The sequence below is a fragment of the Phasianus colchicus genome, chromosome 1 (assembly GCF_987193195.1).
Source record: "Phasianus colchicus chromosome 1, bPhaCol1.hap1.1, whole genome shotgun sequence".
In the NCBI taxonomy this organism is placed as follows: Eukaryota; Metazoa; Chordata; class Aves; order Galliformes; family Phasianidae; genus Phasianus; species Phasianus colchicus.
In genome coordinates this window covers 24,959,886-25,021,333 of record NC_143436.1, presented here as the reverse complement: position 1 = coordinate 25,021,333, position 61,448 = coordinate 24,959,886, and the positions used below count along the sequence as shown (strand labels likewise).

At 39.2% G+C, this 61,448-nt stretch overlaps 1 protein-coding gene across 4 annotated transcripts; it reads right to left on the bottom strand.

Moving 5' to 3' along the window:
- Positions 1-3,934: 3,934 nt before the first annotated feature.
- Positions 3,935-52,160, bottom strand: ANKRD26 (ankyrin repeat domain 26). Of its 4 annotated transcripts, XM_090137153.1 has the most exons (39): positions 51,799-52,160; positions 48,863-48,977; positions 48,443-48,616; positions 48,233-48,339; positions 47,686-47,823; positions 46,772-46,920; positions 44,037-44,087; positions 41,635-41,668; positions 41,483-41,555; positions 40,185-40,245; positions 38,838-39,823; positions 37,985-38,135; positions 36,454-36,515; positions 35,294-35,396; positions 33,783-33,811; positions 33,620-33,683; positions 33,486-33,530; positions 30,746-30,828; positions 28,200-29,150; positions 27,165-27,400; positions 26,219-26,350; positions 25,495-25,528; positions 25,141-25,279; positions 23,535-23,748; positions 21,309-21,492; positions 19,659-19,805; positions 18,114-19,070; positions 17,269-17,421; positions 15,834-16,009; positions 15,546-15,639; positions 14,289-14,366; positions 12,809-12,943; positions 11,750-11,862; positions 11,195-11,336; positions 10,206-10,487; positions 9,288-9,520; positions 8,631-8,877; positions 6,324-6,369; positions 3,935-5,252 (listed from the first exon to the last, which is right to left on the bottom strand). In XM_090137153.1, exons 1-39 carry the CDS (start codon positions 52,002-52,004, stop codon positions 5,104-5,106), a joined length of 7,473 nt encoding a protein of 2,490 aa, XP_089993279.1. In that variant the 5' UTR covers positions 52,005-52,160; the 3' UTR covers positions 3,935-5,103. The 4 variants fall into 4 exon arrangements, with proteins under 4 accessions (XP_089993279.1, XP_089993286.1, XP_089993296.1 ...); XM_090137160.1 differs by lacking the exon at positions 44,037-44,087; XM_090137170.1 differs by lacking the exon at positions 44,037-44,087 and having other exon boundaries at positions 41,483-41,552.
- Positions 52,161-61,448: the final 9,288 nt, after the last annotated feature.

Here is a 61,448-nt window from a genome sequence, read left to right as displayed (position 1 = left end):
TGGAAATGCTTGAGGTCTTTGAAAAGGCAGCTTTATGATTCTTTAAGTTAAAATTGTTAGGATCAGAATGGAAGCAGTCTTTGGTGTGAAATGAAATAATTAAAATGGTCGATGGAGTTAACTACTGTTATAATTTGTGTTGATTGTTATGTGGGTAGAGGGGACAGCCTCCTGTTTTATCCAGAGACTGGTTTAACAGCCCGCGTAGTTCACAAGATTGGTCAAGTCATTTGAGTTTTACACTCTAACAACTTCCAACATCACTGTTTTTATTAGTCCAGAGAGGGCAGAAAGCAGTAAGAAAGGCAGCCTTCACTCTGGGGTCTGCACTATTTTATTTGTGGATAAGACATGTATGATTCTTTACAACCACATCATGTAATGCCTGTAGTTTTGGATTTGGTTCTATTTGTCCTTTTTCTGACCATCAGTAGAAGAGCATAGCTGCCAACAGAACTGCCTTCAGCTGAAAGGGAATCTCCAGACCATCCCACTGCTAATGTTTGGCTCCAGTGCACAGATATGCCCACAGCAGTGTAGAGCATCAGTCATTCCTGGCTGGCACATTGTCCTCTCAGGCCTTTGAGTACCTGAACACTATTTATAAAAGTACCAAAGTTACTGTTGCATCGTGATAAGGTGGCCTGTAGTTCACACCCACAATAGCATCACCTGTGTTAGTCTATCCCTTAATTCTTACCCACAAGCTCTCCACTTGTTCATCATTCACCCCAGGTAGAACTTAATATATTCTAGTTGCCCTCTCACATAAAGAGCAACTCCACCACCTTGCCTTGCTACCCTGTTTTTCCCAAACAGCACATAGCCATCCATGATAGTATTCCAGTCATGTGAGCTGTCCCCCCAAGCCTCTGTGAACACAGTGAGATCATTGCTCTGTGACCACACAGACATCTCTAGTTCTTCCTCTTTATTTCCCATGCCATGTGCATTAGTATAAGGCACTTTAGGGAAGCAGAGGATGCCAGGCTATTAGCAATGTTATCTTCTCTGAGGAGTGTTCACAAGATCCTGTGGGAAAATCGAGAGGTTTTTCCCTGCAATTTCCTTAAATGACAGCATTCCCTAGTCCTTCTCTATCACAGGGAACTCTATCCCCTTCCTGCACTGAATCTTGTTTAAAGCTCTGGTAATCAATCCAGCCAGCTTGCTCCCCAGCACACTTTTTCCCCATCTACTCTCACATTCTGTCTGATGTCCACATACCCCGTCTCTCAAAGGCCTGCCCAAAATCATAGTACCCAAAACCTTGATCCTGACACCATCACCTCAGCCTGTAATTTACCTGACCCATTCTCCCCCTTCTTTTCCCAGCCCCCAGACAGAGAACACTATTTGTGCTCCTGATCCCTTCAATGTGTTTCCAAGAGATGCAAAGTCCCTTTTAGTGTTCTGTAATTTCCTTGTTGCAGCCTCCTGTGACTCTACTTGAATGACATTCGGGTAGTAGTCTTCTGTTTTATCAGATGCAGTAGAGTCTTCTTAACATCTCTGACATATGCCCCCAGAAAACAGCAAACCTCTCTGGAAAGGTTATTTGGGTAGCAAAAGGGGGGCCTCAGTGCCTCCCAGCAAGGAGTTCCCAATTACCAACTCTTTGCCCTTTTGTGGTGGCATTAGTTTTAATATGACTTTGGTTAGCCTTGCTCCACATGCTTGCTGTATGCAGTAGAAGCAGGGACAGGTAACTGGGAAGAGGATGGGGATGCTATCTGGACATATATGGGATCAGGAAGGCCAAGGCACAGATGGAACTGAACTTGGTGAGGGATGTGAAAAATAACCAGAAGGGAGTCTACAAGTGCACTTGTCAGAAGTGACAGACCAGGGAGTGTGTACTCCCTCTGATAAAAGAGGAGGGAGAACTGCCTTTAACAAACATGGAGAAGCATGAGACACTCTGAGTGCTTTGCTGTCAGTCAGGTTTCCCATGTTCCTGAACCTCCAGGTGGGGTTTGGGGGAGCAAAATCTCTCCTCCTTGTCAACAATTTAAGAGAAATGACACTACTGTAAGGCAAAAGCAAGCCCCAGGCTGCCTCATGAGACTGAACATATACAAGTCTATAGGGCTGGACAACATGGCATCCCAGGGTTCTGAAGGAACTGGCTGATGGGTCTGCCAAGCTACTCTCCATCATATTTGAAAAGTCCCTGGTGATTAGAAAAAGGGAATCACAGAAACATTACTCTCATTTTTAAGAATGGGAGAAAAGTGGAAAGAATGTAGTTTAGGGTCCTGGTGGACATGAACCAGCAATGTGTGCTTGCAGAACAGAAGGCCAGCTGTATTCCGGGCTGCAGAAGATGGGAGGCCGGTAGGGTGAGGAAGAGAATTGTTCTGCTCTATTCTGACCTCCTGTGGCCACATCTGGAGTAGCTTTCACGGTGCAGTAGCTGAATTGCTGAAAGCTGACCGAGGAAGGATACCAAGGGCTTTGGACGCTGATGAATCTCATAGCTTCCCCTTTCAACGAGGCCTGAGTGTCCTCCAAGTACAGTGGACTCTGCTGCAGGTATTCTTCCACTTGGCTCCTTTCTTGTACCAACTAGAGAGAGCACAAAGGGCCACCAGAGGTTATCTCATGAAGGGATAGCAAATCTTCTGCAGAAAGGGCCCCAAAGATCCCCCCAAGCATGGCCAGATTTACAACAAAGACTTTACTCTTGGTTTCCTATTAATGCATCACCACTGAAAACCAGAAAGTGTTTCAGCACGCCTGTTAGAATCACACCTCTCCATACTTGTTTCAAGCATACATGCCTTAATTTCTATGATGACAAAGCTTATGACATTAAAGCTACTGAGATCACAGAATCACAGAATGGCCAGGGTTAGAAGGGACCTCAAGGATCGTGAAATTCCAACCCCCCTGCCACATGCAGGGCCATCAACCTCCACATTTAATGCTAGACCAGGCTGCCCAGGGCCCCATCCAATCTGGCCTTGAACACTTCTAAGGACAGGGCATCCACAGCCTCTCTGGGCAGCTGTTCCAGTACCTCACCACTCTCTCTGTAAAGAATTTCCCCCTGACATCCAACCTAAATCTCCCCTCCCTCAACTTAAAACCATTTCCCCTTGTCCTGCAGCTATCTACCCTTTCAAAGAGTTGATTCTCCTCCCCTCTGTAGGCTCCCTTTAGGTATTGAAATGCTACGATGAGGTCACCCTGCAGCCTTCTTTTCTCCAGGCTGAACAAGCCCAGCTCCCTCAGCCTGTCCTCATAGGGGAGGTGCTCCAGTCCCCTGATCATCTTTGTGGCCCTCCTCTGGACCCTCTCCAACAGCTCCCTGTCTTTCTTGTACTGGGGGCTCCACATTTGGATGCAGTATTGCAGATGGGGACTCACAAGAGCAGAGTAGAGGGGGACAATCACCTCCCTGTCCCTGCTGGCCACCCCTCTTTTGATGGAGCCCAGGATACCATTTGCTTTCCAAGCTGCAAGGGCACACTGCTGGCTCATGTTAAGCTTTTCATCTATCAAGATCCCCAGGTCCTTCTCTGCAGGGCTGCTCTCAAGGACCGCTCCTTCCAGTCTGTATGGATGCCTGGGATTCCTCCAGCCCAAGTGCTTGCCCACCACCTTCTGATCAGACCACAGGAAGAATTACTCTAAAATGCAGGAGTCTAGAAAGTGAGTGGTAGCAATACCTCTATTTAGTCCCTGATGATGCACAATCTTTACACAATCATGCTTCAAGTACCCAACGAGGAAAAGGACACAAATGCATGCTGGCCATTTATCTGATCTCAGGGCAGACTGAGAAGCAGTGATGTGAGTGCACCAGAAGTGAGTGAAGGCACCAGAAATATTGATGAAGTGAGCAGAGGAGAGCTGTAGCAAGTCATAGAGGCAAAGAATGAGGTGGAAAGCAAAGTCAAGAAGGTCAATTGAGTAAAACAAAGACATATTAGATATGAAAGTTTATTAAATACCAAGTTGGAACATAATATCTGGAATTAAATACAGTGTATTAGTGTCACAAAATTGTATTCATATAAAAAGAGCAGAGAGTTGCAGCAACATTCATTACATCTCCTCACTGCTTGTTAAGTCAAGTTGCTGAATTAGTGGGTAAAAATTTTTTTTCCAGTTTCTGTTTGCCTCAGTATAACATTCTCATGTCTCTGGAACGTTGATTTCATTTGTTGTGTAGTATTTTAGCAAATTTTATAGACAAGGAATGACTACTGCAGATCTTCAGTAACACGTAACTGTTAGCGAAACTGCTTGTCTTATAGACACAAAGTCCCACAGCATTACTCTTCACCTGAGTTGCAGCTATTTTATCACCAGCTGTTAGCAGCAACAAAAATTTGTCCTATCACACAAATAGTGTTAAGTACCAATTGGACGGAAGGTTGAAATGTTTATTTTCCTTCTTCCCAGTATGAACTGCTTCAGGTTCATCATATGTTGATCTAGCAACTGCGAATATCTTAAGTTGAATCAAATTCTAATGCAAAACCCAAACATGGATACCAAAACAAAAATACCAAAAAGATCACATTAAAGCTTTCTTGGCACTACTACACACTCACAGTATTTTTAAACCCAAGGTGCGTAAAAGTGACAACAATGTAAAGTGCATTCCTCTCCAGCTTAAACACTGGTATAACTTTCACTTAATCAGCAGAAATATTCACAGCATCAGGACTGAAACAGCTGGCAGAAAGCCAATCAAATAACCTCCTATGCATTAAAATAACACTGGAAACACATAAACAGTGAAAGGATTAAACAGAACAAGGGGAATGCTTTTGTTAAAACATGGAACACAAGTGGAGCAAAATAACGCATCAAAAACATTCTGACAGTTCTGTCAAGTTCAAGAATCAACATTACTCAATCTGATAGTAAGAAAAAATAGATATGGTTCTTATTCTGAGTGCAAAATAAACTAACTATACCTCAGTGACCGACAGGTAAGTGCAGAGTGCTTGACACCTATTTAATACGTTTTGAATTTATTGCAGTTTGAATATAAAGATGTTTCCACATCCACGCTGCAGGATGGGAAATCAAAGACACCCTATGTAAACAAAATGATTTCCAGTACTTTTCCCTTTGCATTTTTGTTTAGATCAGATAATTTTTGGTTAAAACATCACGGTACTCCTGTATTGCTCTGCAAAGGGGATCCTGGTCAACATTGAGATTTTTTGAAGATCCATCAGTAGATACCATTGGAGAAGCTCCAGCAGATCCAGTTTCAAGTTCAGCAGTGGCTGGAAAGAAAAGAAACGAGATTCATGATGTTACTTTTACAGCAGATTGAGTCAAATAAGCCACTGTAAAAACATTACTGGTAACTGAACAAGCTACACTCTGGAGAAAGATTTAAAAACTTCCAAGGAAAATAAAAATAAAAAAGGACAGGCAGAAAGAAAAAAACATTTTTTCAAATTCAGTTATCAGTCAACACTAGAGAAAGAAATTCCAGAGGTCTTAGAATCACAGAATGGTTTGGGCTGGAAGGGACCTTTTAAGATCATCTAGTTCCAATCCCCTACTAGGGGCAGGGACTCCTTCCTTTAGACCAGGTTGCCCAAAGCCCCATCTAGCCTGGCCCTGAATGCCTGCAAAGGGGGAGGGGGGGCATGCATAACCTCTCCAGGCAACCTGTTCCAGTGTCTCTATGCACAACAGCAGGGACTCTGGCAGAATGATAATTATGAAACAGGTGGAATTCCTCTCTGAAGACGTGGTCTTGTACTACAAAACATGCTTTACACTGTATATTGAAAGTGATCAATTCATGCTGTTTTCCTGAATATTACTGAATGATTTTTACCTAAAGAAAGGCTATCTTTTCTACTGATTCTTCTTTATCCAAAGATGACTATGACAACATGTGAGATACAAACAAAAGCAATGAAAAAGAGATAGCAAAAATCAAGAACACCAGAAGATATATATGGTATACTTGAAATGCTGAATGCAATGAATGAATGCAGAAAGAGGTGTGATGACTGAAGTCTATAAAAATCTTATTTCAGGGCTCTTTTTCATTTGATGTTTGTGCCTAAGGACGAAAGGTGACTTCAGCTTAAGCCAAGTGTATCTGTGTGGGGGAGATGGTTTGTTCTCCGTGCTTTTTCTCAAAAGTAACTGCAGAACATTCTGACCAGTATTTTGGTAAGCAGGAAGTTTGCCATTAAAACTCTAAATTAGAGAGTTAAAAAAACAACAACACTGTGCTTCAAACAGGATCTTGACAACTTTTGAAAATAATTATATAAAAGTTACAAACAGTCATAATCTTCCTTAAAAACACTGATATCAGAGCAGCACATTACCTTGTTCAAGTTCTTTAGTGATTTTTTCATCCAGTTCCTTCCGTATCTAGAATTATACGTAACACATAATTGAGATTTCAAGTTCCATTTTTGCAAATAAAACTTCTAAAACAACTTTAAAACCCACACATAATGTGTGTTTGAAACCTAAAATGCCATCCCAAATGGGGACATCTTGGTTTGGAGTTTGATTTTTCATAATGACAATCTCCTGGTCAGTGAGGCTGTAGCGTTCTCATTGCTGGGCAACGTTAACTTTAGCACAAAGCAATCTATAATTCACCAGTTGGATCATAAAAAATACAGGAAGAAAGCAGAGTGGTTTTATAAAAATGTACACATGGTTAATGTCTATCTTCAAATACATATAAAAATATAAAAACACATTATTCCTTTGTTAACTTTCTTGTTAACTTGCTTACAAAGCAAGTGTTGCACTTTTTATTATGTAACAGAAACCAGCTTGGATCACTACAAAGGAGCATTTACCCCTTGCTCTCCCAGGAGCTGTTTATTTACTGTCATTTATTCTGAATGCAAAGTCTTCATAAGGAGACATCAGACCTTTTAAAGGGCCACAGCCCAACTGTATGCTACTGTTTACATTTGATGATATTTGTGACTCCTGCAACACACAGAAGTAATTGTCAAAACAGACAGCATACAGCTTCCAGACATATGTGATTAGCAAATACAGTTAAGTGCTTGGAGCATGTGGCTTATGTAGAGAGGCTGAGAGCACCAGGACTGTTCAGCCTGGAAAAGAGAAGATTCGGGGTTTCACCTACAGGTGTAACTATCTGACTGTGGGATGGAGTATAAAGAAGACAAGCTAGACTCTTCTCAGTGGTGCCAAGTAAAAGAACTAGAGTAATGGACAAAAGTCAAAAGAAAGGAAATTCTTAAAACTGCTACAAAACAGGAAGACAGAAAATAAAATCAGAAAAGGAACAGAAACTGAGAGATGGAATGGGAAGAAAGTGTTCCTTTTCTTATGCTACCAGTAGGAAAACTGGTTTCATAAATCCATGCACTTGCACTGGTTGCAGCTAGCAGAGTTCACCATTATTTTCTGTGCCTACTTGTCAGAGCAGCATTTCTTCCTCTTGTTTATAATCGGCACAGTTTGTTTCTTCTAACAGTTGCGTGGACAAAATAATTGATACCAGCAATTTGAATGATGGCAGTGTGAAGTATTTTCAGCTCCTTGTCCTTGTAGCTATTTCAGAGCTTTTGCACAAATCAAAGTCAAAATCTACACGAGCCTCCTCCTCCCAGGAGATGCATACAGTCTACTTCAGATAACCTCCCTTACTTTGAAAAACACCAAATGTGCACACAGAGCTTTAAATAAAAACACAAGTGCAAGATGACTATGTGACTGCAACTTAAGCTCCTTAACTCCCTGTCATTATGAGCTTTACTGTCAGGACTACTTGTAATCTTTTCCATCCAAGAAGGCAGCACTTAGCCTGAATTTAATGGCAATACAGAGGTGGTTGTTTTTTTTCTTTTTTTTTTTTCTTCTTTTTTCTTTTTTTTTCCCCTCTCAACAGAAGGGAACAGATTACTGGAAAAATCTGAGGTATAACTGAAGCAAAGAAAAGGCTCAGTCAGATAAACTCTTGTCTTTTTACGTAGTCTGGTGAACAGGCAAAGTACTAAGCAGCACAACTGGTAAAGTACTTCAGAGCTACTGCAGAGGATGCAATCATATAGAAATTGCTGCAAAATATTAGAAAGCTGTGAAGACTTCTTGAAGAGTAGGTTGTTATTTTCTCAGGTAATAATACATAGCAGGAAGCACAAAGAGAAATGTTTCCTAGGCACAGCATGCATCCCACGGCAGACTGTATAGAAAGAAGCAAAGAAATCATACTCATATCATCCTAGTTTTGAAGCATGTCTTTGTTAGTATTAATGTACTAAAAGTAAAAATGAAGATCAGTAAGGAAAGAAAAAGTGGCTTGACAAGAGATGTCTGATAGGCAGGGCAAAGATGTCAAAGTTATCCATTTAAAGTATATCATACGCTTATACACATACTATATATTAAAGTTTAATAAACAGCTTAGCTGGGAACTTCCAAAGCCACAGCACTGCTTACTAAATTCTCTCTTGTTGAAAAAAAAAAAAAAAAACACCCAAAAAACCCCTTGTATATGTACATAGGTATGATAGGTATATATATGTTAGATAGTTCATCATTTAGATGCCAGTATTTTTGGTGTCTGAGCACTCTTGGAATTCTGTACAGTCTTGATGACCAAAAGTCTTCACCACTGAAGAGTATTTCACAATGCTTACCTTAGCCATGTAGGCTTCAACCTTGTTTCTTGATGATAATGCATTCCCAGCTGCGCCTATGAAGCTTCCTCCTAGGCTGAGACTTCTGTTCAGTGCCAAATTGTTGCCAAGATGCCCCAGTTCAGTTGAATACAGAACTGGACTTGAAGACAGACCTCCTGTGACAATACTGCTTGCAATTAAAGATTTGTTTCTGTGGCGCTCCTGAAGGAGCTTAGCATTGGCTTCTGCTAGTCTCTCATTGGCTCTGAAACATTTAAAAACATGCAAAGAATTATCTTTGGTAGTATTTTTGCAGAGTTACTTCTTCCAGGTCTTTGGCTACTATTTTCAGCTTTTGAAAATAGAAGGCATTAAGACTCCAAAATGAGAGGGGCCCACAGGCCACCTGTTAAAACGTTATCAACTTCAAACACATGCTAGTGATGTCACGACCAGTGGTGTGACTGCTAGAACACCGAAGTGAAATGATGGTAGTTCCAAAAATAAAGGGGAAAGGTTTTAGAAGGCTCTTTTATAAAGATGTCATCTTAGGTTTATGTCCATAATGCTGACAAGACATAGAAGAGAGATTTTAGGAGGAAATAGTACCGAGTTTTTCATGCAAGCTACTGCTACTTCACATCTTGTTACCACTCCAAAAAAGCGTGAACTTACCTTTCCAGTTTATTTCCTAGGCTTTTTCTAATTTTCACTTCTTCCAGATACTTTTCTTTGTATTTTTCCACTTCTGCCTGTGTGGATTCTTTTTGAAAAATGTCTTGTTGAGTATTTTTTATTCTGTCCAACTCACATTCGAGATCCTTAATTCTGTGCTTTAGTTGGTTTCTCAGTGAGGCATGATGATTGGCTCTGATTTGTTCTAACCTGTCCTGGGAGGCTGCCTGTGTCTAAAGCAGATAACACAATTTCAACCATTGCAAAGAAAATGTGAACTGCCTCCCCCAAGACAGTTGCACATAACCAATGTTAAGGACCCAGTTTTACTCAGCTGAGACAACTGGACCTCCTCACTACAATCAGTAATCAAGGCAGAACCCTGGAACCAACACATTAAATAACTGTATTAATCCAGATAAGTAATATTGCTAAGAGCAGATCTCTATCACAGCAGCTACTAAAAGAATGCTATGTCTGTAGGACAGGGCACACAAAAAGGATTCGACAGAGAAATTATAAGAATCTCATCCCCACTTTTCTGCCCCATGGTAACTTCAGCGACGCCTTCACTGAGCATTTTATCCTGTACAATGATAAAACACGTCCTGCATGTATGGCCAAACTATCTCTAAGTTACAATATTCATTTGATGAACAGCAATAACAAGATGACCAGATAGAATAGCTTCTAAGAACTGCAAAACAGAAGCCTGTCATGGGAATGTTATTAACTTGGGAACCTGCAGGCAAATTACATACACAAAAGCACTTTTGCTCAACCATTTTCTGTTCTCCCACTTCCCTTCAGGAAAGACAAAAGTACAGCACTAACACAAAGAATCAAAATACGAACAAAAAATGACAAAAAAGAAGTTACATAATAAAGACTACAGACATACAAAACAAATTCATTTACCTGCAAAAACAAATTGACTTCTTGTAGTTTTTGTCTGATTTCTTGTCCAGCTCGTTCTTCCATCTCTTTCTTGTATTGTTCTATTTGGCTGTGATTCACCATATTAGCCTCCAAATGATGTCTGAGGTTTGCCACCTCTTCCTTCAGCTGGCATTTGTTCTTCTCCAATTTTTCATGGTTCCCACGCAGAACAGACAACTCTTCTCGCAAATCTTGGTTTTGTGTTTCCAGCTGGATGCATTTTTTAGACTCTAACTCCAGCTGCTGAGAAAGTTCAGCAACCTATAGACAGTAATAAAATGAACTTAGAAGGGTGTAAAATTATTCTTTGAAAATTCATAAAGAGGAAAACCATCAATTTGTAATTGTCACCTGCTGACTCAGTATCAGAGTCAAAGGAAAGTCAAGCTCATCTTTTAAAAGAAGAACAGCTTTTAAGTTCTTGCCAATAGGATTTCTCAAGTTCCAACCTTCCTTAGTTCTTCTGCAGCAAGTAAAAGACCAACAAGTACCAAATTAGCAGAATTTCATTGTGGGAGTGGACTGAAAGGTGTTAGAGCCATTCTTCTGTGCACTGCTCTATCGCTTAATGAAAATCAAACAACTCTACCCAGATACCAGAAAGAATGCCTATTGTGCTTCAGGGGGAATGTTCCAGTACAGAGCTAACTGGGCATAGGAAAAAAGTACTCCTCCTGCCATTGCCTTTGAAAGCCTGTAAACAGTGCTTCAAAAAGCAGCTTCCACAGCAGTGGTTAAGGAGAGTATTTTCTCTCTAGGTCAAATCCACTCTTTGGTTGCAAGAATGTTTAGGAAATATGAGATATTTCAGAAGTTTCCAAGGTCAACTGTGAAGCCAATTTCCTCTTCTCTCCCAGAAATATAACTTTTCTATACCTACTGAAAAGAATATTACAAGTCTTCAGAAATTAACACAACTCAAACAAACAAACAAACAAAAAAAACCCAAAGAAACAACCAGAACTTGCCTTTGCTCTTAATTTTCCAACTTCAGTCACCATTTCAGAATACCTGTTCTTCATTTCTCCCTGGAAATTAAATTGGGACTCTCTTTCTCTGGCCTCATGCATTCTTAGTTTCTTCACAGCTCTGTTCAGAAGCCTCTTGCACCTGCACAACAAATCAGTCCAGAAAACACGCAAAGGCACTACGAATCTATTTGTCACACTTGCACATGAAAAGCATAGGTATGGGTTGCTTCATCTTTAACATGTTCAAAATGCCAACAGTTAATAAGAAAATCCAGCATTCCAATGCAATGCACATGGAGGGTCCAAATTTCACCTCAATAGAAGAAAAAAAACCTCCCTCTCTCAGCAGAAGTGCAGGGCAGCCTGCATTTGCAGTTCTTTTGGCACCTACAAGAAAACCACAGGCTCATGTACCAGAACTGCCCTGCAAGAACTGATGTGAGATTTGAATTTGTTTAGAAAGGGTTAAGCACACCTACTTTTACATTCAAGTTCCATAAAGCCTGACTTCTAGCCTATGTGAACTCTCTTTCAAGTACTAATGAACCATACCTGTGACATTCTTTCTGCAGTTCAACGTTTCTTTTCATTTCCTGGTCAAGACGCGCTTCAACTGGTCGTTTCAACTCTACCAGCTTCTTTACTTTCTTTCTTTCAGTCTCATACTTAAAAAAAAAAAAGCAACAAAAAACCAAAAACCATGTCACACTCAGCACAGAACACTACATGTAGCAACTGCAGGTAGCACACAGATACGTGTCCCTTCGCCAAGTTCAGCAGAACACTGGGGCACAAGATTCTTGTGAACATTTAATCACTTCAGGTTTCACACAAACAGGCTGATACCTAGGGATACCAATTGGTGCCCCTGCTGAAGCAAATGCTTCTTCCCCTCCTTATTGGGCTTTGTCCCAAAAAGCTGGAAAAAAGATGCTAGAGAACAGCTTCTGCAGTTCCTCTGCTAATACGTCAGCTTGCATAGGTAACCACAGCCCTGGAGAACAAGGCACACTCTAGAGCATTCATGGAATCCCCAATGACCAGCAGGCTCTTATGGAAGAGTCTGCTTTTCTAGAATTCATCAGTGTCTCCTTAGTCATTACCTCCACACCTTATTTGTGGGTGTTAACTAATTCACGTGTTGTTTCTCATGGTGTTTTCTCAGACAAACCAGAGGAGAGCTGGGAACTAGTTTTGTAGTTTGCACTTGCACCTTATTTATTCTGCAAGTGTTTTAAGCTCCTGCTGTTCTGAAAACACGAGCAGTTTTTCCATACATTGCACTGAAAGTAAGAGGTGTTTTAATCCTGCCCAGAAATCAAGGGGTCAGACAACAACCAGAAGGAAATCAAATAGAGAACTCAGGAACTGCAGCCTTGCTCCATTTGCTCAACTGGTATCAAAGCACACTGTCTTCCTGATAGGACAACTCCAGCATTTATAGAGATATACTCTATTGGCTTTTATTCAATTCCTTCATGACTCCCAAATCACAACAGTACTCAGGGCCCAAGTAGCAAGGATACAAAGAGCCGAGTATGTAAGAACTCAAGAAAATGTCAGCATCATTCTGAGTATTGGCTAGGTGTTAAGGACTGTCTGTTTTCTCACCTGTTCCAAGAGCTCAGCCTTTTCCCTATCAAGTTGAGCAAGACGTTCTTCAAGGAGGGCTCTTGACTTCAATTCTTCCTCCCACATACTGCGTGATTCTTTTGATGTCACAGTCAACATATTCTGCTTTTGCATCTTGGAAACAACAATAGCAAAAGGAATGCCAAGATAACCAGGGAGACAATACTGCACATGAACTACATTATAAACTAGTAACTCAAATGAAGGCAGGGCTAAGCTCTCACCACTAAAGATCTATAGTGAATATTATACAGAGTTTATAAAACGTGGCATCAAGGATAGCACTTAATGCTAGTGGAAAGAGTGAATGCTCTTTATGAGATAAAATGAGGTTACATCCTTTGGGAATAAGAAGACACACATACAAAATTACCCCAAAAATTTCTTCAAGAAATTCTCCAGATTTCATAATGATACAAAAATAACTACATTTATAATCCAGTGCCCAACACAGAAAATTCCCTACACTCACTGACTGTGTAATAACTGCAGATCTTCTCATAGCAAGAAAATGTTCAGATCAGCAACGTTACTTATACTTTTACCCAAAGGAACAAAGATTTGCATCACAAATACATTTGTGTGGAAACAAGTTTGCTTATTCAGTTAACTTTGTAAAGAATGCAAGTTGCCTAGATTCTTTGAGTAGTACACTTTAAGAAAAAAAAGAAATGCCCCCTGATCTAGAGAAGGACATAAAAACCTTAGCTTAAAGGCTTACACAACAATCTCATAAAACATTCTCACGTGTCCTTACAGAATAGGTTAAATGTTGGTTCTCAATATGTCACAATGTATAAAAACCTAATGACTGCTTCCAATTGGTATGCCACCAAAGGAAGATGACAGAAAAGGAACCTGGAAAAGAACTAACACTTTTCTGGGGCAGAAAACCAACAGTTTTTCCCTTCTACTAGATCCTTCTTACTCTCCCTACAGCAGCTTAATTTTTCACCAACAAACTAATTCAAGAATATTCCAAGGTTACACAAGATGCTAGGCCATGCACACACACCAGCTACTTTCCAGCTACCTGCCACTGCACAGCATTACCTCACCTAGTTGCTCTTTCCTTACCTCAGCCCCCTGTGTGGCAGTACGGTACCAATACATATTCACAAATGGGAAAAGAATCTAATGAGCTCAGGTGGAAACTATGACAAAGCTCTGAAGATAAGACAGATTTCCAATGTCTAGTTTCCCCTCTCAGCTCTCTCAACCACCTATCCATCAAAAGAATCATGCTGATGAACACAAATATCTGCATACCACTGAAAAGATAGAAAAAGCAGCAGGGAAATACGGAAATTTACAACCTTTACCCTTGAAGGTGCCTTGTCCTGAAACCTATTTTGTCAGTTTATTTGTACCTTACAGCACACCCAATCTTTCCAATCAATTACCTGCACACAAGAAATAAAAAAACTGAACCAGTTATTTTCAGAAGTCATTGAGGTACCTGCTGATGCTGGTATTCTTCTGCAGCTGTCTGTGCTGTCCGTAAGCCAGCTATCAAGTCTTCTAGGCGATTATGAACCTAAGAAAGCATCAAAAGAACAAAGAAGACGCTGTCTTCCTAGCCTGAAGTTCACATTTTATTATAAAAAAAATTTACACATATCTTTCCATCACTTTATTCTTTTCATACTTACCCTCACCATCAGTCATGAGAAATACCTCAGTCTGATGCTATGATAAAACTATAGCAAACATCAGCTCTGCCATTTGGCTTCAGGGAGAGAACGATGTGGAATACAAAAAATCTTCAATCACAGAATCATAGAATCGCTCAGGTTGGAAAAGATATTCAAGATCATCAAGTCCAACTGCAACCTAACCCTACTACCCTAACTCCAAAAATGAACATACAAAGGAGCTTCTCCCATCCACTATACATTTGAAAACCATGCCGTCTTAACCAAGGGGGAAGAGTAAGCACTTCTCTCTTCTTCTGCCAGTGTCAGTACAGCACAAAGTTCAACTTTCATGTATAGCATGTATTTTCAGAACCTCTTAAACATTAATTAACAACCACAGGTATAACAAGGCCCCCTGGTCATTGTTTAGAATACAAAAATAATTTGCTTCTTATAAACCACGTTATTTATGCTAATATCAATCACCTTATTTATGCTAATACCACTGAACAGGGGGAAATTGCAAGCCTTTCACCGAGTTCAGCAAATAATACCATGGGGATTCCCTTTTACCATTTCATGAAAACAAATACACATGAAGCAGACAATGGAAAAGCAATTCCACACAACAAAATCTCTGGGGAATATAATTCTTGTCCCAGCCTGATGATGTCAGTCAGGCCTCTGGCATGAAGCTCTTGGGACCATCACAAATGTGAATTTTCCCTGAAGAAACCTGCAGAATGCCTTTCAAGATACACATTACAGTATGTGTCTGTCATTTAATGTCATGACTGGTATAAAGAATAAAATATTTAAACCAGCACAACAGTGTCAAAACCTCACCATATATAGTGTTAAGTAGGACTTGATATATTATTACAGGAAAACTCTCAAAACCAGAAAGCTGGAGAATGGACCAGCAGTATTTTCAGAGTATCCTACAGTCAGGGCAACTCAGGTGACTCACCTCCCTTTATGCTCCCCAAGAAAATCATGTAACTTCCCCATGAAAGATATCTAACTAGGCTCAGAGGCTCACACTAAATAAATAAATGAAAAGTTTATGACTGGCTTACTGAGGCTGAGGCTTGCAGATCCTTCTGAAGAGCTTCAATTCTATTCGTTTGTTGTTTGGTTGTGGCTTCCAATCTGGCATTTTCAATTTCAAGTCTTAAAGAGAAACACGGATCTTATTAGAGAAATCCATAATAGCACAAATTGTAAAGGAACAGTGTGAAAGCATGCAATTTAAAGCAAGAGCTTCTTTCAAAATCATGTATTACCATGATGATGCAACAAGGCAATCCTAACGTTTTCGAAGAATCTCAGAAAGCAAAACCTGCTTCACTATGTTATTTTCTTACCGTTGCACATGTTCTTCCAGTTGTTTTATAGTAGTATTGGTTCCAGAAGTTGCTAACAGAAGGTCTTGCAGTTTCTGGGAAGAAACTGATACTTCTTTTTCCTTATTATCTAGGACAGTCTTCAAGTCATGAACACAATGCTCAGACTGAATACGCTGTTCTTCAGATTCCTGTAACTGTAAGATAGCAGTGAGAATCCTCAGCAGCCAGGTTAGTTTCTCTATAGAGAACTCAGTGAGTGCTGAAGAATTTGAATATTGCACATATCTACAAACACCCTCTACCCAAAGTATTGTAATCATTTCCAATTCATTCAAGCTCTCATTTCTCTTAGCAAGTGAACAAGAGCAGATAATATTTAATTATCTGTGATATGGCCTCTCCCATCTGTACAAACGATTTTCTCTAACACCATTATGAGCACTGACACTGCTAATCCTACCTTCTCAGTGACTTGTGAGACTCTGTAGCTACTTGCTTGCTATTCTATTGAAAATATTAATTAAAAAATTAATCCCTTTCCTAAAGTGATTTCACAGTTCAATAGTAGATTCTTACATGTTTCAGAAAAAAAAACCCACAACTCTCACAGAGAGCAAAAAAGGAAAACTCAAATTCAGCTGTGCAGTATTTGTACAGTTTCTAAGAAATCGGACAACATACTTGGCCAAACCAGATGCAATAACCTGCAGAGACACCAGGTTATTTTGCAATGCAGCTTACCAAATACAGATCTTCACCAGGTAAAGATACAGCGACCTCATCTCAAAGACCACCCAATCACAGACACCAAGTGCATACAACAATGCAATTCATATACATGTCATTAAATCTATACACTTGAATTTATTTCTAGGATAGGAGGACAACATTTGCTTATACTTTGAAATCTCTGCTCTGGTTTGGCACAGGTATTACTGTGATCACAGATGACAAGGGGCAAGTTGAGAAGACTAAGGAGGTAAAGACCTGCTTACAGTGTTTACAACCAATCTAATAAGACACAGAAAATTGATTTGTAAATTCAGAGCACCCATGTGATGTTGCTTCAGATAGTGCAAACATCCCATACACAAAGAAATTCTTAGTTGTGTTTGACACCAGGAGAGGGAAGCAAGTTGGAAAAAGAAAGAACACTGCTGAAATGCCCTGAAGCCTCAAGAATAGCTTTAGCTGTGGGGTTGAAGAATGTCTCCTACTTGCAAAAGAAAATAGATGGCTTTTTGATGATTCCAGTAACACTCATCTTTCACTATAAAGCAGGAGGCCAGCTGGCAAAGATTTCACTGGCTTCATGAATTATGACAGGGTATCACTGCTAACCTCCTTAACTTTCTCTGCTACTTGCTCTCAGAACATTATTTTTCTCTTCTTCACCAAAAACAGGGGAAAAAAACTCTCAGATTTATATGTATAAGTTACAGCTTCTCTGTACCTTGGTTTTAACCCTGTCCAATTCCTTTTGTAAGCGCAGTTTGTCTTCCTCAAGGTCACTGCGGTAACGTGTAGTAACTTCAAGGGAAGCTTCTGACATAGACTGCTTTTTAAGAGCATCAGCAAGCTCCTGCTGTAGCTGTCTGACCAAACCCTAAAGAAACAGTTAGATAAACATGAGGAAAACCAAGAAATTTGACTTTACTCCTTTAAAATAACTAGATTATACAATTCAGCCATTTACCAAAGTCTTCCTTAATTCCAAGAAAAAAACAAAGAACCACAACAAAACAACATAATTTGGTTCTATGCATATAACTTATACCTGATGCATTTTAGAAATACAAAATCATTTTATGAATTGAAACATTTTAATGTTTCAATTGGGAGTGGAGCACCTCCCCTACAAAGACAGGCTGAGGGAGCTGGGCTTGTCCAGCCTGGAGAAAAGAAGGCTGTGGGGTGACCTCATTGCAGCCCTTCAATACCTAAAGGGAACCTACAAACAGGAGGGGAATCAACTCTTTGAAAGGGTAGATAACTGCAGGACAAGGGGAAATGGTTTTAAGTGGAGGGAGGGGAGATTTAGGTTGGATGTCAGGGGGAAGTTCTTTACAGAGAGAGTGCTGAGGTGCTGGAACAGGCTGCCAGAGAGGTTGTGGATGCCCTGTCCCTGGAGGTGTTCAAGGCCAGGTTGGATGGGGCCCTGGGCAGCCTGGTCCAGTATTAAATGTGGAGGTTGGTGGCCCTGCATGTGGCAGGGGGTTGGAGATTCATGGTCCTTGAAGTCCCTTCCAATCCTGGCCGTTCTTTGATTCTGTAATGTCTTCTAATTGTATAGCTTACCTCTCTTTCTACTTTGTCAGTCTCATATTTAAAGACTTGTTCCCTTAAATCAGTACACTTGGTATTTAATTCCTTGTTTCTCTCTTCCACGAGGTAAACTTGCTTTTCAGTATCAGCCCTGAGTTTGTTGAAAATATCATTAAATCTGTCCTGGACATCATTCACGACCTTTTCTTTGATGATTCCCTTGTTCTGCAAATCTTCCAGCTGCTGACGGAGTAAGAGGTTTTCACTTTGGAGCTGAGCCAATCGTTCCTGCATAGATTCCTGCTTTATCATAAATTTGCTGACTTGATCTTTCTCAAGTTGCCGTGCGTGATCACTTGCTTTGGCCTGACACTGGGCTTGATTTAAGTCTTTCTGCATCATTTCTAAAAGCAGTGTTTTTTCTCGAAGTGTTTGTTTCGACTGGTGAAGCTCATTTTCTAGACGATTAGCTTTGCTTTCCATTTTACTCAGCTGCTGAGACAAGCTCTTGTTGGTCTCCTGCGCATCAGAGAGCTCATGATGGAGCTTATCTTGTACACGAAGCCATTCATCACGTTCTCTCTGAAATGTTCGTTCAACGTCACTTTTCAATGACTGATGACGTTCAAGATCTTGAACAGCCGCATTCAAGCGGGAACGGAATGATTCAATCTCTGTTTCCAGTCTGTCTTTGCTTTCTTTTGTCTGTTCAAGCTTGGAAGTTAGCATTGCAGATTCTGTCTTGAGTAAATTCAGCTGCCCATTGTACTGAAATACTGTTTGTGTTAAGGCTTCCTCATTCAGCTTAAGTTCCTTCTGAAGATCATCATTTTTTTCTTTCAAAGATTCATTTTCCTCTAAATATTTTCCTTCATCCTCCTGGTGCCTAAGTTTTACTTGATCAAGTTCAAGTCTTAGCATAGCAATCTCTTCTTGTAGTAATTGATTTTTGTGCAGCAGATCCTTTTCTCTGTCATTAGTGTCAGATTCCTGTGTGATGAAGGACATGAATGAATAGTCAGTTGGGAAATAAATTCTGGTTTAACCTGGCAGGCAGCTAGGCACCACACTCCCAACCACTAAGTGGGATGAAGGAGAGAACTGAAAACAAAATAGAACTCATGGGTTGAGATAAAAATAATTTATTAAACCAAAAGATGAAAAAAACGGAAACAAGAAAGTGATGATAGTACAATAACCAATTCAAAAGCCAAGTAATAGGATCACAAACAGCCTCAGATGATTTCTGTCCTTGTAAGTCTCGAGTTTTCTGGATGTTTCACTGATAGAAACCTTAAAAATGATTATAACGACTATACAGTGAAGAACAGCAAATAGCTTAAGAAAGTGGGAACACTTATGTCTTGTTTTCCAGTGGTTTCCTAATTCCACATGCAATTCAGGTATATGTGGGATTGATGCTGCTATCCAGAATTTTTAAAGACAGCAGTAACAAAACTGGGTTATACTGATGAATTGTAGATAATCCACCAAAATGCACAAAATGTTATTTTTCTTATGATGTTAGAATGAGCACAGAGAAATATAACCAAATTAATTAGAAATGGAACTGCTTACCTCTGAATTTTTTCCTATAGTTTTTCTTGTCTCTTCTTCCAGTTCCTTCTGTCTCCACAGGTGGCTGTTCAAAATTCCTTCTTGTAGAGCTCTAGCACTCTTTTCCTGAGAGAGCTGTCTCTGTGTTTCATCACGCTCTTCTTCAATCTACAGTAATATAATTCAACTTGTGAATCTTGAGCAAATTAAAATTAGCAATACCTTCCTATTTCGTTCTTCTTTGCGTCCCTATTTTCTAATAATTCTAGTAAGAGCTGTTTATCATAAAATCATATAATGCGTAACAATTTTCCATATTTGCAAACAAACGTGTTTAGGTTTATCTGAATTGAAAGTTATAAGGATAGTGTGTGTCTGTTGCACAAATCAGCATTATAGAAGTTTTATACTTAATGAAATGAATCTCCCTCTATAACAAATGAAAAAAAAACCCAAAACTACTCTTCTTGGAAATGTACAGAGTTTAAGCAGAAAGCCAAGTTCTCTTTCTAACATACTATATATACACACTAAAAACAGAGATGAACACTCATATGCTTGCAGTCAAAGATCTGAAAACATCTATTCATCAATATTAGCATTAACATTAAGAACTGCATAAATCAAAAGAGTAACATTTCCAAAAGCACAATGATTACATTGACTATACCCCACTGCAAGGTCCTAAGTCTACATCTCTTCTACTAATATTTAGAAATGCTTCAGAACATATGCCAATATATTTACAGTTTACCAAAATCCAGCAATACTGCTATACAAATTGAGTTGCACAAGATTTCCAAAGACTATTAACGAAGTGAGACACAGAAGAGGACTGACCAGTGGAACAAACAGACCAGGAGGTAAACTAATGCCAATCATGCCCTCATTAAATTCAGGCAGACTGAAAGAGGTGATGCTAACTACTTTCTGCTCCTGCCAGAACAATGTAGCCACTGAAGATCCCTAATGATCACTTTCATGTGTTCTTAATATGTTTGCAAATGTAAGTTTTGCAAAGTTGAGGCTTAAAAATACAACAGAACAGACTGAATTTTTGAGGTATATTTGAAACTGCATGACAGGAATGCTGAAAAATATGTCAAGGCCAGTGGAAAGATCCTCAAAACTGTATGTAAGAACTATGAAGAATTATGCAGATTATGTACAGTGAAAACATTATCATCTCAATCACATTAAATAAGACATTAAACTTGTAATAAAAGTAAAGTTGAGAGTTTTTCTGGATTTGGTCCTGACTGTACGCAATTGAGGCAATTTACAGATTATCAAGCAAACAGTAACATTTAGGCCTAAATTTAAATCCATGTAAATATACTTGAAAGAGTGCTACAAACTAACTCTAATTTCCTTCTGAAAAAAAAAAGACAACAAACAACCACACACAAACACATGCACAGTTTTGTAGTAATTAGGAAAGACAACTCAAAGTGAGGCTTTGTGTGAAATACAAACCAAACTATAATTCTGAAAAATGAGAAAAGGAACCATGAACTTGTTTGATCATATTGGTTTGAGGACAATGGTCCTCAAAATGTACCAAGATGATTATATAATGCCTCATTCACAAACAAGGTTTTCTTGAACATACTAGCATAAAACATCAATTAGAAAGAAGCAGAAAAACAGAAGATAACAGGTTTAATATACCTGTTTCATGAGCTTTCTCAGTGTTATTAACTCCATTTCTAAATTCCTTGCACACAACTCAAGTTGTTGTTTCTCGTCTGCTTCTCTACAATATTGATCCTCTTTCCTCCTTAGTTGTTCTCTTATTTTTTCATATTGCATTTCAGCTTTAAGCCTCTTTTCCTCTTCTTGTTTCAAAGAAAATCTGGGTTTTAAAAGAGAATATTTGAGGAATTAAAGTACTCACAAAAAAGTAAATATGCCACACCATGAACTTGCAGAAACAACTTAAACCATAACAATGTCACATCTTCTCAAATACAGAAGTTTTGCTGCAATTTTAAACCTTTAAAATAACTCTAATTTCATTCTGTTAGTGGTGGAAGACATCTCGTACATGAGCTGCATAAGACTGACAAATAAGCCATTAAGTGATGTACAAAATTCATCATGTATTTTCAAATTTACATAGGTAAACATGAAGAATAATGCACACATCTATAATTCCGAAAAAAACCCCCAAACTTCATGTTACAGGTGCACACTTCATTCAAAATTAGTTCACAGTCTTACCAGATCAAAATATCATAAACTTTTAGTATTAAAAATATACTGTTTTTAATATGCTGAACATCATCTACATACTGTGGATTCATAGCGACTGCAAGTAATACTAACAAAACAGCACATCACTTATCTAAGACAAATCCAAAACCTTTTAAGAAGCCTTTTCTAGGACTATAACAACTGCTTATCATGTGTGAAGTAACCTTTTTTTTTTTTTTTTTTAAATAAATTAAAGGATAGTTTTCCAAAAAGGATTTAGAAATGTTAAGCTTAATATGATTAAAAAGCCAAGTTACAGTTTTAAAACTCACTGGATTTACATGTGAGAGAAACAATAGCAACTTGATTTTTCATCTGATAAAAACGCCTTGGAGAATGTTAGGCTTTTTTTTTTTTTTTTAATAACTGAAATAATCAGCAATAAGCACTGGTACGGTTAAAACTGTCCATTGTGTATCCATAGTAAGTAAACAAGAGAGCATTTTTGTATTTGCTTCTTATTTTGAATATTTTTCCAATATTTTTGTCAACAAATAAGAAAGTAACTATAAACGTAAAGAAACAGATACCCCAAAAAATGTGCTTTGTTAATTCTGGAAAATGAGTATCAGCAACTACTAACAAATAGCTCAAAAGACTGGCTGTAACATCAGTATTTAAGTAGCTTACACTCAAGGAGAAAGCTTTACATATAATTATTACTTTGGTTTCCTGAAAAGCTATATGTTTTATAAACATATAGATAATTAGCTAACACTGTTTTGGGATTTTATATAGAAAGAAAAAAATAATTCCTTGTATTTAAAGATGTTTGGGAATTTTGAAAGATGTTTAGAGCCAAATCCAGGCCAAATTAGGAATGGCTTTGTCTTACTCACAATCCCCTTCCATGTACTGTGAGACTGCTGGCATATTTCCTTGAAGTCCACTTCTCTCAGCTTCTTCTCACAGAGAAAGTGCTCCATGCTCTGTGATCAGCCTGGAAGGCCTCTGCTGAACTCACACATGTTCACTATGATCTCCTGTACAGGGAGGCCAAAAGTTGGGCCGAGTGCTCTAGACACAGACTAACAAGAGCTAAATAGGGATGGATCCCTCCCTTCAGCTTCCTGACTCTCTGCTCTTCTTAATGCAACCCAGGATGCTGTTGGCCTTCTCAGCTGCAAGATCATTCTGGCTCACGTTGCTCTTAATCTCTGCCAAGGCCCCAAGAGGCTTCTCAGCAAAGCAGCTCACCAGCAAGAGCATTTCACTGTATCCTCACAAGGGCTTTGAATTTGTTCTTAATGAATTTGATATAATGCCTGCTTGCCACTCCTCTGAAAATGTTGTAAACAGTGACTAAAGACCACCTGCATCTAGCTCAGGAGTAGGAGGTCAAGGAAACAATCTCAAATTTGACCTTCAAACACACCCAGTAAACTGTTTCAATTTGTGGTCTGTGGAGTTGCCATGATTCCTGGTTTTATATAAAAACAGAACAAAAACAAAACCTGTGAAATACAACTCCTAAGATGCTTTTAAGTCCCACTCCCTAAAAGTACTTAAGAGATGCATAGATGTAGCACTAAGGGACATGGCTTAGTGGTGGGACTTAGCATGCTGTTGATGGCTGGACTACCAGCACCTTCTAAAACATGACCAGGATAACATACACAATCAAAATGCAGGATTGCATACTTAAGGCTTTGGATATCACTTTTCAATTCCATTTCTTGGTGAGACAATATGGATTTCAAATCTTCAGTCTCTTCTACTATTAACTGTGACTCCTCTTTTTCACTTTCCAACTTCCTGACTTCTCTCCAGAGAGCTGCATAGCGATTTTTTTCATGATCTATCCTCTGTTCATATTCAAGAAGTATATTTTGAATTTTCAGCAAAACAGCAGAATCTATATGGAGAAAAAAAAAAACAACTGCACATATGCATAAAAACTTTCCAGTTTACAATCTATTTAATTCTTTGCTGAATTGGGTATAAGTCGCAAGGTTTTAGGCATGGGGAAGTCTCCATAAGAAAGATGAAAAAGACTGTGCCAAATGCAGATGAGTCCAACATGTAGACCCACTACATGACACAACTCAGTCTATCACCTCCAAGAAAGCATATTTTGGAAAGGGCCAAACCACCATGTAGGCAGAGGAGGAGGAAAAAAAGGTGTAAATAACAGTGGAAACATAAATGTAAGATGAAGGAGGGAGAGGAAGGATGAAGCACTCCAGGTGAGGGTGCAGATTCCCAAACAGCCTGTGGAGAGCACTGCAATGGAGCAGGTATTTATCTGCAGCCCTTGGAAAGGGCCCCACTGGAGCAGACACCCACACTGCAACCCATGGAAGACTCCACTGTAGAATAGGTGGATAATTCCTAAAGGATCTTAGCCTGTAAAAGGACCTATGCTAGAGCATGGAAAATGTGTGAAGAGGTACAAGAGGCAGAGAGGAACTATCATGTATTGACTGGAAAGCCACCATCCTCCTTGCACTGCTCAGAAAGTGGCAGTGAAGAAGCAAAATTAAGTGTGAGAAAGTGGTGGGTGGAAGGTGTTTTATTTACTTATTTTATCTTTCTCACTCCCCAATTTAATTAGCAAGCAATGAAATTAATTTTCACTGAGTGGAGCCCATTTTGCCCATGACAAAAATTAGTGACGGCTTTGTCTTTATCTAATTTCTTGAGCTTTTTCATTTGTTATTTTCACCTCCTGTCCTGTTGAAGAGTGGAAGTGAGAGTGCAGGTGGGTGGGAATAAGGTCTTTAGCCACAGTTAATCCATATTTGCCTAATGAAATTTTAGCAAAGATTAAGAAAATTAGTGCTGCTTACATTTATATCAAGCTATGTGTATACATGCAAGCATATTACAACATTATAGATTTTTTTTTTTTTAATCAAAACCATTATTTTTTGGAGCATTACTTATTAAAGGGAATAAACAGGAAAAAAAAAAAAAAAGACTGTCTTATTAACTTCTGATCACTACATTTGAATGAACTGGTCTGTACCTTACAAGAACCTGCTCTTCCAATTCCGACTAGAGACAGCTGGTAGGTAAGGCGTGTTTGTTGACAACACAGATGGACACAGATGGAGGTTAGGTGAGATGAATTCTGCATTCAGTGCAGGAGTCTGTACTTTTTGGGGAGTAGGGTATAGGCAAGAGTCATTTTTGATCATAAATATTAGACCTAAATAGAAAACTGAGGAACTGTGAAGATACACAACGAAACAAGAGTTTTAAAAGAGGAACTTGTAACAGAAGACAAAGTGATTTAGAAACTTACCTGTATGATCCACGCTAAGCTGTTCTAAGAGCAACATAGCTTCTTTGTAAGTTGAAGTTGGCAACTCAGCATCCTCTGAAGTTGTATCAGACGACTGTGTTAAATCAAGGTCATCAGTAACATCCATTTGCATGCTGACCTACAGACAATACAGTGTGTTAACGTATACAAAACTATATTATTACAGATCATTATAAATGCAGGAACAATTCATTCTCTCACTCGCAGCCTATTGATTTAACTCAAATAGTACAAAGCTGCATACTAGCAAAAATCTTTGCATCTGATTGAACATGATGTAAAAGCCATTACCGTTTAAGTGATTAAAAGCAGATAAAAAAAATTTTACAGTACCTTGCTCTTTTCGCTCCCTGTTTTTGTTGCAGGTCTGGAAAACAGAAATACATTTCAGTACTGGAATGCTTATACAACATTATGAACAATAACTGAAATTGCTCTGAAAACTTAGTTTCAGAAGTGAATTAAACTGCAGTTTGATACAATGACTTTGTTATACATAGTCATGTAGTTGGAGGCAGAAAAAAACAACAAAAACACCATATGTGTACTGGAAGGCTATTTTTTCTGTATGATATTAGTAATTATACAACAGCCAAAGTTAAAAAGGACCTCCAAAAAGACCACTCTCAGGTCTCCCCAGAGCCTTCTCCAGGCTGAAGAGTCCCAGCTCTCTCAGCCTGTCCATTCCTTGGATCATTTTTATGGCCCTCCTCTGGATGCTCTGTAACAGATCCACATCTCTTCTGTACTGAGGACTCCACATCTGGATGCAGTACACTCGGTGAGGTCTCACCAGTGCAGAGTAGAGGGGCAGGATCACCTCCCTTGATCTGCTGGCCATGCTTCTTTTGATGCAGCCCAGGATATGGTTGGCTTTCTGGGCTGTGAGGGCACACTGCTGGCTCATCTCCAGCTTGCCATCCACCTGCACACCCCCCAAGTCTTTTTCTGGTAGGGGAAAATCATTTAAGCACTCAGTCTGTAACACTTACCTTTAGTTTTCAGGCCAATTTTTGTAAACATTAAATATATTTATCATATTCATTGTATTCGGTACCTTTCTTCAGCTTGAGATGTTTCACTGCAAGTGCTATCATCCATTACTTGAATCTTCTGATTAACCTTCTGCTTTGAAGACTGCCTTTTATTCTCATTTTTCTTCATACCTTTTGCATTCAGAACAGATTTACTATATTGAACAGAAAGAAAAAAGTCACCAATTGAGTACATTATATAAAATTAAAAACACTTACTCTAGGAAAAAAAAAACAAGACTAAAGATGTCTGTTAAAACAGAGGCTTGATTTCCAAGATCTTGGAAGATACTCAAGTAAGCTGGAACACCTCTCTGTCCCCATCAGAGGATGTACTTAGAGCATAGATTTTCCTGAAGAAGGTGCAGATAAAAATTCCTGCCTAGGGTAATGTAAAAGCATCTCTGTCTTCTTCAAACTTCTTAGAACTGTTTGGTATTATCGTTCCCTTTTTCTTGACAAAGAGAGTCTGAGTTTAATGAAAACAATTCCATGATGAACACTAATATCTCCTAGAAAAGAGAGAAAGTACACTAAGTTCCTGCATTTCTGTTCTGGGGGGCTATTTATTAAGAAAATAACATTTTCACAATCTCCAGCTAAGACTCTGAAGACACGACTAGTGTCAGTATGGAGGAAGAAATTCTCTGGGCAGCCAGGCCTGGTGGTTGGTGATCCTGCATATATCAGGAGGGTTGAAACTAGATGATCATTGTGGTCCTTTTCAACCCAGGACATTCTATGATTCTACGATTAAGACCTCTATCTCCTCCAATGAAATAAACCTGAACCTCCAATGTGCACTTAGTATTCGGAAAAATATATTTTTTAAAAAGTTTGAGAAGCAGGGGACTACTCAGCATAGCTTTCAACACTGAGGAGAGTGCTTCAAATACAAGATTAAAAAGCCCTAAAGCTAAAACCCCTAAATATTACAAATAAAAATTACAGATTGTTTTATTAGTTTACCCTTTCGTTGGCATTCCAATTAATTTTGGTCTCTCCTCAGATGAAAAGTTCTTTGTGCATTTTTCTTCTATCATTTTTTCATTCTCAGGTTTTTTTTCATTCTTCCTTAGAGCAAGCTTTTCTTTTACTGGTTGATTGGTAATACTGCCTGACGGTGTGTTTAATTTATCATGATCTTCCTCTTTCTCCACTGCTTGCATTTTGAAATGTTTCTGCTTCTCTTTTTCCTTCTCAACCTATGAAGAGAAAATTAAGCTTCGTATATTTTTCTGTTTCTAAAGGAGACCTAAGACCAAATAATCTAAGCTTGACTTCTAAAATAATGTAAAATACAAAAGAATTTTCACAACAATTACTCTGCAAAATGTACCAAGTCAATGAAAATACACTGAATTCAGTCATGATTTGAAGTATAACAAAAAAAAAAAAAAACCCAGCCCTTAGGAAAGAAACAATAAGGGCATTACTGGTGGATAAGAAATTAGACAGACTACACAACATTAGTTGTAGAAATACAAAATATGAGTGGATGTATGATGGAGTACTTCCTTAATGATGAGGAAAAAAAAACCCAAACTCACAAGCAGAAAGTTTCACAGCAATCAGGAATTTTAGTGAAAGGCAGTGAAGGCACACCATGCACAAGCCACACCAAATGAAGAGATTAGTCAAGACCCTGTTCAGAAGCTATTTTCATTCCTTGATTGAGAATCAAAACTGGTATACTTGTATGTATTTGTTTTTATGGCAACGTGGTGATAACTACTTACACTGGAACTGACTGCCACCTATTGTTAAACTGAGTCAATACATTTTGATTTCTCAAAACCTTCTGATTACATTATGGGGAAAAGTACAATTCACCACTGCTCTCCTTATTTATGAGTAATGTACTTCACTTATAACAAAACAAAACAAAAAAAAACCAAAACAATTTGCACAAAGCACCTTCTTTTAATGATCAATAGCTAACATGAACAGGACCATTGATGTGGAGAAAGACTAAGGAATAAGGAGCAGCAGGTGAACTTCTACCTCTTTTTGTAGCTGTACCTTCTCTTCCTCCAAAGCCAGGAATACCATTTGCAGCATTCCTACCTTACTCTTAAATCTTTCCACATCTTGTTCTAGTTCTTCATCCAGATTCCTTTTCAGCATGCCACAAGGTTGCTGATCATGTGGAAAAAGATTTTCAATTTCTGTTTCTCCTATTTCCTTGTTTTTGATAAGGCAGTCTCTGGAAACACTGTCACTAAGACAGACATCCTTGCCAAATTTCTTCTCTCCCATAAAACCAAGTGTACTTTCATCATTTGTGGAAATAGGTCTAATTTTAGGAAGAATATTAGAAATGTCATCCAAAACATTTGTTTTTAAACAATGTCTCAGGGAATATTCAGGACTTCTCTCTACATTCCTACTAATCCCATTCTCATTTTCTTCCATTTCCTCTCCTCTTGCTAGAAGTACTTTCGTATTATCTGTGTAATTAGTGTAGTCTTCTTCATCTGTACTCCAGGTATTTTCCACGTTTGCATTTAAGTTATTGTGATCAGGAAGGACGCCGAGACTCTGAACTACAATTTCCACTTTGGGTTCTTTTAGGTCTACGTTAAGTTCACCTTTACTTTCTAACTTATTATTTGATTCTGTCACACAAGTTGAAACACGAAAACTCTTCAATTCTTCACTGAAGTCATCTTCTGACACTTCTGCCACAAGGGATGTAGTTTCCTCAAATTCATTAATTTCACCAAACAGCTGCTTCAGCTCTGCTGTAATGTTTTTAAAATTTGTTTTCAATTCCTTTTTCTCTTTTTCAACCCACATTCTTTCATATCTTTCTTCCCACGGCTTTAGACTTAACTGCTTGTGGGATTCCTCATTTTCTGCTAGAGCTTCCTGATGAGAAATTTCTGCTTTGTCAGTCTGCTTTCCATATGCTGGGTTTTCTATCAAGTTGGTAGTTTCTAAAACATATTTATCCTTAAGTAAGCAGGTACAGACAGAAAAATTACCAAGAAAAAGGAAATTACGGTTAACCCATGTAATTTACATTGCAAACTCATCCTATTATACAACAAAAAAAACAAAAGTACCACCTTATTTATTTTTTCCTCAAAATAGTAGGATCTAGTTTAGAAACAATAGTTTTTCTTCTATTAGATTTCTCTGAACAAGAGGATTGCTTTAGCCAATTACAGGGACCAGGCAGGCTAAAACGTGTCACTATGCAGTTTTAATATTTAAAAACAAAACAAAACAAAACAAACGAAACCAACAAAACAATCAACAACATAAAACACAAATTTTCCCATCCCATTCACTTTCTACTGACTGGCACTTTACAATCCCCTGCTAGTTAACACATGTGAGTGATCATAATAAGCTTTTTACTATCCACCACAAGGGATTGGCATTACAATCATTTGTGCTCCCCAGAGACAAAATTATTAAATTCCATTCCAAGCTCCTAAGACAAATATTTTATTACTAGGAATACAGGATATTTACCTGCCCTCAACCCAAAATCAAGAACCAAGACATCTATCAAAACTGTACCATGCCTCAAACCCACTGACCAGCTCCTCTCTTCAGCCTCCTCATATCTCTGGCTCCATGCTCTGTTCCTCAATGGTGCTGACTGCTTGTACCATGTGTCACAGTCCCTGCAACATTATCCTTGGTTTGTGTTCCCTTCTGAATAAGGCCTGCTGCCTTGGTGTCCCAAGGGACCATGACCATTGATCTTATTCTGGTTATACAGGCCCTTTTCTCCTTCCACATCTTAACTCCACAAAAACCTTTCACAGTGCAGAGGATTATCTCAGTCACCACCTGTCTCAGCCACTTCATTCCCAAGCTCCATTCACTTTGCACATCTGCTATCACCTTCCAACACTTAAGTCCTGTTCTCTACCTGCTGAAATCAATCACATCCCTCTTCCATGGTGCCTTGGATGTATGATGGATATTACGTCCTCCACTGTCCCTTGAGATATTACAGAAGACTCCAGACACTCACTGGAGACCCCTCCCCAGTCCTGTATGTTCAATACAAACAGCATGCCTGGTTTATATTCCTCTACAATGGCCTCCAAAAATAAAAAAAAACTTTCAAACACTTATTACCTTGATCAGACAAGGATATATTTTGCAGAGGCACAGAATGCATTGACAGATCATCATATTTCAGGTTTTTGCTTAATCTTTCTCTTACAAAGAGGAAAATCCAGGTAGAAAATCCGGACAGAAAAATCTTGCTTTCATTTGAATATATATTTTGTATAGGAAAAAAAAAAACCCACCACACTGTTTCTCTGCATTGCACATAGAGAAAAGCAGTGGTCAATGTTTAAGCAAACCAGCTGGAAACATAGCAGAACAATGTCAAGTATCCATCACAACGGCAAGCATTTTACACAAACAAAAGAAGATAGTATCTAACTTCAGATAATACAGACTTAAGGTCCAAGACTCTTTTTTTTGAACCATTTATTGACTGGTAAGCTTTCTTTTACCATAACATATAATGCAGTTTACAATTCAGACTATAACTCATAATATTTGGTTTCACATACCTGCCGCCCACAGTTTTCAATGGCATCTTTAACCCTCTCTTTTTCAGCTGATGATGCATGAAAGATAGGTTCTGAGCACTCACCTACAGTGAAGAAATTACTTCTTTATAATGAACATGACTTATTACAACTTATTTATACCTACAGTACATCCTGAATCATTGCATTTATGAGAAAATAAAACAAACTAACACAATCTCTCAAGCGTATGATTTATGATTTGAAGATAATATTATAACACAGTTTGAAGATGCATCTGTGTGAACTGCCCTCTCTCAGGGCATTTTTCCTTTCATGTGGAAGGGAAGTTTGACAAAAATCAGTACAAGTGGTCACAAATACACCTTTAAGAATCTCAAAAGATTTTTGTATATGCAGAAATATATTTATATATACATGACATACTGTATGCTACACAGTAACTGGCTAGATTCCTCTAGCTATTTTCACTGCTCCTAATCTTTGTGAAGAAGAGTCTCATTTAACCCTTTTAGAGTTAGAAATACATGTACCACAGGAATCACAATGCTCTGAAGAAATACAGCTTGCTGAAAACTAAACCAAATATGGAAGTCAGAGAAACTTTCACATACACTTCTTAGTACCTGATCTTCAAGATAACACATAGATAGAGGAAAAAAAAAAAAAAAAAAAGAGAGACAAGGAAGGATGAACAGAAAATACATGAAATGCTATGCTGACATAATATGAGCTATGAAAAGACTGATTTTCCTACCAAACTTTACAATCTTATAACACCCTGGACCATTACTGGACTACATTTCACAATATATTACTACATAAAACAGACAAAAACTAAATCTCACAGAATCATAGAATTAGAAAGGTTGGAAAAGACCTCCAAGATCATGGATAAACGAGGTTGCCAAGTCACTATCCACCATATTTAAAGAGTGAGGCAGTCAGGTGAAACCTTCAGTGACTGGAAAAAGGGAAACATCACACTTGTTTTTAAAAAGGGCAAAAAAGGAGATATTTCCCAGGATCCAACCAACCTTCTATTATGGACTAACTGCAGTGGCAGACAAAGAAATAGCAACTGATGTTAGCTACCTTGATTTAAGACCTTTTACATGGGCTCAAACAACATACTTGTCTCTCTAAATTGGGGAAATATGATGAATGTGGAAGTGGTGCCAAGTGGTGTAGCTGATATGTTAGTGAAAAGAGATGACATCCAGAAGGACAATGACAGCCTAGAGAAGCAGGCCTCACGACGTTCAACAAGGCAAAGTGCAAGGTCCTGAACCTGCATTGGGCAATCACCAGCATCAGCAGAGACTGGGCAATGAACAGACTGAGAGCAGTCCTGTGGAAAAGGACTTGAGGATAATGCTGGATGAAAACTTAGATATAAGCTGGCAATGCATGCTTGCAGTCCAGAAAGCCAATTGCACTCCGGGCCACAAAAGAAGAGGCACTGCATGGCCAGCAGGCCAAGGCAGATGACTGTCCCCCTCCTACTCCACTCTTTCAAAACCCTACCAGGAGTACTAAGTTCAGCTCTGGGGCCCCCAGCACAAAAATCCCAATTAGAGCAGGTCTAGAGGAGGGTCAGTCACAAAAAATAATTTGAGGACTGGAATACTTTTCCTATGAAGAAAAGCCAACAGAGTTGGAGAATAAAAGACTTTGCAAAGGCCATATTATGGCCTTTCAATAATTAATGGGAGCTTATAAGAAAGACGAAGAAAGACTTTTTACTATGGCCTGCAATGATACAGCAAAGAGTAACAGTTTTAAACTAATTTAATCTAAACTAGTTTAGATTAGACATAAGGAATAAATTCTTGATGAGAGTGGCGAGGCACTGGAACAGGTTACCCACAGCATGGAGGTTGGAACTAGGTGATCTTTAAAGGTCCTTTCCAGTCCAATTCTACAATTCTGTGATTCTAACAGTCCTTACTGCATCTTACAGAAACACTATCACTGCAGAAAAGAACCTCCTTTTCTTTATGCATTGCAAATACACACACATACATTTTTTCAGGAGGCAAGTTTAACCTCTATTGTTGACAAAAGAAACAGTACCTATTTTCCTAAGACAAGGATGCCAAACAGCTTGGAACAATTTCCATTCCATGCTTAGAAGTTGTAATAGTTTTCTGAACTCTTTCTAATCATCTACTTCATATACTTGTTTATACAGGTTTTCACCTGATTTATATTTTCAGGGGCTCGTTGTAAAAATTCTAAGACCTGAATAGGGAACTGTTTCACATCTTGCTAACAAACACTTAAATTCATACACATCAGAATGAAGAAGCTAAAAATCCATTAAGGTTGTATATCGTCTCTCCCATACATATAGCATATGATCTAGCTGCTTCACTTGCATCCTTGTTTCTGTCCCACCTGCAGCTCCTGGACAGCTTAGTTTGCAGATCCCTAGCCTGGAACCAGACATAGGACATACTTCCTATCGCTCCTCTAGAAACTGGTATATTCAGAAACAGAAAGGAAAGTAAATTTGAGGACTGCCTGACAAGGGGTGAAGATAGCAGGTGTGCTGGAAGAAGCTTACGCTGTAGAAAGGTTTTTACAAGCACTGAATGGAGAACTAGAGGAGAAAACACTCACCAATGGAGGCATATTTCATTAAATTTTATGCTGAAATAACATCTTGCTAGCAAAAATTAATTTAATAGTAAGAATTTACAAGTACAATCCGTCTGCCCACAAAGGAACACAACAAAAAAAACCCTTTTATAAATACCTTCAATATCATCTACATCTCCTAAATTCAATTCCTCCTGTAGATCTGCAAAACAAATAAATCAAATGCTTAATTAAATATGCTTATCCAGAAAGATTCTGAAGTTAAACTCGGAATATCAAAGTCATCATTACCTGATTTCTGCCTTTCTTTTTTTGAAGATGTTTCATTCATCTCTAAAACTGCAGAAACCTTCAACTATGAAAGACAATCCAATGAACAAAAAACCCATAAATTCAAAGTAACTACATGTTCTTTAACGAGCAGGACATGTAGACTGAAATGAAAATCATTTACCTGCAGATCACTGGATTTCTCTGAAAAGCCTGGAGGTGAAAATGAAAATGCTATTTTATTTAATTGAAGATATCTTTTACTCTGTACAACATCAGTAGGTTCTGCAATTGTTGGTTGCACACATTACTTCATTGAGTGCAATAGCTAATATTCAATTATCTTATCACACACAATTTACAGTAGTATGCAAGAAATGCAGAGTAATTCCCATCATGCACCTTTTATTAAAAATGTTAAACCACAGAATGACAACAATGCCTGTGAAGCATTAAGTCGTGTCTGTTAACAGAACAAGGTTAAAATATTTTATTCTTTTTGGAAGCTGAATTCTGCTTTCTAAAAGGATTAATTGGAGCAGATAGCTCTACGAACAATCATAAAAGAATGCAGCAGCACTATGACTACTTCTATCCCACCAGTGCTCAATGTTGAGGCTGCTTTCTCATTAACAGCTTATGGAGAGCAAGGGTACAGACACAAAAATCTCATACAAATGTCATTCAGTGAGGTAAAACCAAGCTGGTTCTCAACTGATCACTCTGGTTTAGCTTGCAGGGAAATAAATGATACAAATGTTGTTTGGTTGTAGTGCACAACATGTGCATTATTCCAAATATTTTTGAAGTTTTGTGTCCAATTTTATTTCCAAACTCACACAACCTACTGCCCATGTATTTCTTGAATCCTGTGCTGCAGTCATCTTATAGTTTATGAGTCCTCTGATGAAACAAGTATAGAAAATGCTTCTAGGAATGGTTCCACAGAAGAATTTTCACATTAAAAAAATATTAATAAAAAACCATCAAGATTTTATTTTAGTACACATAGTGTACTAAAGTAACATGGAAATACCTTAGAAAGATTACCACAATCAGCTCTTCCCCCTTTCCATATTGATTTCAAACTTAACAGAATCATATGAAGCAGACTGAGTTGATTTATAGCTCCCAGAAGCTTGCAAAGATCTGGTTCCGTCTTACTAAACTGAAATTGGATTAGCCTTTTTGACTATGTCATTATACCCATATTATAAGCTGGACTGCCAAATCATTTTTAAAAAGACAAAAGCTTTATTCCAATAGCAAAAATCCCCTGCTCTCCCATGCTCAATCAGGATGGTCACAAGGCAAATGCCAGAACCTGCAGGCAGAAACCCTCAGCAACAAAACCTAAATTTGTCTTCTGCTGATTATCCAGGAACATCTGAAACTTCAGACAGGTAAATCTTAAACCAGATACCACTCTTACCACATTAAGCAACAAGTTAAAGCAAAAAAAAAACAACCAAACCAACATACATGTCCAAAAAACACATATAATAAACACAAGAACTTCCTTGAGTAATCAAATGGGCCAACAAGTGCAGTGTTAACTGGTGTTAATTAACAATAGCCAAGCACTTCTTCACTGCTATAGCACATAACCACAGCACAACAGGGCTCCTAAGGAAAACACTAGAAAAAGTTCACTTGTCTATAAACAGAGACAAATCCAATCTACGAGAAAGTTACCATTGTTGAGCTCCCCTGAAATACTCTGCAAGCATACTCTGTGTTCATCTGCAGCTGGGAGCAACACATCAGGTGATACTTTCCTTGGACTTTCAGAATCCATCTGTACAATCCAAAATACATGTATGAGAACTGGTACAAACTTTTTTTTTTTTTTTTTTTAATCAAATGTATCAAAAGGTTTTTGTATCTCTAATAAAAGGGCAAAAAATTCCTCACAACTCATCTAAACTATTCTGTAATGTTGATAAAGGCTGGCAAACCAGACAGCCCCAAAAGAAATTAACATGGGAAAACAAGATGTTGATTGCGAAGAAGTAGCTGCAGCTCTGTGTTGATCCAACATTTGCATCAAATTTGTGCCTGACATTCCAATTTGAGCTTATGTTCCTGGGGCACATATCCCACAGTGCTAAGTAAATGCATCACTACAATGCAAAAAAAAAAAAAAAAAAAAAAAAGGTATGATTTGCTTTGACTAAGGGCTAAAAGGCTAACAAGGCAAAGCTAAATGAGATTAAGGCTATCTTGAAAATCCTGTATTTTTAAGAAAGGGGTCGGGGATGAGTTTTTTTTTTTCCCCCCACAGCTAAAGCTGGAGGGGAATTAGCTACAGACCCTGCTAACTCTCATCTTGTGAATTATCAGACAGAATGGATAAACACAGCCAGCACACTTGGTGTCTGTGTTGAACACAATTATAAGAAATGGATTAAGTCTATCTACAGAAGACAGAGGTTCCATACAGAAAAATCTAAATGTTGCTCATCCTAGGGGAACCCATTTAACTCTAACTGGATCAGCAGAACAGAGCCATATAGTGGAAGAAAACTAATCCTCACACAAGCTACCTTGAGAAGCTCCTAAGTTTTTAAGCAGCACTAAACTGTGCTGTATGAATACTGTGCTAGAAAACCAACTCAAAAGCCAGCAGCCAGGAGGCCTATGTAAGCAGCCTGACTAACTTTGTCCCAGTACTAACTGAACAGAGAACCTACACCAGAAGTACTTCAAGGACCCCCAGCTACTGACATAGAGCAGCAGCAACGTGAAGTAAATAAACCTCATCAGGGGCAGGGCTCAATTCAAAGGCAAGCTCACATGTAGTTTTCATCTGACTCTCCCCCAGACTGGGGAGATGCACATTTCACGGAAAGTACCTCAGAATCCCATGGAAATTCAGACTCTTCCTCTTGCTCTGCCCCTACTGCTGGCATGGCACCTACAAAGAATGGACAAAGAGAGACACTGAGAATTTATTGCACTCCACTTTTATCCTCCATAAGTCAAACACAGGATCTGAAAGATGAGTAACAGTTCTACAGCAGAGGACAAAACAAGAAATGAGTTACATTCAAGGGCAACTTTACACCCAGTCACATCATAATATTCTCTTTACTCCTCTTTATCTCTTTTTCAGCAAAAGATGCCTAAGAATGACAGCTGACATGGCTATGTCCCTCATGTTTGGACAATGTTCAGGAAGAAAGTCCAGCATGCTTCATTTTCAGTATATGCAGAGCTACATTCCCTCTAGCCTACATCTCCATCATCTGGCATTTACTATCACTTTCCACTGTACAGGACGTACCATAAAAGCAAGACACAAAATACCCTCACATTAAGAGGAAACTGCTAACACACATCACTCCTTGTTTGGTGCTATCAAGCAAGATCTCCCCTGACTAAGATTCATCACCCTGCACCTCCTGAGAAGGAAGATACCTAAGGACTGACATTTAAAAATGGAATAGGAGCTCACAGTTCCAACACTTAGCCCAGACAACTGCAAGCATTTTCCATCTTATCACTTAACAGTCTAGTTTCTTCTCACCACCAAACTCCTGTCTAGAACAGATCACATTCATTTCTCTGATCTAAGCTACTCCATTATGTAAAACAAACTCAGGATTCACTCACACAGAAAATGTGCAGGAATGAGCCAGAAACAGTAGTTATGGTGCCCATTCTGAAAAACCATAACTGTTAATTCCAGCCTGGGTGCTGACAATTTATGTTTGCCAAATGCATGCTTAGGAGAAAATATGCAAGGAGAAAAGAGCATGTACCCTCAGTGCTTCCACCAGATTCTCTGTGCAGCATCTGACCAATAGCTACATATGCTCTGAAAACATCTACTGCAGCAAGCTATGCTCTGGAGACAGAGAAAATAGTATCTTCCCTGCTCTGAGACCCTGAGGTGAGTACTAAAGTGCCCAACTCTCTCTCAAGCACACAGAGGAGTAGCATGGAAGAGACCTTTCACATTTTAAAACCGAACAAAGTGAAGCACTGGAAGAGTTTTCTCACAGTTTGACTCAAGTCTGCTCTTGAAAAACACAGCTTTTCAATCTGATAGTACCCACCAGAAAGGGAAACAGTACTGTCACACACAAGACACACTAGACTACCTACTTGTTTTGTTCAGACCACTTCAAGGAGAACACAGCAACAAAATTAAGAAAGGAACTTGCTTCACACATAATCATTTGGAATCCAGCACCACAATTTGTGATCTCTAAGAATGAACAAAAAGGAACAAAAGCTGCAAACCTTGTCTTCCACTGCAGGCTAGGGTTCACAGGTAATACAAAAGTTCATCATCTTCAAGGGTAATCATCATTTTACTTCATTTATGGAGCATTAATACTTATAGAGGAACAATCAGAATCAATATTTAATTAAACTCACTTCTCTCATTAGCAGCGTCTTCTTCATTACGGACTTGATGGTTATTACTACAAACAGAATTTTTCACATCATCAGAAACTGTAGTTCGCAGCTTCCCACCAGTATCTTCCTTCTCCTGTTCTGCCTCTTCTTCCCATTTAGGCGACTCTTCCTAAAGGAGATTGACAAAAACAGATGGAAAGAACAGAAACCAGTATATTCTTTGCCACACATGAACAACTTGGAAAACACTTCTCATGAGTAAGAAAATGAAGCAAAGCGCAACAAGGTTTATAAAGGCCTTCAATTTTTCAGTGGGAATCTGCATGATTAAACAGCAATGCCTCATGTTGTAAACTTCATCCCTGGTTATGCAAAGCTCCTGAGAAGCACTTCCTTGTGGCAGTCTAATTCCAGTTTCATTTATATTATTCAGAAGTCACTCCTTCTTTCTGTCTACTTAGCTCACAATTTCACTAGCTTCCTGCCCTCAATTTCATTCAAAACTTCCTTTTGTTTCCTCAGTTGCAGTCATCACCCCATGAATTCTACTAAATGGCAGCAACTTTTAACAGATATTATCCATTCTCTCAGTTTTATGTAATAGAAAGTCCACAGATTCCAGAAAGAATTAAGTTTCCTGTCTTTCTCCTTCAAAAACTCTGCAATCACATACTAAAAGTATTGAAAATAATGTCTGATACTACTTTTAAATGTAATAAATGACTTTGGCTACAAGAAAGATATCTTTAGTATCAAAATATGATGATAGAAATGTGGATACATGGTAAGCATTAACAAGAATACAGTTTACTATTGCTTACCATATTACCCTTAATAAACCCTTGCAATTGAATCATCCTTCCACACTTACTTTTGTACTTGAGGAAAATGTTGTCCTTAGATTTTCCTCACATCTATTTAGGCACAGGTTTTCACTTTCTTGTTTCTGTGCTTCATGCAATTTATTATCTACTTCTTTATACTGCTCTTCTTCGGCATCTTCATCATCTGTGACAGAGCTTGGTCTTTGATTTTCAAGCTTTAGGCTTCCCGTTGCTGACCAAGAACTACTACTACTTTTGAGGCCATCACCGAAACTTAACTTCTCTTCCTGAAGATCACTACTATTTGAGAGAGGCTGGGGTATCTCTCTTTTCAAGACTGTCATTTCAGAGTCTGCAAAAGGGGAGGCTGTATTTTTGTGAAACATCTTCTGTATTATGCTCTTCTTCTTGCAGCTTTCTTGTTTATTTTGCAAATTATTTAGATTTTGAAGGACAGATTGTTTTGGTACTGACTCATAAGATACTTCATTATTCATTCTCTTTGGAGACATGGCTGTTATATTCTCTTGCAACCTTTCATAACATCCATCTATAAAAGACACAGGAGTATCAACAGATTCCTCCATCTTTTCATCAATTTTTTTACATATTTTCTGATAATCACTGGAGACACTTCCAGCTCCACAATGTGCATCCCCTTCATTCTTAACATTACTCAGATACCCCAATTTCTGATTAATTTCTTCTTCTTTAGGTTCCATTTTACCTCTCTGCTGCTCTTCCATTATGTCATTAGATTGAGTTTCTTCATCTTCCAGATCTTCTTCCTCCTTTTCATCTTGACTAAGATCTTCCTCTTCTTCTTCATACTCCTCATTGTCATCTCCATCATCATTTTCATCTTCCTCCTCTTCCTCCATTTCATCTTCCTCAAGGTTGCTTGAATCTGAGATATCTTCTTTCAACAACTCTCCACATTCTCCTCTGTTCAGGTTTGCATCTGTTGTTTTTTTTTGTTTAAGGCTTTTCTTCTGTGACTTAGGACTTTCAATTCTAGAACTATCACCACCACCTTAAAGCATGAGAAAAGAGAAAAGGAATATGAATCAAATGGGTTATATAAATAGCAACAGGTATTTTACCCATTTAAAACACAGGACAAGAATCATCTGGGACTGTATGGAAAAGCCAGGTAAAGGCAGGATGGGGGAAGGACAGATCAGACACAAAGGTTTAGGAGGGGACTCGATATCTTCATTTTTATTATCCGACTTATTTTACTCTGAAATGACCATGTGCTCTATTCTCATAACACTATTTTCCTCAATTACTGTAGCCAAGTGAAAAAAAAACCAACAAAAAACCCAAATGAGATTATTTAACAAGTTTACTTTTCTGTCACTGTATCATGAATTCTTTTCCAAATAACTTACCTATATTCCTGAACTTTTGGGAAACATTCATTAACATTGTCAAGTTTGGCTTCTGTGGCTTCTGTAAATAAAAATACATTTAAAAAGAATTATTTGATCTATTTTTGTTTGGTTTTAAACAAATCCCTTACTTACATCAAATCTTAACAGTAGATACAACCAGGCTGTCCCCTTTTGAGAGGACTTAGATGCTTGCTAAATCCTTCAATTTTAATTACACAAACACTCCTCTTGCATACAAGTCAGTGACTATTCACAACTATCTGTAGATGCATAACAATTCTTAAAAAAAAAAAAAAAAAGTTTTTTAATCCATACGTAAAATACAACTACACTTGGGATTGCAGAGTCTGGCTGCTTACTTGTAAGTGTACACAACTCAAATACCTATTAAAGTTCCTAAATTAGTTAATACAACTCCACCTAGTGAAAGATTTGCAAATATCAAAATAATGCTAGAAAGATGCATTAATTCCCCTTAAATCAATGCAAGAAAATGAAACAGTGTTTAAAGTACACATCCTTGCATCTCCAGCATTACAGAATGTGCTGAACTACCAAACTAAAGTTCCTAATCACTGCAGAATCCCAGTGCAACATACTAAATACTCCAAGCATCACTGAAAAAATTGGTAATCCTTCAGAACATTCATAAAAACAGTAGGATAAGCACACGGAACTTATAAAGAGTAAAATCCAAGTATTCAAAAAATGAAGAAAATCATGCAGTGTGAGATTATATAGAAGCATGGAATGCCATCTCACAGAATAAGAAAAAAGAAAGAAAAAATATTTATTTGAGCAACTCAAGCATTGAGCACTCAAGGAATCTAGTGAGGAAGGAAAGTAAACCAGGCGATGAACCATTTCACTAGATTTTGATAAATAAATGTTCTTTTTCATTATCAGTTAGAATTCTATCATGTAAATTAGGGGAAACAATAGCAAAGTTAGAAAGAGAACAGAATAGGTTATTTGTTAACTTATCAACTCCTAGGATTTGCAAATTTCACTGAGTGAACCAACTAATACTAATGTTTAGTATTAGAACAACTAAAACTAATAATGTTTATCTTAACATCTACTGTTCCTTTGCCCCAAACCACAAATCTACTGCATGTTCTGCCAAAGCTACAAGTTTTTAGGAAAATCTCACAGCAGAAGAAAGGCTGGCAAGTGACTCCTTTTTAGGAGAATAAAAAATGAATTGGCTGGAAAAGCAGCTTCTTTCTATCTCAGAGAAAAATACCTTCAAATCACTTATTTTACCCAACCATTTTCCTGTAAAGGCACCATACCTTGGGTGTAAAATCCAGTTCTTCTTCCTCAGAGGTATGCCAACTGTCATTACTGCCCTCTTTTTCAGAACTTCTTCAAAAACAAAGCAAAATAAATACTGGTTCTCTCAAATAATTCCTCAAGTAAGTGTTGATATTTTTAAAAGACTCACCTTATTGAGTCTCCTTGGGAAAAGTCATCTATTGCTGTTCAAATATAAATTGACATGTTGAAATTAGATTTTGCATACTAAAAATTAACCAATACAAATATTTAATATGGAAAACAGCTCATAATCGTATGGAAGCTGGAGTGGCCAATTCAATAAAAACAGCATGAAGGAAAGCATTTACAAAACAAGCGCTTTTTCAAATTATACTGAATCGTAAAAATAAAACAATAAAAACAGATCAAAGATATCTACAATATCTACATTTTATTTGCTGCTCTACCTAGCTATGGATTATTCTGAAAAACATAAAGAAAATCAAAAAGCATATTCAGGAGCTTAGCATAGCAACAGGGAGGTTATCCCTGGGTAGAGGAATCACCAGCAGTTCTCTACAGTGAATAAAAAAATGATATACATGAGACAAAAGGAGCATTACCAGGGCATGCTATACTACACTCCAAGTTTTCATCAGTTCATTGAAGGTAGTAATTCACACCTAAGACCACAGGATAAGTCAGATCAAAAGGGATCTCCGGAAGTCTCTCAGCCAACTACTTTCTTAAAGCCAGCTCAGCTTTGAGGTCAGGATTTTATTCAGTCCAGTCTTGAACACCTCCAAGAAGAGACACTGCCCAACCTCTTTGTTTTGCCATCCTTATCATAGCAACACTTTTCATCTCCAGTTAGAAACTTTTTTGCTTCCATTTACACCTCTTGCCATCTTCACCTCCTGTCAAGACCTGGCTATGTCTTCCCATCTGCATTGAAAGCTGCAGTTAGGGCCCTCCAAAGCTGCCTCTTCTTCAGGCTGAGTAAGCCCACCTTCTCAGCCCCCTCTCACAGGGCAAATACTCCTTCACAAATATGATGGCTCCCTAGAGAATTAGCTCACTGCTGAATAATCAACCTCTCACGTAGAAGGAACTCAAAATTCCAACCAATGACCAAGGCACAGTGAATACCAAATAGAGGCAATCGCTTCCCTCAGTCTCCTGGCTTTGCTGTTCTTAACACAGTACAATCTGCAGCTCTTAGCTTCTAGGTAACCCTGCTGGCTCATGCTCAGCTTGCCTTCTGCCAGGTCCCTGTCCTTTCTCAGCAGAGCTGCTCCCCTGCCACACAGTCCCATCATGTTCTGTAGGAAGGGGCTTTTCTGCCCCAAATGGGTCTTGGTATTTGCCCTTGATGGATTTCTTGAGATGCCTGTCAGTCCATTCCCCTGGCTTCTTGCTGTTGTCTGAATGCCAGCTCTGTGCTGAAACATATCCAACGATCTCCCTTATTCCAAATCATAAGCAACCTCAATGAGAGTGCCCTGTAGTATATCCTTCAGGTCACTGATGTACTAATGAAAACTGCACTCTAGAAACACAATTTTTGAAGTGCTATGGCCTCTTAACAACTAACACAAAACAGAAGGACTTTTTGATTCCCAGCACAGAAGGGAAAACAAACATCTGATTGCCATGTAGAAGCCATCTTTCCTGAAGTTTCTGAACTAATTGTTAACTGTTACAACAAAATGAAGGGTACAAATGAGTGTACAAATTCTGCCTTTCCTAAACCCAGAGTTTATGTGAGAACATTCCCTGATCTGAACACAGCTTTTTGACGATGCAATGCAGCACACATGTTCAATGAAATCTCATGTAGAGAAAACCTAGAGGCTGAAACTTCTAATCTGAGGACACGTTAAATGGTTCAAATGCTTACAGCCTGATTTTTAATGTTTTCTACAACAGACAACACAGAACATTCTTTAGTGCTAATGGAATACTGCTGTATATAAAGCTGAATAACTAACTCTGTGCTATGACTCTATTGGCTAACTTTCCTTGCAGAACAGAAAATTTCTCCTGTGTGGAACAGTTAAACTCTGGACGGGTGACTTCAGTTATATCTTCAATGAGTACCACTAGAATTAATCAAAACAGCTCATTAAATTATCTGCACTTTTGCTTTCAACATATAATAAATATAACCAGTGATCAAAACCAGGTCACGCTATCCTATAGAAGGCAAGACAGGAATTTCATAAGAGCTTTCAGCTAGACCAAAATCACAGCTGTGATGCATTGACAGAAGTGAGATCCAGTCTCTAGGGATTCTTGTTGAATTGAAGCCCATCCCCATTTCTGATGAACAGGAGAACAGATTACAAAACAAACAAACAACCCCAAAACCAAAACATTACCACAAGTGACAAAAGCAAATGCTGAATTCAGTAAAAAAAGGACTCATGCAAAACGTGCAAACAAACAAAAGCTACCCCAAATCCACTCTAACTTATAGATCTTAAACCATCAAGATACAGATCTGCAAGATAATAAGCACCTATGATGTTTAAGTATTTGTGCATCACGAAACATGTTTGGTATTTAAAATACTACTGTGCAGAATACCTTTCCTTGATTCTCCTGTTCTTGATGTCTGTTTAGGAGATTGTTGCATTCCTATATCCATTAAGGGAAAGGCATGGAAAGGACAGATGAAACAATGACATCAGAATAAACGCAGAATCTCAGAAGTTTGGAAAACACAAAAAGCACACAGACAAAGCTACAGCACTGGGAGAATACACTGTGACTATGACATGCATTTGCGTGCACATATACATCCATGTTTCAAAAGAGAAGCCATGGAACACTATCCCTACATTAAATTCCTTCACAACAAAGCTGTTACTTTTCTCTGGAGCAGAAGGTTGTCCTACTTCTAAGGATTTTACCACATACACACCCAATGATGTGGAAAAACAGCTACTGTCAGAAACACACACTTAAGAAACAGTTAAATGGTTTCTCATCCCTTCTGGCTTTTCTCCATTTCCTTAAGAGGGAATATAGGAAAAGTTTCATCTGACCTCAGAATATATAAATCACACAGGAGTACTGATTTATACTTCTGTAAGAGCTTTATAATGCTGAGACAATTTCTCTAATGACTTGGGGAAACACTGAAGGAACAATACACTAGTATGTGCTGCAGTGGCTAAAAATGCTGTCACTGTAGACATACTAGAAATAGGAATTGCACCACTATTATTTTCCTCAAAAATAAATTCCTACTTAAAATCTAAGAGGTTGGCCATTCAGTATGTTCTGGAAGCCAATTTGTCTGTGATTAATAAAAAGGTTCATGTTTTGACATCCAAATAATCATGAGCAAACTTGTTAAAAAATGCTAATCTGTTCAACATTCTTCACAGTCTTCTAATTAGAAAGTACAAAAGTAGCAGAAAGAATAAGGTCAAAATTTTAAATTGCAGAAAAATAATAGAGAAGAGCAAAAGAAAATAAATGAATTCCAAAGTGGGTATTTCTCTGGTCTCTGTCTCAGCATCCTGGCTTCTTCTCTAAAGGACACTCCGAAGACTGTTACCATGGCATATTAAAAGGACTCTCATGATTTAGGGTGTGGATGCAAGCCAGAGACTGCAGTTAGTTCCAATACTGTTTCTACTACGCTACTAAATTTTCTCTCTGTGCCCTCCTACTCCTCTGCTGGTGTCATCTTTAAGAGAATGAGCACAAGGTGAATCATAGAATGATTTATGTTGGAAGGGACCTTTAAGATCACCTCATTCCAACCCCCTGCTACAGGCAGGGACACCTCCCTCTAGACCAAGATGCTCAAAGCCCCTTCCAGCTTGGCCTTGAATGCTTCCAGGGAGGGAATATTCACAACCTCTCTGGGTAACCTGTTCCAGTGTCTCACCACCCTCACAGTAAAGAATTTCTTCCTGATATCTAGCCTAAATCTATCCTCTTCTCAGAAGAAAAATCCTTCAAATCACATATTTTAAAATAATCCAGGCCTGTTAGTCCTTACAATGGGGTACCAGAGCAACTATCTACATGCACAGAAGGTAGCAACTGAGTGACATTTGGGTGAAAACAGTATTTCAACGATTAAACCAATTGTATTGAGCCCTACTGAAAAACAAGAAAACAAAACTTCAAAACCAACCTACGAAGAAACTTTTCCAACCACTGTCTAGTTCAAAGCAACTGCTCTTAAGTCAAAGGCAACATCACTTGGGTCTAAAATCTGTTCTTCCATCTGTGATAAGTCCAGGAAGAAAAAATATGCCATGTATTCTTCATTCATATTTCTCAGTGCTTTATAATAAAAAAGTAATGAATTGTGTTTGAACAGTCTGCTGCCCATCTGACACATGATTCTGACACAAAACCCTTAAAAATAAGGAACAAACAAAACCTCCTATGTTAGGGCCTGAAATGTAAATTGCATTCATATTAAAGTAGCAATTTTCTTAAGATTCCCTTAGGGCAATGTTAGCTTATGAACACTGCCTGGATTTGACAAACTCATTCTTTCTTTTAATTACAAGGCAATGAGAAAATGTAACCATTTTTCTGGATCACAAAGTCTTTTTCTTTTTTTTTTTTTAAATAAAGCTAATTGAAATTGAAGAATTTTTTCTTAGAAATCTAACCATGTCCAAGAAGATACAATATACACAAACACTGCACTATTGTTGCTAATGAAGTTACTTTTCCAAGACAATTTTTGTTAATGTCCCACAGCATAAACAAAAGCAATTGTAATTGAAGGTGAGAAATTATGTGACTCTCTAAAAGGAGTTTAGAACAGGCGAAACTATTTAAGCAAAATGACAGAAATCCAGTGGTAATCAACAAGATATGCATCTTCTTGCAATTCATCTGCTGCTTCATTGGTATAAAATATAAAACAACTACTTGGGGTGAAACTACAGCTTTTATAATTGAATTTTTCTGAACAACAATCTGAATGAGCATCTCTAAGTAAAACTGCACACCCAAAAAACAAGGCCACTCTAACCTAGATTGCTCCTTGTCTTCCCTGTTCCCCCTTGCTAAAAGGAAAACTTAAATAAAAGGGCAACTTGATGGGGTGAAGGTGACAACTGTATGAGCAGATGGATGTAATGCACACAAATCACAACTGTCCTGTTGAGATGCACTGCAAACTAGCAGCAAGCAAGCACATTCATAACACTTCTTGTGACAGTCCACCTGCTGCTTCCACTGAAGTCCAAACTGAGCACAGTAAACTTAAAAGATACAAACCAACTTAAAGAAGAGGCCACCATGATTTTTCCTATTAGCTCTACCACAGTTAAGTATCCTACCTCCTCTGTCCATAGCAGGTGCACCCAATGTAAAGCCAGCAGCTCTTGCCTTGTGAGGAGTCATCGGCACTTGGATGCCTCGAGAAGCACCTGCAGAAGCTTCCCCTGTGTTCTCCCAGTCTGCGTATTCTGCCAGTTGTTTACTAAGACTATAGACAGAAAAAGAGGAAATGCATTTGGGAGAAATAATCCCATAGCTGTATACAACACTTAATGGAATAATAAGAGCCTCATATTATCCATCCTAGACATATCCATAGCCAAAACAATTTGTATATTCACTAAGGGTAACATACTCTACTTATTGCATGACTGGAACATACTCAAATATTCACACACATCTATTCTATAGGTGCACATCCAGATCTATGAAGTTATTAAGTTAAGGGTACTGGCTTGTACCCTTTTGCAGTCCAGTTTTTACAAATACAAGCATTCTTATGAATGAACACCCACGGATAAAATGCTTATGCGTAGGAATAGTAAAACTGCTTAGTAATTTAACAAAAGAGGTAACAGCTAGTCTCCTCTGAAACAAAACATAGGTGGCTCCTGGTCAGTGAAACTGAAGACAGTAATAAGAATGGCTCTGTTTTGAGAGAGTTTAAAAACATTTCAGTTTTTCAAGTTGAACCTCTGTGTCTGTGGGCTACATTTTGATAGTGTATACTAGGTATCCTAGGCAGACATGAGCTTAGCAACAAACACTTGAAATCTTACAGAGAATTTTGAGCAGAAGCTTTCCTCAACTTTCAAATTGACACCAGACACATGGACAGTATGTGAGAAGATGTGAGAAGATGTCAATGATCACATCTTCAAGATAGGTCTCAACACACCATTGGTGCGGTTACCAAAAAGGTCCAAACTCAACACTGATAACTGAAAACCTAGCAATAAATTTAAAAGTTTACCTAGCATATCCATGAATAATAGCATAATCCTCAGCTGTCCATCCATTAGTGTCTTTATGGGAAAGATCAGCACCATAGCGAAGAAGAATTTTCACCAATTTAAGCTCCCCACCAGATGCAGCAGTCATAAGTGGGGTTCTGCAGCATCCAAAATAGAAGACAAAATAAATAATTTTAGTCAGACATTGTAACTATTTTAGTTCCCATTTGCTCACTCAAAGAAAAATAAAATCACTTTATGAACAGAAGAAAAAACTTATACATTAACAACACTTGCATACAAACTATGTGTCAATTTGAAAAACTCTCTATAGCATAACAGCAATGTTGCTGGCACAATGGCAACTTTCTTGCCACAGTGGCTACCATAAACAATGTTTTCTTGCAGTTCTCAATGCAGAGAACATGCAATAACGCATTACACCAGCCAAGCTGAGACCTGTAAGAAACTCTGTGTCTTTCTACTTCAGTTCTCACTCACATCCCTCTCATCAGTCCAACCTGAGGACAGCTAAGGTAATCCACAGAGTTTAGTCCATCTCCTCACCTTTCACACAGATCTCGAGCATGAATGTCAGCTCCTTTTTTAAGGAGGAGCTCTACCATCTCTTCATGATGTTCAGAAACAGCAAGAGTAAGGGGAGTACATCCATCCTGAAAGGACGGAAATAATTCAAGTTAAAAATCAAAAGAAACAAACAAAAGATCTTCAATAAAAATATCAATGCAATCTTCCCTGACGAATCTCAAAATGTACCTTATTCTGAGCATCAATATGGGCATTGTGCTCAATTAACATCCCTGCTAGAAATGTGTTAGGAGTTACAGCAGCCAGGTGAAGGGCAGTGTTGCCGCTAGCATCTGCCAGGTTCGGATCAGCACCATGCTCTAGCAGGATTACCACACATTTTTCTTGCTGGCATTGTACTGCCTGGAAACAACACACAAAAAAAGGTAAAATTTCCAGCAGTCATATTTCACTGTGTCACAACTACTACAACTTCCCACTCCTGGAATATAAAAGTATCTTTCAAGATAAGCTAGCATACACCTACCCCGCATCGATTATAGCTTGCATGTTTCTACACAGACTTTTGTAAAGAATCTAGAAAGACATCCATCATTTAGTACATAATCAATAATTCCTACTTGCAGCAGCATAACATGTTCTACTTACCTTCATCAGTGGTGATCTGTTATCACTGTCAAAAAGATTTAGCTTACACTTGTTTTCTACTAGAAACGTAACGACATCCGCATGTCCATTTGCACAAGCAAGATGCAGTGGTGTCCTAAAAATTAAATGTGTAAATTGAAACTGACAGCTAAATAAATAATTTCACTCTGTGGTACATGGATAGGGCAAAATTCATTTCTCCATCCCAATTACCTCCCCAAATAAACATAATAAAATAAAATCAAACAAACAAACAACAAGCTTAATCCATTACCAGTAACAACAGCTGTATATCCAAAGCCTGAGGCTGGCTAGGAACAACCTTCCACTGCATTTGTTTAATGAGACAACATTTCCTCCACTGTAAAACTGAACTTTCACAAAGATTTCTGTGTCAAGGCACTGCTCATAGCCTCTGACAGAAATGCACTCACGGTACAATGAGGGAGACTAAAGCTTGGGAATCTGAGGTCTATGGTGGCATGCATGTAAACCCCTAGGTTCTTCCAGGATCATTCACACACTAGAATTGTACCACGGATGCAAGATAAGAGTTTTTTAGAAAAAAAATCACGTGCTAGCTTGGTTATTACTGAAACCAGTAGAGCACTTTCGCACCAAACATCTGGCAACATCTAGCAGAGCAGACAGCAGAACACTACTATCCTGGCTACAAGAAAGTAATATCTAATATTCCTGATGCTTTTAACTATGATATAAATAGGATATCACAGAGGAAGTCCTCTTCAAGGAGGGATAGCTGTGTTTCCACTAGACAAGACAGAAAGAAAGGGGCTCTTTCAAACTGTGGAACTGCTAAGGGTCTGATGCCAATTAACCAGCGTGCTTGTATCCAAAGCCACGGTCACCCAAACAGAACCTGCAGGCATTCCTCCCCTAAATCATAGGGCAGAGCAGCACAAGCTTGGTTTGTGCTTGTGTAGAAGGCACAGTTCCTGCTGCTCAGTGTGACATCTGCTTTAACAGAGCAGGGGTTGAGCTAGAAAGCAGTCAGGATCTTTCTTCCTCAAAGGTCACACAGTAAAATCCTGCAATTCCTCAGGAACCTACAGGGAGTTGGTTTTTTGTTTGTTTTGTTTTTAAAGTGCTTCACCATGGATTTTCTGCATTTTGGAAACTTCAAGTAACCATGCAACAAAACACCTGTTGAGGTACCTCGCTGACAGAAAGGAGCACAACAGCTCATGGGAATGGAAAGGGAGAGCTGTGCAAATACAGTGACATGATTCAGAAACACAGCCATTTCTCACAGAATCATTATGGTTGGAAAAGACCTCCAAGATATCCAGTCCAACTGTCCACCTATGACCAATGTTGCGTGTTAATCCATGTCCCTTAATGCCACATCTAAATGTTTCTTGAATACCTCCAGGGACAGTGACTCTACCACCACCCTGGGCAGCCCGTTCCAGTGCATAGCCACTCTTTTGGAGAAAATTTATCCTAATATCCAACCTGAACTTCTCCTGGTACAACCTGAGGCTGCTCCCTCTTGTCCTAACAGATCCCACCACGGGCAGGCTGATGAGCCTCCTCCAAAAGATCAGCTTCCTTCAAGGCAGAGAAGATGAGGATGTGTCAGAATCCTTCTTTGTTGGTTTTTTTTTTTTTTTTTTTTTGGCTCAAAGCTTGCTTCCTGAGATACTTCTTGTGATAAGACTCTGCTTTATTGAGGAGGCAAGTGATGGGTGCTACCGTGTGACAATCAACATCACTTTGTGGACATATGAAAGCACCTTCCTCCAGAGCTGCTTGCGTCCAGAAGGGAGTGCACAGGAGTGTTTAATGGCAGAAGATCTAGCCCGTGACTAAATAGCTCCAGCTTGGTATGGGAAAACTGGGGAATGACACCATTGTGTCCTATGAAAAACAGGATGCAGGTGGGCATCCCTGCTCCCTCTTATCTGCTGGCAAGGCCTGGAAAATGAGAACAAAGAAGTTTCTGCTGAGATCCCAGAGCCAGAAGCTGTCACTCCAAAGACAGCTGACACGACCACTTCTGACTTATAAGTTGGTACTACCACTGAAAAGTTGTCGTCAACAAACAACAATGCCCGACGACCCACCACTACTGAAGATCAATGACTGAACTGTGAACCACGCTGGATCCATGGTAGTGACTGACTATCTCCCTCTTGCTTCCTATAAAGACTCCTTGCTTCTTTCCTATCTTTTCTAATGTCCATCTTCCCTTCTCCATTACCCTAATTCATAATAGTGTCTGTCCTCCTCTTCCCATCTCCATGATTTAGGTTTGTAATAAACTGGTTGGACCAACATTTGAACTGTTGTTTCTTAATCTCACACCGGGTATACATGTATCAAAGAACCTCCTTTCCCATCCTATGAATAGGAGCGAGACAGGATGAAAAAACAGGCAGAACTTCAAGGAACTCATCGTGCCTTGACACAGACATGGAACAAACTGCAGAAGCAACAGAGCAGTCACTCGAGGGTGACTGTCCCCACTGAGAAATTCCCAAGTGAATGTGCAAGATCATTCATCTCTGAAGAGAAGCCTGTTGATTATCTGAGAGCTGAGCTGCACGCAGTGTTAGCAGTGCATTGCAAAGGGCTCGGACAGGTAACGTAACCACAACCAATACAACTATGCAGGAGTCCCTCATCGCCCAAAAACTGCTGTTGTCAAGCACTGGGAAATACGACAACCTGAAGGAACCACCATCAGCTTCACAAGCAGGAAAGCCTTCAGAAAACCTGCAGCCTTGTCGCTGCCCCGGCCCACCAGCCCCCCAAGAGAGTTCTCAGCTCGGAGGAAGTCCCGCCAGCCCCACGAAGAATCCCCGAGGGAAACAGGCCGGCAGGGCACATCGCAGCGGCCGCTCTGCCCGTGCCAGCCAAGCGCGGTCCCAGGTCAGGCAGCGGGGGTCCCCGGCCCGGCCGGCAGCCCTTACCGCTGCGCCTTGTCGCGCCCGTCGATGCCGTGCTTCTTCAGCCCCTGCCGCACCTGGGCCAGGTCTCCGGCGGCGGCCGCGCGGTGCAGCTTGCCCAGCTCCTTCTGGCGGAGCTCGTACGCACCGGCGGGGCACGGCGAGGCGGCGTCACCGGACGGCGGCGGATTCCCCTTCTTCTTCCTCCCGAAGCCGAATATCTTCTTCATGTCGCCTCAGCACTCCGCCGGGCCGGGGAGCCCCGCGCACTACACGCAAAGCCGCCGTGCGCTCAAGGAGCCGCGGCCCCGCTTACAGACGGGAGGGCAGCCTGGGACCCCCTGCCAGAGCCGGGAGTCCCGCGCATGCGCAGCGGGAGGCGGAGCCACAGCGATGCTAGAGGGCGTGCGCCGCGGAGCGCAGGAGAGTGTGCGCATGCGCAGACTCGGTCGCTCCATGAGGCGCCTAGCAACGCGGTGTGGCGGTGCTGCTGCCTGGTGCTGCTGAAATAGCAGCAGGGATAAGGATCCGTGTGTCTGCAGGGTTAATTCTTGGCCTCCCCGTGGGTTTTATTTAATAGAGATCTCAAAGCACGAGTTTTTCCTATGTTTAGGAACTGCTGCTTGCATCTTAGTTCTGAAAAGTGAAGAGACGGCAAACAAGTCTGTTGTTTCGGGCTTGATCTTTCTTCTAAAGAGCTAAAAAAATACTTAAGAAAAAGAAAAAACTTTTTTGCTGAAACTGCAGGCAAACAAAACCTAACTTCTGTGAGCAGCTACTTTGAGAGCATCTCCTTAATCATTTAATGGAGAAATGGTGAGCAAGATGTGTTTTTAGCTGGGTGCATTTACTTTCTTCCAGATACGTTAGAAGAATTGCAAGACTTTATTTAAGAGGTGACAACACAGAGTGCCATCTTACTGCTCTTTCCAGGAGCAAGTAGTTATCTCAGGTTCTTCTTAAGCTGGTTGGCAAGCTGTGCTGAAATTTAGCTACAGGGCTTGTGGATATAACCTTAAGGGTACAATAGAAACTGTTCATTCTTTTATTTGCTGAAAAGATTGCAGAATTAATTACTAGAACTGTTACTATACCAGTTGTCAGCTTTCTGTCTTCAATTTTTACATCTTTTTTCCCTTCTTTGTTCATACTATTTATTTATTTTTTTTAATGGATGATTTTGAATATAGCCCTTTTAAAGAATATTTTTAATTAATTCTTGTTTAAAAACAAATAATTCCTTTTTATTTTTCAGAAGTTTGTCTTTCCTGTTGTGGTTCCTCATCCTCTCTGTGTGTTCTCCTTAGGTAATCTGGAGCTTTCTCTGAGTACTATCAAGTAATTGCTATTCCTGTCTGCATGAGGTGATTCTTTCCTGTTCTGTTACCCAGTACAAGATCCATGTAGCACTGGAAGATTTTCAAGTAAGGGCTTAAGTGTGTCTTAAGTGTTGCATAAGCATTGGCATTTGGGTTAGTCTGCTAAAGACTCACCTTTCCTCTGACATAACTTAATACAGCTGGATAATTTAGCTCGCAGTCCTTGCAGCTCTGAGGTACAAAATGGCATTCTAAAACTCACTTTTCCCGGTCTGTGTGTTTACCAAGGAGTAGCAATGGCTGCAAAGGCTTGTTGGACTGATAACAGCGTGCTGTTCATTGTCTGGTCATAGAATCATAGAATGGCCTGGATTGAAAAGGACCGTCATCTAGTTTCAACTCCCCTGCTATGTGCAGGATTGCCAACCACCAGACCAGGCTGCTCAGAGCCGCATCCAGCCTGGCATTGAATGCCTGCAGGGATGGGGCATCCACAGCCTCCTTGGGCAACCTGTTCCAGTGTGTCACCACCCTCTGTGTGAAAAACTTCCTCCTAATATCTAACCTAAAACTTCTGTCTCAGTTTATAACCTTTTCCCCTTGTCCTATCACTATCCACAGGTGATTTACTACACCCGCTTTGCAACTGTTGTGTTTACAAGCCTGCTGGGCAGATAGCATGTTTCTGCATTGCTTGCTCCAGGGCTTTGAAGAGAATTGGGTAGTTGCATGCATCTGGCAGGTAGAGACTGTAGCAGCTCCAGCTCTGTCTAGGTGGAGAGCTGGAGCTGCGGTGGTCTTTTGGTATTCCACTTCTACTGCCCTATGCAGCCAAATTGTATGCTTAAATACAGTTTTGCTTGTTCCCAGTCCAGTCTGAAGCTCTCACACTATCTCACGCACACAGTTTGTTAACCCTTGGTTGGATTAACAACTAGTTTTCTATTGAGAACACAGAAAGGATTTCTTTAGGCTACCTCTAAGTGAGAAGCAAGAGATGTTATTTTCAAAACAGTGAAAGAGTTGTTGTGTAATGCGGTACCCTCATATATTCAGAACCACATAGATCGATCAGGTCATGCTGCAGTTTCAAAGACTTATGTGTTGCTGTAGATCTAGGTACATTGTAATTGGATTTTTCTTTTTTTTTTTGGTTTAGGTACATTTTAGTTGATAACAAAATTAAATAAAACTTTCAAATATTTACAAATTATAAACCATGAGAAACCATGATGAATGTCTGCTAAAAAAAAACTAGTGTAACGCACTGAGAATTTATTTCAGTTCCCAAAGGCATGGATCAGGTATGCCCCACATGCAACCCAGCACAGCTCGCACTGCAGCCCAGCCCAGCCCCAAACATTGGTGCGATGTTTGCCCCATCTGGGCTGAAAGGAGGGCATGGGGCACAGTGCAGTGCTAACTCAGGTGATGGTAAATAATGTTGGTAATGATGAATAATGAAGTAATGGTAAATAACGTATCAAAATGGATTTTGATACATTAGCTAAACACAGTCCTTTAACAGTGGAAAGAAATGAAGCTGTGCTTTCCATTTTGACAATGAAAATTAAGAACAGGTTTCAAGATTGCAAAAAAAAAAAATCAAATTTTGCTTTCTTTATGACTCCATTTTCAGTTGACACAAATACATCACTTGCAAATTTTGAAATGGAATGTACAGAGTTGCAACTAAAAGTTTGGTTGTGTCTCTATACCAGCCTTTTATAAGCCTCATTTTACCGGAGAGAAATATCCTCCGCCTTACTTGTGTCACCGCTTTTGGCTGTACGTATGTTTGTGAACAACTGTTTTCAAAGCTGAAGCACAGGAAAAGTAAAATTTCATCAAAACTGATGAACACTTTGAGTACTCACTGAGAATGGCAACCACTGCCATCGATCCAGCCTGATGCAGTTGTTTTATAGAAACAAGGTCACGTATCCCACTGGTTTTGTGGTTTTGTTGCTCTCCTTTTTATATGTTTTAATAATAAACATTAAAAATTAAGTTTTGTTATTTTATATATGCAGTTTTTCTTCCTGAAGTTCACACATCACTGCTATTCTTGCCAATATCAGTACAGCACCGGGCTTGCAGTCACATCCCTACTTCCCTAGACCTAAACCAACAATCATTTGCTTCACATAGGCCTCAGCTGAAAGCACTGCTTTATAACAATTGTAACCACTGTATCGGGGATGATGATGAGGCACTTCAAGTGCTGTACAGAGTTCTACAAACTTGACAAATACCTCTAATGCAGGAGGAATGTCAACAGTGCAGCCTGAGGTGTTCAATACCGCTACTGACCTAAAACAAAATTGTTACACCAGCATGTTAGTGTAAATCCTTATCTTCTCTAGTGTTAAGTACAGCTTGCCATAGCATCATGGGCAAACTCTCAAAACCACAAAGGTGGGAAAATGACTGGCAGGATTTTCAGAGCAGCCTATGGTCAGCCCAGCTTGGGAACTCAGCTCTCGTAGGCTCTCCAGGAAAATGTCATCCTGCATTTTCCCCACAGAATTGCTTAACTAGGCTCAGGAGCTTGCAAAACTCACAGAGGTTAACTAGGTTACTGAGACAAAGGCTTGCAGGTTGCTCTGAGTGGCTTCGTTCATTTTGTTTTTTTGCTGATCTGTGGCTTTCAATCAGTCACTTCCAGCCTTGAGGCTGGAAGAGAAATACAGGCCTTGTTGTGGACATTCACAAGAGCACAAATTCTGAAAGAACAGTGTGAAAAATGCAATCTAGAGCAAAAGCTTTTTTCAAAATCCCTTATTAACTTCCTGTGTTGTACTAAGGCAACCTCTCTCTCCACACAGTCCTAGGAAGCAAAGCCTTGCTCTGCTGTCTAGCTTTCCTACCTAACTTTGCATGTGTTCTTCCAGCTGTTTTAGAGCTGCAGTTCCAGAAGATGCCAGATACCAGAAGGAAAAAGTTCTCTTTCTGGGAAGAAGTTCTAGCTCTAGGCAGATATGCTTTTCTTCCAATTCCTGCAGTTGCAAAACCACTGTAAGAATCTCTAGTGGTCAGCTTAGTCTTTATGAAGGGAAACTGATAACTTCCACTTTCAAAAACTCATGTTACTTCATTGCATTTTGTTCTATTAGAATTCATGAGCAACTTTTTGAAAGGAACATGCACACAATTCTCCCAGTTTGGAAAAAAAAAAAGCTTCTTGATGTGCAGCCCTTCTATTTACAGGTGTCTGGTTAGTAAAACAAGGCAACCAACTTCCACGTCACTGAATCTACCCTGCTGAAATGATGCCGAGGGTGCTATAACAACCTGATTCATGCCCCCACTGTTACCTTAATCTGCTCACAGGAGCAGACATGGAAAGCAGCAGTCCCATTCCTTCCCAGCCCCTGTCAGAGCTCAGTGCACACTGAAGCATCCTGAGCTATGGTAAAGTCCCAAAGAAGGAATCAGTTCTCCACACTGGGTTGCTACAGCAAAGGCCTGAGCACCACTGTCTGGGAACTAGGTGGAAGCTTAGGGCAGACACAGAGAAACCTCAGAGTCCAGAGCTTTAATGTGAGTACCTGGCTTGTGTTGTCACGTAATTTGGTGCCTGTTTACATTAAGCATCCCCAGTATGGCTGCAGTCTTTCATGTGGACCAAGCTTAGCAGGAGGGCCCATTCACAGTCAGGCATCGAAGGCAGGAGCTTGAGCTCCTCCTGCAATCAGGGATGAGGACAATTCAGAAATATCCATTGCTCATCCACTGTTAGGTCTATGTCAGCTTAAGAGCAGAAACTTGGAGGGAGAGCAAAGTGTTTCTGTGTATCCTCCAGAAGGCTGCTTCTAACACACTGCTTTGCCCTTACAGCTTGTGTGAAAAGCACCAGGCCTGCTAGCAGCATGACATACCTTGAACAGCTGGCCTAGAGCTTAAGTATTTTAAGGTCTTCTTATTCAGAAACATAAGGCAGAGGCAGCAGCAGAGGGAAGTGGGCCCGGAGGGAAACAAACCCAGAAGAAAACAAGCCAACAGGGATCCCTGTGCATCCTTCACAGAAAGTACCTCAGAATACCGGCGAGATTCAGACTCTTCCTCTTTCTGTGCTCCTGCTGCAGGCAGGGCACCTACGAAGAATGGACGAAGACACTTTCAGGCTCTTGCAGTGAGTTTCCCTAACTCCCTTGAGCCCTGTCATCAAAGCTTTGCCATGCTCTCTGTGGGGAAGTGCAGCTGCAGGGTTTGTTAAAAATTTGTGGTAGCTAGCTTTACAACATAAGTTTTCCATTTATCATGTTCTATGTTTCTGTCAAGATTGTAATAGGGCCCTCTGTCAAAAGAAGCCCAACTCTAAGCAGAGATGTGCATCATCAGGCAGAGCTTTCAAAAGAACAGTGCATGCTTGGACAGGACTTTTACACTGCCTTATTTCCTTCCTGTCCAAGGAAGAAATGAACTCACCTTAGTGCAGAGAGCAGTTGTCTTCTCAGAAGTGTGTTGCTTCTTTCTGCATGTGCTTTTTGCCATCTAGTGGCAGCAACATATTGGTTTAACATTTGCCTCTAAAAATTACACTTTTTAGACATAATATAGTCAGTCATGTCTTCCCAGTATTCTCACAGAAAAGCTGGCAGCCCTTGACTTGAATGGGCACATTCTATTCTGGATAAAAATGCTTTTTACTGCAGAACATGGCTATATGCTGTGATTAAGAAATGGTACTCTTTCACCTCCATATGTTTGACTGTCCTAATAAAGTGCTTATATTCTGTTGTATCAATGCCCCTCTACTTAAACTTTATGTATTTTTTCCTTTGGTGGAGAAGATGTGTGCAATTCAGCTTCACTTGCATCTTCTGTGCAAGAATCATTTCCAATATCGTTTCCAATACTTTTAAGATGATCTTCCTTTAGAAATAACTTTCAGAGTACTTAGTATAAAATTTTAAATTCTTCAAATAAAAGTAGAAGGCTCATTTAATAATTAAGCAGTGAGTGGCTTAAGCCTCATTCTTCATTTACTGCTGCTGACTGTGATAATGGTCCTTTATGCATCTGAGAGAAGCTGAGAAACTGCCAGGTACCTGTAAGGGTGACCTAAAGTAGCAGCAAACTCTTGAAGTGACTTTTTTTTAATAACTAATTTTTATAGAGGTTAGGTTTGTAGAGGTTTTACACAAGGATAAGATAACGCTTCTTTTGTGGTTGGTGCTTGACTGGCTGCAGTAACTAGACTAACAGGCAAATAAGCAATATATACTAAGGTGTCCCATGACAGATAATCCAGCATCTCCCTGAAGTACAGGATTGCAATTGGATATTACATTTTTAACATAATTAAAAGGTGAATAAGCAAATATTCACTGATGCAATGTAAAAATTGGAAAGCACAAGTTAAATTTGTTCTGCAGCATTAGGTTTTTAATAGTATTGATTTCTGTGTTTGCAGATAACTCAGAATAATTTTATTATGGAGAAAGGAAATAAGGAAACATATGGGATGAATTTTGCATGAACTAATGAAAGAATTTCTTTTAGTAATGAAAATGTTAATAGTCTAAGAAGAATACTTTTTGAATTATGTGAAATAATGTTGTGTTTTTCTTTGTTCCAATGCTGGGTACCACTATTATGCTATGTATTCATTTTTTTGTCCAGTTAGTTTCTGCTAGCCAGGTTTTTAAGGGAGTCATCACAAATCAGTCATTTTCTTTGTAGTTACAAAGACTTGAGTTTCTTTGCATGTTGCTGTATATTTCAAATTATAGTGGTCTTCTCTAAATGCGTTGCAGTATTTATGGCTTTATTTATATACATGCATACGTATGCACATATATAATTGAATAAGTATGTAGACATATATTGTTAGGCTATTTAGAATGCCAAACTAGCTTTAGAGTACAAACTTTGCTTGTTTTAAGTGGAATTGTAGCTGTGGACTCCTTAGGAAAAAACTGACTCCCTTGTTTATGTAGAAAACAACAAAAATGCTAAAAAATTCCTGTGTTGCAATTGTGATAATTCTAGCTCACTAAAAACTGCGTACAGAAAATTTACATGATCTACCAAGGCAGTATTGGAGGAATAGAGCTATCATTCTTGTTGGTTTTAATAGTTACGGCACGGTATAGCAGATCAGCCTTGGGCATAACACAGTACTATTAGGAAAAGAGCATCAATTTTCACGTGAAACAATTATTATAAAATATTTTCCAACCTTTTACATAACTCCTTGGTCAAAATCTACAGAAGGTTTGGAACAAAAATACCTTTTTTGTTTGTTTGTTTTTTGTTTTTTGTTTTTAGTTCCAAAATGATCTGTAACATCTTGAGAGGATTAATTTTAACACAGGTTTGTGTTATCTGTGAATATGTATGAAATTATACAGCTAGATCACTAGAAATGAAAGTCTGCATTTGTTCAAACTGTTTGATTTTAGCACTGCAAGAGATTCTCTTCATACTTTCATGACTTAGGGTTAAATCCTGCCAGAACAGGCTGGTAGCAGTAGGATGCTAAGCTCTGTCCCTGAGATGCTCTTTTTCACTGGGCATTTGCTAAGGGCTCATATTGCATTTCTGATCCTTTCGCTTACCTTCTTAAAGATCTCAGATCATTAATTTTAATCTCTTTCTGCATCAGTAGTTCTCACCATTTCCCATGCAGCAACCAGCAGGAAACTATGAGAAAGTCATTTCACATACCTCTTTCTCCTAGCTGGAAAAAAAGGGAGCATGGTCACAGCTGATCAACCAGAAGGGCACAGAGGTTAATTATTTTTGTCTGTTTGCTCAGCACCAGCCTTTTCAGGACACTGGATAGAGGGACTGTAGAAAACTTAGTGACACAGAAAGTAATTTCCTTGGTGAATTATTTTATTTACAGTCCATACATATGTCCCATTTAATAGAGAAGAAGTGGCTGAGACTAAACTGTGCTAATTGCTGTCTGCCAGAGTGCTGTGAAGCCCTGCTGTGCACAGGAGCTCTTTCCTTGGGCTGTGAAGCCCTGCTGTGCCAGCTGGAAGCATGTAGTTTTGGCTGATGCTGCACCATCACCCAGTAGTAAAAGCCCCCAACTGCATGAACTGCTAGCACGAGCTGGGCTGGGACTGTTTTTCTACACCTCTTTAGGTGAAGAAATAGTCAGGCCCTCATACATGGGTGCAGACAGAAGTACGGTATTTTGTGTCACTCTCTGTGCTACATGCTGGCAAGGCACTCCACTCCTGTCTTGAGTGGCACAGCCATTTTTGATCCCACTCACCACAGCACTGCCTTCTACAGGTACAGCTGCATGGTCAGTCCCAGTCCATCTGTGTGGGTACTCCCAGTTATCTTCCTGTTCTGTTTTTGTAGGTAACACTTCCACAGCCAATTTCACTTTTTTGGTTGTGAATCAGCATAGGTCTGTGGTAGACCAGCTAGAATAGAAGTAGGTAAGATTAGCTGTGCCCTTATTCCATGCAGAGGTACGCAGTGATTGTAGCAACTCTAGATACTCTAGTTCCTTCACAGAAACTAAGACCTTGAGGACACGGACACTGAACTCATAGTGATGTTAATCCCTCTAGGAAAGGATTCACTCAGATTGCCAGATATGGTGCAGAACTGGGACAGCTGTCACTGTAAGTGATGGGTACAGGGCACAAGGGAGACTTTAGCAGAGGTCAGCAAAATGCACATGGAAAGACAGTTGGAGCCAAAAGATACTGACATCTGAGTATACTGAGGCAGTATTCCCTACAGAGAGTGATCTTTTTTAGATGATAGAGTAATTTAATTGAGAGCAGAGACTCTTTAATACTTGCCAGTATTGGCAGTGATTCGTAATATTCAGTCATTTTTTATATTCAAACTGCTTCTTAAATGCAGTTAAATGTTTCAAAACTTGTTAAATAGCTTTATGCAGTGTGAGCCATCCATTCTATTGGAAGTTGCAGGAGCATAATGTGGAACATGTGCCTACCAGAGACAGTAGTAAATTCCCTAGAACAGAACAAGACTGTACTACATATCTTTCAAAAATAGTATAATTAAGGTGATATGTTCTATAATGCATATTAAATCATTTCTACTACTCTAATACTGTGAATGCTATTTTTACCCTCCAGTGAGCAATGTTTCTTTCTTTACATGTAAAGCACTCTGGAATGACCAATTTTTAATACTTTTTTTCTGATTTCACAGTCAAATGATATCATTCTTCTCTTTCTTCACTCCTGCTTAAATATATGCATAAAATATTAACCCTAGCTTTACACAAAGGCAGATTTTTTTTCCATTAAATTATTACTGGAGACAGTATGAATTAATGGTGGTCCAAAGAAGGGCCATGAAGATGATCAGAGAGCTGGAGCACCTCCCCTGGAAAGACAGGCTGAG

Coding starts and splice junctions, on each gene's coding strand:
- ANKRD26 (XM_090137153.1), bottom strand. CDS start 52,004: ATGAAGAAGATATTCGGCTTCGGGAGGAAGAAGAAGGGGAATCCGCCG. Junction 40,246..41,482: donor AACTGGATTTTACACCCAAG/GTATGGTGCCTT, acceptor TTTTATTTACAG/AAGCCACAGAAGCCAAACTT. Junction 25,529..26,218: donor ACATCTCAAGCTGAAGAAAG/GTACCGAATACA, acceptor TCTGTTTTCCAG/ACCTGCAACAAAAACAGGGA.